Source organism: Bos indicus x Bos taurus, chromosome 8 (assembly GCF_003369695.1).
Source record: "Bos indicus x Bos taurus breed Angus x Brahman F1 hybrid chromosome 8, Bos_hybrid_MaternalHap_v2.0, whole genome shotgun sequence".
NCBI lineage: Eukaryota > Metazoa > Chordata > Mammalia > Artiodactyla > Bovidae > Bos > Bos indicus x Bos taurus.
In genome coordinates this window covers 89,579,801-89,651,448 of record NC_040083.1, presented here as the reverse complement: position 1 = coordinate 89,651,448, position 71,648 = coordinate 89,579,801, and the positions used below count along the sequence as shown (strand labels likewise).

General features: G+C 45.3%; 2 protein-coding genes and 1 non-coding gene across 3 annotated transcripts; all 3 read left to right on the top strand.

The window, feature by feature from the left end:
• The first annotated feature begins 17,735 nt into the window (after nucleotides 1–17,735).
• On the top strand, nucleotides 17,736–20,567 carry LOC113897485. Its single transcript, XM_027550227.1, has 2 exons — nucleotides 17,736–19,329; nucleotides 19,915–20,567. Exons 1-2 carry the CDS (start codon nucleotides 19,074–19,076, stop codon nucleotides 20,565–20,567), a joined length of 909 nt encoding a protein of 302 aa, XP_027406028.1. The 5' UTR covers nucleotides 17,736–19,073.
• Nucleotides 20,347–27,936, top strand: NXNL2 (nucleoredoxin like 2). Its single transcript, XM_027550382.1, has 3 exons — nucleotides 20,347–20,534; nucleotides 20,639–20,991; nucleotides 27,067–27,936. Exons 2-3 carry the CDS (start codon nucleotides 20,690–20,692, stop codon nucleotides 27,233–27,235), a joined length of 471 nt encoding a protein of 156 aa, XP_027406183.1. The 5' UTR covers nucleotides 20,347–20,534; nucleotides 20,639–20,689; the 3' UTR covers nucleotides 27,236–27,936.
• Nucleotides 27,937–42,105: 14,169 nt separating this feature from the next.
• LOC113897983 lies at nucleotides 42,106–42,319 on the top strand. The gene has a single exon (XR_003512486.1). It is a non-coding gene; the product is annotated as a small nucleolar RNA U3 (small nucleolar RNA).
• Nucleotides 42,320–71,648: the final 29,329 nt, after the last annotated feature.

The window sequence follows — 71,648 nt, the reverse complement described above, 5'->3', positions numbered from 1 at the left end:
ACAGCTCCTTATTAACTCATTATTAACTGGGGGATTTTTGCAGAAAGTAATGCCTGTGGCCAGCGATTTTTATTTTGCCTGGCCGAAAATTAATTCTGTTACTTCACTAACACTCTGCGGGGCCTTGCATTCAGTTGTTACACCTGATACACAAGTAAAGTCTTCTCCAGCACCAGGAGTTTCATTTTCACTTTCCATATAAGAATCAATCACTGAAGCTTTTTGTCTTTTTGTTGGTCTAATATTCCCATCATCTGAATCAGAACTAAGTTCTGAAGAACTATTATCTTCTGAGACACTGGTATATATGTCTCTCAGACAATCAGAGAAAGTATCTGGATAAAATTCACTGAAACATTCTTCTTCACTCAAAATTTTGCAATGCATCATGTTTGAAAATTTTATGGTAATTAACTTATGTTTATAATATGCACAAAGTTGGAACAAAACCCAACAGAGCAAAACGTGAATGATAATGACAATCATAAGTTGTATAATAATCAATGTTAAGCTCCAACAGCTTCATACAGTGATGTTAATTGTATCATTCTGTCAAAACATATTGTCGTGTCTCAGGTCAGTAATGTGTTAAGTCACCAGCAGTCTCACAGCCCAGTCATCTTCCTCCCTCCTTGCTCCAGAAGGAAATTAAATCAACCAATAGAAATAGACAAGTTAAAAAAAGACAACATGAAACTGGAAAGAGAAAATGAGGGTGGGGAAGCCTGGCTGGGCACATGGGCTGATCTGAGCCTGAGTCCCCAGGGAAAGGGCCCTGACTTTTGGGGTTCCCCAAGGCGGATCCCCATCTGTGCTGTCAGTCAGTGTAGGGCCCCTGAGTTCTGCTTGGCCATTGAGGCGCCCATGCTCCTGGGGAGTTGCAGCTTTTCTTTCTGTTTTTCCCTGTGCATTGAACTATCTCCAAATCCTATTTAGATTAGTTATCTTGAAATCAAAAGACCAACAATCACCAAACACACTGGAAGTGAGGAAAGTGCCCTCAATGGGCAGCATGGCCTGGACTGGATGTGAAGGCCCGCCCAGGAGCAGAGGAGAGCAAGAGGTGCTGCTGGCAGGTGGATGCTGAGGTCAGGCTCATGGGGCCTGGGAATGGGGTGGGAAGCCCAGCAAGTCCAGCTCCATTGTAAATTTAATGTGATGTGATAAGAAGTGGTTTTAAAGCAATCAACGTCATCTACCGTAGGCGTATTTTGTAACTTCACATAATTCTGTAAAATCCGGTTCACTTTTCCTAGACAATCACACAGACATTAAAGGTTTATGAACAGGGGGGAGCAGCAGAGACAGATGGATCTCTTTGCAGTGAAAGGAGAGGCATCACAGCAGCAAAATGTGTCTGTGGAAAAGAGAGTGCAGTTAAACTCACTCTGTTTCTTCGGTTTGATTAGTGGATTGGCTTGCTTCATCATGATTAGCCCTGGATCATCAATAGTCTCTATTCTTTAGCTCCTCTGATCAGCACAAGAGAAGGGATTTCCAGCATTACTTACAAAAATGAATTCTTCTGTAGCATGAAACAGACACTAGCACTGACCTTGAAGACCCCAGACTTCTCAGACTTCTGTTCTCAGGATCCTTTGTAGTCTCATGAATGACTGAGGAGCCAAAGACCTTTTATTCATGTATGGTGAATGTATTACTATTTACTGTATTAGAACTTAAAAATAATAAAATTTTTATGTGCATGCTGCATGCTAAGTTGCTTCAGTCATGTCCGACTCCTTGCGACCCTGTGGACTGTAGCCCTCCAGGCTCTTCTGTCTTTTGAAATCTCCAGACAAGAATATTGGAGTGGGTTGCCATGCCCTCCTCCTGGGGAGATTCCTGACCCAGGGATCGAACCTGAGTCTCCTGCATTGGCAGGTGGGTTCTTTAGCACTAGCACCATCTAAAATAACACTAATAAACCCATTACATGTTAATTCACATATTTTTAAAAAATGATGTTTTACCAGTAATTATTTTGTTTGAAGAAGAGTGTCACTGTGTGCCTTTTTGCAAATCTCTTTAATGGCTGGCTTAATAAAAGATAGCTGGATTATAATATCTACTTCTGCATCCAATCTTCTGTGATGGGTTTTATTTTTCATTTTATTTATTTTTGGCTGCATTGAGTCTTCATTGCTGCACGCAGGCTTTCTCTAGTTGCTCTGTGCAGGCTTCTCATTGCTGCAGTTTCTCTTGTTGTGGAGCATGGGCTCTAGGCGTGCAGGCATGTGGTTCAGCAGTTGGTGCTTGAGGGTTCTAGGGCACAGGCTCAGTAGTTGTGGCCCATGGACTTAATTGCTTTGCTGCATACTATGGCATATGGGATCTTCCCAGATTAGGGATCGAACCCAGGTCTCCTGCATTGGCAGGCAGATTCTTTACCACTGAGCCACAAGGGAAGCCTGATAGGTTGTTTTGATTGAAGTATATGAAGAAAATCCAACCTCACTTAGATCTGTAGTTTTAAAAGAGAAGAGAATTTGAAAAGCCTTTCAGATAGTTGTGAATCCTTCTTTGATATGACATCAACACTTGACTAGTGGTAGCTTCTTAAAGGTTAGCTGCAATATGCAATCTGAAATCATATCAATGGACTTTTTGTCCTCCATTAAAATAAAATCAGTTAGAGTATGTTGCACTTTGAACAGATTTTTCAATCTGTGCATGGTTTTGTACAAAAATGCATTGGCCATTTGGAAAATATTGGTTCACTAAGGTACATGGAACTTCCAAATGTTGATCTAATTATTACAGAACATGAAACAAATCACAATTGTTAATATCACTACCCACCTCTCAAGTATTTTAATGATTGAAAGGCTCTTGAGCTCATGGTTCTTGGTATAAGCTTTTCAAAATTTCAATTTTTGCTTGAAAGATTGAATGGTATCACAGGCAACAAAAAATGTCAATCGTTTTTCTTGAATCGACAGGCTCCATTTATTCATTTCTGAGAAAACATCTGCCAAATACCCAAGTCTAAATATTCAGTTTGTCTGCTAATTGTTCTTTCAGGAAGAAATGATGTTCCATGAAAAAGTGGCTAGTTTGGCTTGCTATTCAAACAACTGCACAAGTGTTTTTCCTCAAGAAAACCATAGTGTTTTGGGATGCAACAAAAGTCCTTTTTGTGAACTTTCCATTTTGTCATACAGAATACAAAACACTTGTACTCAGAGATTGAGAGTTAATAAATTAATAACTCATAGCATCATCATGAGCGAAACTGGCCTTTGTTTTTTAAGTGTGTGAATGCGTGTGAGGGAGGAATATGATCTACAGTACAGTCTGGTGCTGCTGGCTTGATTCAGGTTGTGCCAGCACTTTTACCCATTGTTTCTTTTGTACCATTTGGGCAAATGTCAGTGCAATGAACGTGAATACCATTTTAGTGTTATTATGAAAACAGTTTCTACCCTGTAAGCCATCTGAAAGGCTCTTGGGTCACACAGTGTTCTGCAGAACATACTTTGAAAACCCCTGAGATAGGTTTTTTCTTTTTTCTTCTTTCATTTTACTTTTTCTCTTTTTGATTTTTATTTCTTCTTCCAGTTTTATTGAGATATGTTACAGCACTGTATAAATTTAAGGTGTACAGTGTAATGATTGGAATGATCATCACAATAAGTTTAGTGAGCATGCTTCATCTCATATAGATACAAAATTAAAGAAAGAAAAATTTTTCATTGTTATGAGAACTCTTAGAATTTACTCTCCTAATGACTTTCATATATAACATGTTAATTGCTCAGTTGTGTCTGACTCTTTGTGACCCCATGGACTGTAGCCTGCCAGACTCCTCTGTCTGTGGAATTCTCCAGGCAAGAATACTGGAGTGGGTAGCCATTCCCTTTTCCAGGGGATCTCCCCAATCCAGGGACTTAACCCATGTTTCTTGCCTTGCAGGCAGATTCTTTTTGGTCTGAGCCACCAGGGAAGTCCCATCATATATAACATACAACAATATTAATTAGTGGTTTACTTTTCTTATAAGCCATCTTGCCAGCCTTCTGGAGACAGGTAAGCTCCACACAGGGGGTTCTGCTTATTCCTTTTGTACCACTGAAAGAAGATTCCAGGAAAAGCCTTACTTCCCACTGGTCAGGCCTGCAGGAGGCTCAGAAAGGAAGCATTTGGGTTTTCATACTTCTTGGGTGGGTGGGGGGAATGGCAGCAGAGAGAATGGAGGATGGGGTTAGTGAGGGGAAGCCTCAGTGCCTGAACAAGGAAAGTATTTCTGGGCTTCACCATTTCTCATTTTAATAAAACAAAAGTCCACATTTCTGATTTTACAGTTTCTTTTTTAAAGAGAGGAACTACATATATTGCTTTGTTTCTGCGATACCTTATGAGACTTTTTGGAGGACTGAATAAGATAACACGAAATAGGGGATGCACATAACACAGTGCCTGGCACATATCATGGATTAAATGCCATCATCATCACATATACCAGGCATCCAGGGCCCTGCCTGAGCTGGCACAATCAGCCTTCCACCATCCTCTCCATCCACCCTCCTGACAAATGTCCACCCAAGCCAAATCGAGATGCTTGCCATTTCCTCTCCCCAGTCTGCTTGAGTTCAACTCCCACCACCTCTTTCTTGGGCTCCTGTCTCTACAAAGTCTCCCAATCCTCCTCCTTGAAATAACTGTCCTTCCTCTAGACTCATGTTATGTCCTGAATCATATCCCGCAAGGAATATATATCGATGTCCTGATCCCCAGAACTTCAGAATGTGACCTTATTTGGAAATAGGGGCATTGCAGATGTGATTAAAGTTAAAATGATGGTCTACTGCAGGAGACTGGGCCCATGATCCAGTGTGACCAGTGTCACCAAAAGGCCCTGTGAAGGTGGAGGGCTGGAGAGATGAATCTACAAGCCAAGGGACACCAGCAATTGCTGCAAACTCCTGGAAGCCAGAAAGAGGCGAGCATGGATTCCACTACTGGCTTCAGAGGGCAAGGGTTCCTCTTGGATCCCAGCTCTACTCTCTTTGCATTTTGATCTCTCTGACTTTATTTTACATACCTGTATTTTGTTTGTCGAAGCTTCTTGATAAGTCCCCCTTCTATCTGAAGGGGAGAAATCTGTGCTTCTCTGTGTTTTAGGCAGCAATGGCACCCCACTCCAGTACTCTTGCCTGGAAAATCCCATGGACGGAGGAGCCTGGTGGGCTCCAGTCCATGGGGTCGCTAAGAGTCGGACATGACTGAGCGACTTCACTTTCACTTTTCACTTTCATGCATTGGAGAAGGAAATGGCAACCCACTCCAGTGTTCTTGCCTGGAGAATCCCAGGGACGGTGGAGCCTGATGGGCTGCCGTCATGGGGTCACACAGAGTTGGACACGACTGAAGCGACTTAGCAGTAGCAGCAGCAGGATTACTGGGACTTCCCTGGTGGCTCAGTGGTAAAGAATCCACCTGCCAATGCAGTAGGATTCAATCCCTGGGTCGGGAAGATCCCCTCCCTGGAGGAGGGCATGGCAACCTACTCCATTATTCTTGCCTGGAGAATCCCATGGACAGAGGGGCCTGGCGTGCTACAGTCCAGGGGGTTGCAAAAGAGTCAGACATGACTTAGTGACTTAACAGCAACAGGATTACTCTCCTCAGAGATTGTTTTAGGGAATTCAAAGGCAAAGATGGGTTCTACCTGGTCTAAAACTCTTTCTTCACTGTCCTCCAGAATACCTGTTTCTGGAGACTTCCCTGTCAGTCCAGTGGTTAAGACTCTGTGCTTTCAAAGCAGGGCATTTGGATTTGATCCCTGGTTGGAGAATCAAGATCCTACAGGCTGTGTGGTATGGCCAAAAGAAAAAGCAATCCTGTTTCCCATGTGTATACCCATTATGGACCAGGAACTTGGCCTTTCTGGGAAATGGGTGAACTTTTGGATAATTTGGAACTGTTAATGGCCACTTTGGGGAAACTTCAATTTAGACAAGTCAACCTGAAGGGGCATCCTTGAAAAAAGGACCTCACATCTTTCAGAGACAGTGGAAAGCAGTCTTTGATTGGTATGCAGAAACAAAGACAAAATGATTCCAAAAATATCTTTTCTAAAAGAATCCTTACAGCATGCAAAAAAAAAAAAAAAAAAAACTTCAGCAAAAAACTGGTCACCTGAGCAGGTAAACTTAGTCCAGCAGCCAGAAACACAGTTAGTATCCAGCTATTCTTTTGGGTTTTGTATTATTGTACCTGAGACATGGCTAAAATTTTTAAATGAAAGCTATAAGGTCTCTGTTTGTGTCGGTCTATATTATTATGTGTATCTCTTCAAGTATTTATATTATGTATGCATTATTTTTTAAAGTGTTCTATTTAATTGGCTAAAAGAAGAATAAGTGATTATAAAAAGTATTTGCAAAATACAGAAATATAGAATCTAACACAAATATTTTTTAAGTTCACATGATCTGGGGTAATCTTGGGTAAATAAAATGTAGTTTAAGTGTGTTGGTTTAATAAAACAGGAATGTCTTCAGAATTGCCAGCATTAAATGTAACACAAACATACAATTTTTCCTACCTGGGTTTACTATTCAAATTAGGTCATCCTATCTCTACATTGGCAAAGTAATGTCTCTGCTTTTGAATATGCTATCTAGGTTGGTCATAACTTTCCTTCCAAGGAGTAAGCGTCTTTTAATTTCATGGCTGTGGTCACCATCTGCAGTGATTTTGGAGCCCAAAAATATAAAGTCTGACACTGTTTCCACTGTTACCCCATCTATTTCCCATGAAGTGATGGGACCAGATGCCATGATCTTTGTTTTCTGAATGTTGAGCTTTAAGCCAATTTCTTCACTCTCCACTTTCACTTTCATCAAGAAGCTTTTTAGTTCCTCTTCACTTTCTGCCATAAGGGCGGTGTCATCTTCGAGAGTTGGACTGTGAAGAAGGCTGAGGGCCGAAGAATTGAATCCTTTGAACTGTGGTGTTGGAGAAGACTCTTGAGAGTCCCTTGGACTGCAAGGAGATCCAACCAGTCCATTCTGAAGGAGATCAGCCCTGGGATTTCTTTGGAAGGAATGATGCTAAAGCTGAAACTCCAGTGTTTTGGCCACCTCATGTGAAGAGTTAACTCATTGGAAAAGACTCTGCTGGGACGGATTGGGGGCAGGAGGAGAAGGGGACGACAGAGGATGAGATGGCTGGATGGCATCACTGACTCGATGGACGTGAGTCTGGGTGAACTCCGGGAGTTGGTGATGGACAGGGAGGCCTGGCGTGCTGCGATTCATGGGGTCGCAAAGAGTCGGACAGGACTGAGCAACTCAACTGACTGATCTCTACATTACAAAATTGTCAATAAGAAAAATAACTTAAGATAATGGTTAGCTGTTTGATGTCTAACCTAGGCATAATTGTTAAGAGTAATTTAAATAAGATAAAATTTACACTAAGTTTAACTATATAATGGATATATTTTGAATATTTAGGTCATATCCAATAAGGTAGTATACTGAGATTTTGATCACTAAACAGCAGTTTGTCTACTTTGAGCTTTTAATTTTTATGGAGAGACAGTGGATATCTGGGTCTGTAATCAATATATCATTTGACACATTAAAAAAAGGATGCTATGAAAAAATGTCTCTACCAAGTATAGATTTTTATAATTATGTACAGTTGGCCCTGTGCATCCTTGGGTTCTGCAAGCATGGATTCAACTAACTGTGGATCGAAAATATTCAGAAAAAAATTTCAGAAAGTATGCCACATGTTGGCAACTATATACATAGCATTTATACTGCATTAAGTATCATAGGTAGTTTAGAGACGATTTAAAGTGTATAGGAGAATGTGTGTAGCTTTTGCAAATATACATCATTTTGGAGAGGGAAATGGCAACCCACTCCAGTATTCTTGCCTGGAAAAATCACATGGATGGAGCAGCCTGGGGGGCTATAGTCCATGGGGTCTTTGAGTTGGACACGACTTAGCGACTATACAGCAACAACAATGATATACATCATTTTATGTAAAGGACTTGAGCATCTGCAATTTTAGTATCCATTGGGGTCTGGAGTCAATCCCTAGAAGGTACAGAGGAGCCATTGTATTTATACATTTGCTAATCTACTGCTGCTGCTGCTGCTAAGTCACTTCTGTCGTGTCCGACTCTGCGACACCATAGACGGCAGCCCACCAGGCTCCCCCATCCCTGGGATTCTCCAGGCAAGAACACTGGAGTGGGTTGCCATTTCCTTCTCCAATGCATGAAAGTGAAGTCGCTCAGTCGTGTCCGACTCTAGCAACCCCATGGACTCCTCCATCCATGGGATTTTCCAGGCAAGAGTACTGGAGTGGGGTGCCATTGCCTTCTCCTGCTAATCTACTACATGATGTTAATAGGTGATCGTTCACTAGGGCCTGCTTCCTAGTTTTCACTGGGAAGTAAAGATTGTAATAGTTAAAATTTATAATCAATATGTAAAAATAGAACTAATGGTAACAATAAGAACAAAGGGAAACAACTTTGTATATAACATATGTGAAGAAAATGGGATATATTTTTATATGAAGAGTATGCAAGTAATATAGAATGTGTTTTTGTTAAAAGAGAGGGATGTTGTCTAAAATAAAATGACTGGTTGTTCCAGAATAAGAAGAGAAAAAATAAGACAAAACCTAAATGGATATAGAAAACTGCAGGAGGTTTATGGAAAATATATTTTATGTTGTGAGGTCACAGCTGGCCAAAAATGAATAGATACAAGGGTTTTTAAAAAATGAGCTTTAATAAATAGGGTACTTATGTAAAACTAAAACAATGCTCTTTCATCTGCTAAAAGGACAAAGTTTGGTTAGACTCTTAGTCTGCTCTTGCTGATTTTGAAAGGTTTTTCTTTACTTTTTAAGTAGTCTGCCTAGAAAACAAAGATTCTGTTGTTTATGAAAATAATTTCCTGTGCTTCATGTTGTCTTTATTGAGTTTGATTACTTAAGAAAACTGAGTCTTCTCTATTAAAAGAGCTAGGGTTTTTTGCAACTACAGCTGACCTTTGAACAACATGGGTTTGAACTGCACAGGTTCACTTATACTCATATTTTTTTAATAAATAGGTATTATGATACTACAATATCCAAGGTTGGTTGGATCCAAGGATACCGAATCTCAGATTTGGAGGGCCAACTATAGAGCTACATGTGGATTTTTGACTGCACAGAGGGTTGTGCTCCTGCCTTCATGTTGTTCAAGGGTCAGCTGTATATAACTTTCTGTATTTGCCTTTGAAATCTTTTCATTGTCACTTTGGTTGAATGAATAATGAAGTGTTGTTTTACAGTGAACTGTGATCTTATTTGATCAAGTGTCTTAAACATTTTGACATTTTTGACACAGTTCCCAAAATCAATTATGAAAGTCTTTTTGATCTCAGAGTAACTTTGGGATTTTTCCAGAGGGTCCCTGGAAGATCTCAAGAGAATTGCTCTCCCTCCCTATAATTTATTAGGCTTAATTTATTAGGTTATTAGGCTTATTTTAAATGTTAAGTTACAGGGGAAACATAATCAAAATAAAAACTGTTTAACTTTCTTAGATTTTATTTACATGGTTATATATTAACATAAGTAATTCAGAAATTATGTGAAATTCCTAAAAATCCAATATGTCCTGCTGTAATGTTATCAGTCATAACTTCAGTTATTATGTTATAGTATTGAAAGTGAAAGTTGCTCAGTTATGGACTACACGGTCCATGGAGTTCTCCAGGTCAGAATACCGGAGTGGGTAGCCTATCCCTTCTCCAGGAATCAAACCGGGGTCTCCTGCATTGCAGGCAGATTCTTTACCAGCTGAGCTACCAGGGAAGCCCAACATCACAAAATAAACGTTTGCTTCTCAATTGCATTATGATTATTATTATTTTGGTCTATTTTAACCATGGCTATTTTTAAGCCTTTTGTCACTCTCAGACAGGTATTTTTCATTCTCTATTCTTCTCTGAATGCACTTACAATCAACTACAGATGAAAATGCTTCATCTTCAAAGAGATTCATGAAAGGACCCTGACAACATGACAAGTACTCTAACTGGTTTGTTGGTTCAAGTCGCAATCTGAGTTACAGGGTTTCAGTCCCATTTCTAAAAGCAACCATTTAATAGTGTCTTTAGAGTGGAAAGGCAATTGAGAGAGGGGATTATTAGAATAAGTATTCAAATAAAGGAGTATTAAAAGGAGTAGGAGTTAAAGTTTTTGTCCTTTTTATATCATTAACCTTTAGTTAACCATCTGCAAATCTTTCCATTAGGCTATTTTGGAATTCTGAAGCCTTTTGGGGCTTCTGTATACCAATTAAAATAGATACAGTAGTTTGAAATAAGAGCTCTCTAAAACGTTAACAATTTGAAGACTTTTGAATTCTGAGGATCCAAGGAGCTAGCTCTTGCCTACAAATATTTCCCTCTGCTAATCTAATTTTAGAAAAGAGAAAAACTTACTGCTGTTATTTCCAGTAGACCCTGCAGACAGAGATCCAGAAGTCTGCAACCCACTCCAGTATTTTTGCCTGGAGATATTCCATGGACAGAGGAGCCTGGAGAGCTACAGTCCAGGGGTGGCAAAGAGTCAGACACAACTTGGCAACTAAACAAGAACTAAACAAGAATTTTATGTGAAAAATTTCTGGAGAGCCAGAAGAACCCAATTTTTGCCATTTCAGGGTCTGATTTCCTTTAATTTCTAATCAAGTACTTGTAAGCATATCTAAACCCAGCTGGTATTCCCATAGGTGACTGTCTGCATGGGACCTGTTTGGCTTTTGAGTACAATTTCCCATTACTAATTTGGTAGGCTAATTCAGATATGAAATATGATCTGAACAACTTTCTGAGGCCAGTGTGGTAGATCAAATGTGTGCTGCTTCTGAGTCTAGATCCCCAAGGGGTTACCCTTGGGTCAATTCAACTCTGATATTTCTCAGTTTCTCCCTGTTGCAGTCTAAAACTGCCATCGGCGCTAGGTTATCAGCCTCTGTCTCAGCCCTTGAACCTCCTCACCTCACCATGAGCAGTATTTACTTGATGGTGGTAGAGGTCAGTCTCTCTTGTTCTTTGGAGCTGAATAATTCAGTCTCATTTCATCAGCAGCAGTTTTACTCAGGCCATATATCAACTAGTTTAAAACAAACTTAACAAAACCCCAGCCATCCATGTTTCCCTGGATGTCTTGCCCAGATGCCTTTAGGCCCCTGCCTAGGAAATGCACTGGTGCCCATTACAACTTCAAGAAAACAGCTGGAATAAAATTTTCAGGACCATCACTCAAATAACGGGATGCAATATCAGGAGAACTCATCAGAATATCTGAGCAGTGCTAAAAAGGTAGTGGGGTTCAATGGGTCCTATGCTGGTTTCAGGTAGGTTCCAGGTGTCCCCTGTTGGATATCTCTGATATTCTGCTGACCACACCATACATATCATGAAAAATTGATCAGTTGATCTAAGAAAAATTTTGAGTCAAATTGAGAGTTATAACATGGGAACAACCATCCAGAAAGCTCCAAGAACTGTTCTGCCTGTTAGAGGTCAGAGTGAAGTTATTTAAGCTTTTGAGACAGAGGTTGTTGTTGTTTAGTTGCTAAGTTGTGTCCAACTCTTTGCAACCCCATGGACTGTAGCCCTCCAGACTCCTCTGTCCATGGAATATTTCCATGCAAAAATACTGGAGTGGGTTTCTATTTCCTTCTCCAGTGGATCTTTCGAACCTCGAGTCTCCTTCTGCATTAGCTTTTACTGCTGAGTCACTAGGAAAGCTTGAGATTAAGGGCTATACGTTAAATGAAGTATTATTGATAGTTCATGTAACCACATCCATGTGTAATGGGTCATTATGGTCCCTTACAAGGTTAAGAAGGGAGGTTATCTCCTAACGAGGTCAGGTTAATGTGAATGCACACTACACACTAAAAGGGAGGGAGGAGCCCAAAAGAGGAAAGAAGAATTTTATGTTTATTTTTTTTCTCATCTTGTCACGGAATATGAATTTTATTTCATCACCACTTACAGACCTCAGAGCACTCACTACAACAGATCATATGCGGACAACTGCCGGGGTCCTGCCCCGGCTGATCCAGGGTATTCGAAGCGGGGACGGCGTCGGCGACCTATTTATTTAAATATTTTATCAAAGATATAAAGAGTAATAGGATGAGGATAGCTCAGTAGGAAAATTCAGTGGAGAAAAGAGGCTGAGTAGCTTGGTTTACGCGGGGGACCAATAAAACTTTAAGACAAGAAGCTTGCACCACTTACATAGGCCGCAGGCGTCCTTCCGTTCTCCCGAAGGAGAGGAGACACTGAGGCCTCCCCGGTCGGATCTTAGAAGCCCAGGCATAATTAGTAAGCATGGTGGGTTCCGCGCTCCAGATGGAGACTCAGCCAGAGGGAGAGAGAGAGCGACATGGGGAGACCAGTATTTCGAGAAACTGATCCCAATTCTTTATTTTCCAGAGTCTGTTTTTATACACTAAGATGTTATACAAAAGTCACGTGGGGACAGCAGTCCTGACTTTTATTAAAGTCAGGTGCTTCACACAAATGTATACAGAGGTCTTAGGGGTGTTACATCATCTTCTGGCCAGGGGGGCCTGCTGACAATTTACGACCCTCTCCTTGTGACAGCGGTCTCAAAACAGACACCACCCAAGTAAAGTTACATTCCTACAGGGTGAGGGTGTAGTGGGTTTTAGTTAAGGAAAGAATTTACTTAGCCTAAGGTCTAACGTGATTAATATCAAAGGTTAATTCTATATATTCATTAATGTGTGTAAGGGCAGGGGATGTGGAGACTTAGCAACAAACATTGGCTCAACAAATGAAAAACCCTTCACCAACACAATTTCTAATTAGCCCATTATACTTATACTAATAGTTTTCTAACTTTTCTAAGGAACCTGTTTTTAGAAGGTTTAAAGCATCTTGTGCCTCTCACGGTTGGGAGGCTGTGAGCGATCACATGTGGCCGGACAAGCCTGTCAGGCAGGCCAGAGAACCTTCAGAGGAGTTTGTAGGTTAAAACACTCTTATCACGCCCAGGAATTATTATAAACTGGAGCTCTAAGTTAACTCCTTCTCCAAAAGAGGTGGTGGGGGACAGCCCCCCGTAAAGTCAGAGGTGTAGGTGAGCACAAAGTAGTAAAGTAGGCAGGCTCTGGTTATGGGGGTAGATGCTCGAGGATTTCCAGGGGAACTCCTGAGGCTCGATCCCGCCTTTGCGTATGTCGAGCCTCCTTCCTCATGACCTTTGCCATGGGCGGAGTACCTCACTCTGGCCCCCAACAGACAACCTCCATTTCTGTTGCTGTATGGTACACGTGAGGACATGATTAAAGACCGTCAAACTGCAAACAAGGAAAATCCATCAGATTGAAACTGCCAGCCTCATTCCATCATCTAAAGATGCCTCAAACTCAAATCTAGAAATTTTCTCAACTAGCTGTTCTCCAAGCTTGGAAACTGAATTTATAATTTGCTTGAACTCTTAACCTTTGTTTTTCTTCTGTTTTCATACCTATTTGCCCACATAATATAGAGGTCAAATTTAGGTGGATGCTCACCTAACATCACCTCTTGAAAGAAAACATTTCCATGTTCATCCATTCCTAAATAATAATGATGTGTGTTTGCTAATACATCATGCTATATCTATGTAAATAAAGATAATATAGATTGACTTAGACAAGTAAAACCTGTATTTGATTAGAACCTAAGTTATTTTATTGGTGAAATTTTGGCTTAAAAACAAATCTTGGCTTCTGGGAATCTCTGCTCAGGGGAGTTTTACAATCCTTGGCTATTTTCCTCCTCATCCTCATCATATTAACCTGTCTAGTTTGTTGTATTCTCTCAAGGTTTTCAATACCTTTTGGTAGCCATTCACACTTCAAATGACATCTGTCAGGATTGGACAACCTAACGAACTTAATGATTGACATCCAATGTGTATGATGCTGATGCAACTGTTGGTAACAGTGACTACAATGACCCTCTGTCCTGATGATTCAATTAGCTGAAACATCCAATATCTGATTCTTCACCCTGGTGGCAACAACAGTGGGAACTGAGAGTAATACCATATAGTTGGTCACACTCCCAACTTGCTGAGAGAATGATTAAACTTTTGGCTGTTGGTGATTGATCCAACCTCCATTCCCTTTTTCTTCCCCAAGGGACAGGATGGTTGGGATTGAAAGCTCAAACCTTCTAAGCACCTGGTTAACTCCTTTGGTAACCAGGCCCGGTCCTCTGGAGCATTTCAAAAACCTCATTAACATAAAAAAGATACCTTTATTCCTCTCATCACTTAGGAAATCCCAAGGGTTTTAGGAGCTCTGCACCAGGATTGGGGAACAAAGACCACATAAAGATTTTTTTTTGTTGTTAATAACAATATCACAAGAAGTCACTGGATTAAGGAGCCTTAATCCAATAGACTATGGCTTTATAAGGGGAGGAAGATATCTCTTCCTCCTCTCTCCTCACTCACCTCTCTCTCTCTGCCATATGTGGACATAGTGAAAAGATGGCTGAAAAGCCAAGAAGGAAGCTCTCACCAGAACCTTGAACTTGGACATCCAACTCCAAAACTGTAAGAAAGTAACCTTCTGTTGTTTGATCTGCCCAGGGCGTGTCCTTTGTTATGGTAGCCCAAGCTAAGTGAGACACACTGCCATCTTCTGCACCTGTTCTGCATTTTCTGTTCTAAGCCATCTGGTGGAGCAATCCAACTGCTTCTAGAATTATCTAAAAGCATCACTGGGAAGAACTAATGGGACCAAGGAGCACTTCCTTGTCCATCACGAGGCCTGTGTGAAGTGCTAAACATTATCATCTCTGAGAAGCTGGTATCCATTGAGGATGACTTGCCCCCGGCCCCACAGCTCATCATTGATAAACCCAGGCTTCTGTTTGTCACTTCACCGTCCTTTCCCTGCAATGGGCCAACCACTGTTTTGAAAAATGTGTCACAAAAACCTCATGATACCAATCCTTAGGAACAAATATTTAAATACAGGAAAATAAGTAAGCATGAATATTTAAAACTGGGAAATTCAGAATGTAATATTTGCACACTAGGATATCTAATTTGTTTGCTATGCTGATCAGAGCAGAACAAAGTTCTCATGGTTCTATTTATATATTCGTAAGGAGTAGTACACAGAAATGAACCATCATTTGTACGTTTTGGCAATGAAAAGAAAAAGTCAACTTTATGTCAAGCAGCTGAGGGTACCATATTCTTCACATGTTCCTCTTGTGTCACGCAGAAGAAATTCAGTGTGTCAACAAAAGAGGACAGAGCAGAAGTGCACTGATGGGAACTTCAAACATTCCTGCTTAGAAAAGGAATTTCACTAGTGAGAAATAGCCTCATTCAGAAGTGGAGAGAGTGTGCATGCTAAACACAGAAATGCAGAGCCATAATTTTACTGGAGCGTTTCTCCTTGGAGAGCCTTTGAAGACCCCACATACCCAGCCAGCCAGTAGTTAGCTCTGGAAACATTCTGCCTGTCAGTCTATGTCATGGTTATAAGCAAACTGAGGTGTCACAGTCTTTGATGACTGTTCAAAAGAAATAGAGCCAGACCCTAGTTAAAGGCAGATAAGATTTTATTCATACTACTGCAATAAGGGGAAAGAGTTGAGCTCAATTCCTAAGGCAGGAAAAAGTGGGAATTTATGGCTAAGAAAGGGGAGTCAGTCAGTCCAGTTGCTCTGTTGTGTCCAACTCTTTGCAACTCCATGAACCGCAGCACGCCAGGCCTTCCTGTCCATCATCAAGAGTTATCAAATGGAAGACTACTGAGAGGGACATCAAGGGTGAGCTACTCTTACTAAATCTACCTAGGATTCTTGCTGAAGGCAGGCCAGAGTGGTCAGTTCAGGGGTGAGGGATGACAGCAGGATTCTTGGCGAGGACTGGCTGAGGCAGGCCAATGATGGGCCCTGAATGAAACCACAGAACACATCTCGGAGCTCAGTGGCTCTCATGTTCTTTCTGTTTCAGTGTGGAAAGAATTCAGGGAGAGGCAAAGTGATAGATAAGAAGTGATTTATTTGAAGGGATATATGTATACCTATTGGAGAAGGCAATGGCACCCCACTGCAGTACTCTTGCCTGGAAAATCCCATGGATGGAGGAGCCTGGTGGGCTGCAGCCCATGGGGTCGCTAAGAGTCAGATATGACTGAGCGACTTCACTTTCACTTTTCACTTTCATGCATTGGAGAAGGAAATGGCAACCCACTCCAGTGTTCTTGCCTGAAGAATCCCAGGGATGGGGGAGCCTGGTGGGCTGCCATCTATGGGGTCGCACAGAGTCGGACATGACTGAAGTGACTTAGCAGCAGCAGCAGCAGCGTGTATACCTATGGCTGATTCATGTTGAGATTTGACAGAAAACAACAAAATTCTGTAAAGCAATTATCCTTCAATTAAAAATATTATAAATAGATTTTTTAAAAAGAAGTGATTTATTTGTATAAGATGCTTGTGAAGGATACACGTGGGCAGGTAAAAGGGCTCTGCTCTGAGAACTTAGTAGGCTACATTTTTACAATCAAAGGAAAAGTGGGATGGGGGAGAAGACCATCTCTTCTTCATTCTTTTTAAAAATCAATCAGTTAATTAATTTTTGACTATGGTGGGTCTTCGCTGCTGTGGGGGCTTTTCTCTAGTTGTGGCAAGCAGGGGCTACTCCCTAGTTGCGGTGCGTGGTCTTCTCATTACAGTGGCTTCTCTTGTTGCAGAACATGGGCTCTAGGGTGTGTGGGCTTCAGTATTTGTGACACATGGGCTAAACAGGATGGCTCCCAGGCTCTAGAACACTGGCTTAGAAGTTGTGATGCAGGGTTAAATTGCTCCAGGGCAGGTGGGATCATCCTAGACCAGGGATTGAACCCATGTCTCCTGCACCGGCAGGTGGATTCTTTACCACTGAGCCACGAGGAAAGCCCTCTCATTCTTTTTAAAAAGTATTCATCTATTTATTTGGCTGCCACAGGTCTTGATTGCAGTGTTTGCATCATGTTGCATCATGCAGGATCTTTTGTTGAGGCACGTGGGCTCTCTCCAGTTGTGGTGCATGGGCTTAGTTGCCTGTGGCATGTGGCATTTCAGTTCCCCAACCAAGGATTGAACCTATGCCCCCGGCATTGCAAGGCAGATTCTTAATCACTGGACCACCAGGGAAGTCTCCTCTTCCTCATTCTAGACTAGACATCAAGCTTCCATCATCAGCTACTCCTCCACCCTGGGTGGTACAGTTTTTTGATTGCTACGTAATCAGACTGGGATTGTCAAGGTGCTATTCAAATCAGCAGAAGGGTGGTAACATATGCTAAAATATGGTTAATCATCTCAAGCTTCTGTATAATGAGGGTCTTCTACTTTGGAATGTTACCTTTCCTATATATATATATATATTTATATACACACATAAATAATTTTATTTATTTAATTATTGGCTGTTCTGGGTCTTCATTGTTGCAAGAGGGCTTTCTCTAGTTGAGGAGAGCAGGGGTTACTCTCTCTTGTTGTGGAGCACAGGCTCTAGGGCACTTGAATTTCTATAGTTGAGGTGCATGGGCTTAATAGTTGTGGCTCTTGGGTGTTAGAGCATGGGCTCAGTAGTTGTTGTACACAGGCATAGCTGCCCTGAGGCATGTGGGATCTTCCCAACCCTGGGATCGAACCTGTGTCCTCTGCATTGGCAGGCAGATTCTTAACCACTGGACCACAAGGGAAGCCCTATTTTTGTTTTTAGTTCATATACAGAGGAACATGTGCTAGGGATCATTAACTTACTGACCTCAACCAGCAGGATGCAGGTGTCACTGACTTGACACACAGTTTTGTTATTAAGCAAGCCTGCTTTGTTTCACAATTTTCTGATTGCTTTCTTGATGATCATTCACTTACAATGGTCTCTCAAAGCCCCCTAAAGTTCCCCGTCTATTTATAATTTCCTAGTGGGATTTTTAAACTAGCTATTTGACTGTCTTACTCTAGACTTATCATGAAGACAAGGCCTAGTGGAGAAGAGGGTTCAGAGGAGCCTGTCTAAAGTTTGATCGAGGAAACCCTTTAACAGAACTGAAGTTATCAGACAGAGACAATGCAGAAAATGTTGCCCTTAAATTCAGGTGGGAAATGGGTAATAAGGTAGAGTATGTGAACAGTAAATTATTTTTAGAGTAATGGCAGGGGTCTGGGAGAGGGGGCAGGGGTGAGGAGACCCTCATGGAGCTGCTCTCAAGCATCAGGAGTAAGAATGTTGTTCAGTTCCGCTGAGATTATCCAGGACACATAAAACTGGTTAGCAGAGGCCAGCAATCCAGCCACCCTTTGATGCCCTGGAAGGAAGTCAGGTATGAACGGATGCTGCATGTCTCAGCTGGGGTTAGTCACCCTATCCTGTTTCCAGGACTCCATTTATGGCTGTTCTTGTGCTCAGTGGAGGAAAAGGGGTAGGAGACTTGGTTCCAGAAGAGGCAAGGAAAGGGTTCTGGGCTTCCTCTCATAGCATCTGCAGCCCTTTCCCACCTTAAGGATCAGCCAGTGCGATGGGTCAGAAGCAAATGACACAGGATCATGGCTCAGGAAGGGCCTTGGGAAAGTTCCTTCACAGACTGGTTGAGAATATCCAGTAGATACAGAGCTGGAGGAGAGCTGAGCCGCGCCTATGTTTCTCTTGAGGGGGTTCTTGAGGGCGGGGTCCCCGACTTACACACACACACACACACACACACACACACACACTCACTCAAAGCAGTCACAAGAGGAGGGTCCCTAGGTGCGGAGAAGTGCTGGCTTGCTCTTCTCCCCAGGATTTCTCTTCCCTGGAGGGCTGTGCCCCTTTCACCACGGTAACTAAGTGGGCTGTGCTCCCAGGAAGGGACATCTACTCCTCCCCCAAGCACTCGGAGGGCACATAATACTTATACCCCAAATCGGGAATTTGTCGGTGGGCAGGTGGCATCATCACTAAAAGGAATGTTCCTTACTTTCCCCACTATGGTGATAAACGAATAAAAGCCAAACATGAAAAATACAGTCCTCACGATATTTAGTTTCGCTACATTTATCTTAGTTCTGAGTTTTAAGAAATGTCAGGGACCTGTACATGCAAGATTTATAGTGCTTGTAGTTCCTCTCAATCTTTTCCTCCCTTCCATTTCGCCTACAAATCCCCCCTTCTTCCAAGAGGACAGTGAATCAGAGCTTTGGCAGCACGCTTCATGGAACAGCATCAACCCTCGGAGAGAATTTCCCTTAGCCCTGGCTCTGCCAAGCGCAGGTACACAACCAACCGAGGAGGTGGGGCTAGTAGTGAAAACTGTCCGCGCATTTTCGTCCCATTTCCCTGGGAAGCCGAGGGGACAGCGGGTGGCTGGAGGAAGTTCATCTGCGGGCGACCCCGCCTTCACCATCCGCGCTTCCTTTCCCTTCTCGCACCATCGCAAGGGCTCTGTATTTTCCTTATTCACCTTTTTTTTTTTTTCCTCTTGTCCCCGCGGGAACATAAGCACCGCGAGGCTGGGCGCGAGACGGGACTCAGGGCGAGAGGAGCTCGGTCGGCGTCCAACCGCAGGGTGGTGGGATCCTGTCCTTACATGTTTGATGTTTTGCTCATCATAAACTTTTTTTGCATTAACATCAGAATAGTATTTTTTTTTTTCAGAATACTATTTAAATTGACCACTGAACTTTTTTTTTTTTTTGGCTCTAAATCTTTTAAAATGAGTCCCGCGCGAATGCCTCACCCATCCCGGGCAGGAAGTTGAAGCTGTTTTGCTCGCTACTGAATCCCAGTGCCGGGCACAGTAATACTCTGGTTCTCCGAATAAAACATTCTTTAAGAACCGCCCCTAATTTCTTGCAGGGACCCTCTCTGCCAGGGCGCAGTACTTCGGGACAAACCTCGAGAAAGAACAGGGCCCAGGTCTCCCCAGCGCTGGATCCCTGCCCCCTACAGATCGAACCGCTCTTACCTTTCCTCGCTGGTGGGACCCCTGGGACAGGTGGGAAGGGATTGAGCGCCGAGTGGGGCGAGCGCCCCGGGGACTTAGGGCGAGGGCGCGGCGGGAGGGGCCCAGGGGAGGGCGCGGAGGGGGAGGGCATGCGAGGGTGGCGGAGAAGAGTGCGTCGCCCAGGAGCGCGGAGGCGGCGAGCAGCGAGCAGCGCAGGACACAGAGCTGCGCAGGCAGGTGGGACGTGCAGAGGGTCGCGGAGGAAGGAGTGGGGCGGGGCGCCGAGGCAGGAGGGGGCGGGGCAGAGGCAGAAGGGGGCGGGGCAGGGGCGGGGCGGCTCGGTTCCCTGGAGGCTGGTGCTGCGGTTGTTGGTGCTACGGCCGCTACACCTGGGGTCGCGGGTGTTTGTGAGTGTTTCCCCTTACCCCAGCGCGGACGTCCCTGCTCCCGCCGGAGGCCGAGGCTCAGGCTGGTGCAGAGGTTCGGGCACCCGGTGGTGCGAAGGGAGCCAGACATCGCTGCCCGCCCGCAGGTGACCGTTCCCCCGCAGGGGTCAGCCACCTGAGTTCATTCACCCAGGTCCGCTCCTCCGCTAGGATCCGGGCCCCGCGCTCACCGCCCCGCCTCTCCCCTCAGGTGTCCTTCTGCCGCAGGTGTCCTCCCCCGCAGGTGTCCCCGCGCCCGGACATGGTGGACGTGCTGGGCGGGCGGCGCCTGGTGACCTGCGACGGCGCGTGGGTGGAGGCCGAGGCGGCGCTGCAGAACAAGGTGGTGGCGCTATACTTCGCCGCGGGCCGGTGCGCGCCCAGCCGCGACTTCACGCCGCTGCTCTGCGACTTCTACGAGGAGCTCGTGGACGAGGCGCGGCCGCCGGCGCCCTTCGAGGTGGTCTTCGTGTCCGCCGACGGCAGCGCGCAGGAAATGCTGGAATTCATGCAGGAACTGCACGGTGCCTGGCTGGCGCTGCCCTTCCACGACCCCTACCGGCAGTGAGTGGAGGCAGTGTGTGTGGGAGGTGCTGGGAGCTCCCACACCAACCCCCACCCCAATTCCTCTTCTCCGGGCTTCTCCCAACTCTCAGGGCCTCTTTGATAGCCTCCATCCCCACCCCTTAGTGTTTGAGCCTCTTTGCTTTGGCTTCCCAGGGAGGCTCTAGCGTTGGCTGACGGGGAACTCGGTGGGCGCGGACCTCGGTCCACCTTCGTCTTTGGCTCAGTAGATCTGAGGCTCTGGGAATCTGAATGTATAAGTTCTGGTGATGATCATTCTGCGGCAGGGAGCCCACTCGAGTAATCATAGCCCTGAGGTGCTGCACCCGACTATGCAGGGAGGGCTTCCCAGGTGCCTCAGCTGTAAAGAATCTGCCTGCCAATGCAGGAGACAAAATTGCCGCAGATTCCATCTGTGGGTTGGGAAGATCCCCCGGAGGAGGAAATGGCAACCCACTCCAGTATTCTTGCCTGGAGAATCCCATGGACAGAGGAGCCCGGCGGGCTACAGGCCGTAGGGTCCTCAAAGATTCGGACACAGCATTGAGCACACAGGCACTGCACAGGGAAGACACTGACGCTTATCTGGAGAGTAGGAGAGGGAGATCCAGAATGGATGCTCAGGTCAGAACTGGAGACGAGGGGTGGACTACCCTGTCCCAGTAGCCTGGGCCTGGGTACCAGGTGCTGGGAGAAGGGTCAGGACTCAAGTCCTGGAGGAAACTACTGTAAGCCAGGTTGCAATTTCAGTTTTATTGACAGTGACCGAAATTTCATAAAGGTGTCTCCTGCTCCTATACCTGTAAGAAGAAGCAGCTTCCTGGACTCTTGAGACAGATGTCAGAGGTGACAAAAATCCATGCTCCCTGAAGGGATCTTGCCCCACCCTTGCTTTTAGAAAAATATGTGACATGGATTTCGGAATTTGTGAACAAACTAGAAATTGACCCTAGCGCTCAACTTTTTTTTTCATTTTCATTTTTTTTTTGCCATTCTGTGTACCATGTGGACTCTTAGTTTCCCAACCATGGATTGAGCCCACAGCCCCTGCACTAGAAGCTCAGAATCTTAACCACTGTACCTCTAGGCGAGTCCCAGCCTTGGTGTTCTGTTGGCTGTGGTCATGGGATCTATGGAGGGGAGGAGGGAGAAGGTGGGGGGTGGTGTGTTAGGGAAGAGAGAGGACATGGGAGGACTTTGTGGAGGATTGGAAGAGGGAAGTGGGGCACAGGCACCGATTGTCTGGAATGTTGGGGTCACCTGTGGTGTAAGAGTCCAGACTGAGGTTAATTGTTCTTCACCAAGTACATTACCCCACCATCCCCTTAACAGATATGGAGGCGAATTTCTGGATTTTTTTTTTTTTTTTGAATAGCACCACGTGGTACATTTTTCTGGGAATTAGTATTCAATTGTGACGTTCTCCCAAATTAATTATTCTGAAATGGTTTTCCTTCTGGACACTTAAAAATGAAAGCTAACTTTGGAAAGTTCCCTGGAGGAGTAATTTTTCCCAAGCACATGCTTTTGCTGATGCCAAGCAAAAGGTGAGGCCCAGGCCCTTCAAGGGAGGTTACCTGCTTCCCAAGGCTTCACTCAAGGCAGGACTAGGAAAAGTCATCCATGATACATCCAAATGACCATGATTTACTTGGTTGAAAGTTCCTATAGCTTCACATCTAGAGGTAGTTGTAAAAGGAGTTTTGATTTGCTTAGCGTTCAAGTTACACACCGCTTTTGAAAGAATACACTTATTTTTGAAAGTGACAGTGTTAGTAATCAAGCAAAGAGCTCAGGCCCCCGGCAGAATTCAGTTGTGGGATCTATTTGTGGGGTGACTGTAGGCAAGGTATTCAGTTGCTGAGTATAATGACATGGCACGTGATGGATGAGAACTGCACTGATGCACGCATTCAGAGCTATGCCAGCTGGTTGTGTAGCAGCACTTTCCGTGTTGCCCATTTCACTGATGTGCTATTGAAGTGCAGAGATGGGTGCCCCTGGCTCTGGAGCCAGTCCTTTCTGCTCCAGCTTCCTCTCCCAGGGGACACTGAGCCTCAGGACAGTCTTGCTGGGGGTGGGGATAAGGGTGGGGTTGGGGGGGCTTACAGCGTGCTCTCTGCTTCCTGGATTAACTGGTCAAGGCCCATTTGGTCCACTGCAGGTGCTGAGTTGTTTAGGGCCCGGCATGGGGCTGCACTAGGCCCTGGCCATCTCCGGCTGCCAGCCTCACCTAGGCGGAATCTGATAAGGGTTGGGGGGGCAGGGTGGGAGGCAGCAGTTTGGGGAGAAGTTAGTTCCTGGGGCCTCCCCTTCCCAGATTGAACTTTGTTAATCCTGTCATTGCAATTTATAAATTAGGAAATGTGGTATTCTGTGGGAAATTCTTGGAGCTAAGCCCTAAATTTTGCTTATCCCAGCCTGCATTTTGAAATCAGATCATGAGCAAAAATGGAAGTAACAGCCACCAAGGAGAACTAAAGTATGTAGGAAGCCTCCAGGAGGCCTTTTGAGAAGTTCTCAATATGTGCAGAGCATGGCATTCTTCTTGGTGCTGTGAGAAGGTGAGGGACCCGGGCTGTCTTTTTTCAGTGGTCCACACGTGTCATCTGCTGTCCTCTGGTTTTCTGATGACCTGCCTGAGGCTCATGCGTCCATGCATACTAAGTCGCTTCAGTTCGTGTGTGACTCTTTGCAACCCTATAGCCTGCCAGACTCCTCTGTCCAGGGGATTCTCCCAGGCAAGAATACTGGAGTGGGTAGCCATTCCCTTCTCCAGGGGATCTTCCCAATCCAGGGATTGAAACCACATCTTTTACGTCTCCTACATTTGCAGATCAGTTCTTTACCACTAGCACCGCTTGGGAAGGTTTGCCTTAGGCTCAGGAAGTGGTAGATCACCACAGAGGCACTCCACCCCACTAAGCTTACCCTGGGCATGGCTGGAGGCGGTGACGATGGAGATGCAACTGCAAGAAGAAACTTTCTAGAACCGCTCACCTCAAGCTCGGTCAGATCTTGGCTGTCCAGAGAAGAATGCACACAAGACCCAACCCCAAGTGCCACCCTTCTGCCTAGAGAGGCAAATATCTAGTGACGTGCCTATAGCGAGGGGCAGTGGGGGCCCAGGGTGGGCTCTCAGGTCCTGCCTTGATGCCTGTGTGTGCAGCTGGGCGAGAGGTCTGAGCAAGGGGGCAGCGTTGAAGACAGATTCTGTCCTGCCTTCCCTCCCTCTTTTTATGAGCCAAGTAAGGAATAAAGAAAAATCCCTGACTTTGCCAACAGGAATTTCTGTTACATGCTGCCAGGTATGCAAGACCCACTCAGTCCATGTCTCACACATCCCCCTCCAGTATTTGACCCTCACTCATTTTATTTCTTGTTGTCTCGTTTACATCTGTGTTCTGGTCAGACATGACAACTAATATGCCAGAATACTCCACACACTTTCCCACCTCCAAAGGTCTTACACATGCGGCATCCTCCAACCCTGGAGCCTCCCACTTCTCTTCCTAGGAGCTCTCCCTTTGTGCCCCCGGGGACACAGGGCGCATGTCTGGCTCCTGAGGCCTATGCCCTCCATAGCTTGAGCCAGTGCCACTCCTGTTGTCGGAGTGTGTGTCTGGTGGGGGCAGTGGTCTCTGTAGTCCCAGAGGTTGAACTAGACATTGTTCAGGGCTTGGCACCTGCAGGGCACTTGTTTGATGGATACTTGAAGCAAGTAGAGAGATTTGCTCGGTAACAGCCTGGCTACCAGTGGCTGAGATGGAAAGAGACTGGAGCCAGAAGTTGCCATGACAACCCAGAAGCAGTTGTGCCAGGGATAAGGATGCACTGCTTTAGATGAAGGGAGGGAGCCAGTGCTTCAACTGAATGCAGGGTGAGGAGGGAATGGACGCTCACATTTCCCTGAAATGGTTAAAATGCTGAGTTATCACTTCATTCTGCCCAGCAACAAGGCTTTCCTTTCTGAGGCTTGGTCTACTCTCTCTGGACACAGCTCCCAGAGGAGACAGAGATGACTTCATGGTTCCAGGGTAACACCTGTCACCAGTCAGAGGCTGCCAGGGTGGGGATGTAGGGTCCGCATTGGGTGATTCTCTGAAGAGAAGCTGGAGCAATGAAATGTCTTCAGACCTCTTCCTCACTCCTCGAAGGCCTGCCTGACTCCTGATGTCCCTGTGTTGTCCCTTTTTCCTTCTCAATCTCGATAGAGCTTTTCTCTGTTTCTTAGTCTAAGAGCCGGGTTTTGTTTTGTTGCTCACCCCATGTGGATTCATTTCCTACTCCAGTGATTTCTGTCCTCTGTCTTCTTTTGCCTTCTTTCTACTTTCTCTATAATTGCTTCATCACTGTTTTTCTGGTTTCTTGAATTAAACGCAGAACTCATCTATATAGAGGCCTTTTAGTTTTAGACAAGAATATGTAAGATAACTCTCTGTGTCTAATTGTACCTATAGCTTGGGACCCATAGTATATTCCATATTGCCCTGTTCTAATTATTTTGTAAGTCTGCTTTACAATTTCATAGATAACATATGGTTATTTAGTTTTTAACTCATTCCAAAAATTATTGCTTGTTGCTTTCCAGTTCTATTATGTTATGGTCTGATTAAGCAATCTGCACTGATTACTTGAAACTTATTAAGATCCCTTTATGACCAATAACATGGCTGGTGTTGTCACCATTTCATAGATGCGTGAAAGCAAGGCATATTTTCTCTGTTGGGTGTACATACTGTTTTGTTTTTTTTTTTTTTTCCAGTTTGAATTAAGATTTGTCTTGGAGCAGGATACCAGAAAGCAGCAGGAAGGACCTGATGGAGGTGTCACAGGGGAGGTTTGGTAACAGGAGGGTCTCAAATGCATTTCTTCTTCCTCTCAGGTTCACAACCCTGAGGGCGCCAGATAAGGGAAATCAGATTACTGCTAACCTGAGGCCCTGGCAAACTGGTAACAGGACGGGATTTGCACCCAGCTGTCCTGGCCTGAGGACGATAATCCCTGTGAAGGTTATGGGGAGATTTGCAAAACTGAGAAGGCAGACACTCCTTTCCCTAAATGAATACAAATAATTTTGTAAAATGGTCACACAAGGGGTTATTACATGTGAAGGTAAAATGTTTCACCCATAATGTTAATCAGCATGTCCTTGAATTTACAGGATAGAAAGTCTAGTAAGCCTTTGCATTTGTCTAAAACTTATGGAATTTTAACTTTTACCATTATAGGTACCTGATGTATTTAAACCTCTTGAGATGTAGGAAGGATCCAAATTTATTGGGTTACTTGTGGGTTTAAAATTGCACTGTGTCATTCGGCAGCCACTAGCTACATGTGACTACTTAAATTTAAAATAGACTGAAATAGGGAATTCCGTGGTGGTCTAGTGGTCAACTTCCCTAGTGGTCAACTTCCCTCCTGTCTTAGTGGGTAAAGCATCTGCCTGCAGTGCAGGAGACCCGGGTTTGATCCCTGAGTTGGGAAGATCCCCTGAAGAAGGAAATGGCAACCCACTCCAGTATTCTTGCCTGGAAAATCCCATGGACAGAGGAGCCTGGTAGGCTACAGTCCATAGGGTCTCAAAGAGTCAGACACTACTGAGCGACTTCACTTTCTTTTCACTTTCTAGTGGTTATGACTTGGTGCTCTTACTTTCATGGCTGGGTTCAATTCCTGGTTAGGGGAACTAAGATCCTGCAAGCCGCTTGGCACAGCCAGAAAATACATAAACAAACAAATAACATGAACTAAAACCCAAAATTCAATTCCTCAGGCTCACCAGCCAGATTTCAAGTGCTCAGTCATTGCGGGTAACCATGGCTATGACGTTGAGTAGCACAGATGCAGAACGGTTTCATCACCACATGCTCCTCTGGGACAGCATTGGCTGAGAACCAGCCAGCAGCAAGAAGAGCCCACAGGAATCCTCACCCCAGTGGGAGGGCTCACCGGGCGGGCTGGGTGCTAAGGCTTTGCGGGCTCAGCTGGCTCTGGGAGGCGCCGGTCCCTGCAAACGTGCAGCGGCCTGGCCTGTCCCACGCTGACCCTCCGCCGCCCTCTTCTCTCCCACAGCGAGCTGAGGACCAGGTACCACATCACGGCCATCCCCAGGCTTGTGATCCTGAAGCCCAGCGGGGAGGTCATCACCGACAAAGGGCGGAAGCAGATCCGGGAGCGGGGGCTGGCGTGCTTCCAGAACTGGGTGGAGGCAGCGGACATCTTCCAGAATTTCTCCGGTTGAGCAGAGGGCGGGTCTCCAGGGGGCCCGGACAGGTGTGCAGTCACTCCTGTTGCTGCAGCCTCAACCCGGCAGAGAAGAAGAGCATCCTGTTTCTCTGTGTTGGTGGTTTCTTTCAGAGCAGAAGCACTCATCTGTGATGGAAAGAAAATGTTGCTCAGGGAATGCCCTCACTCTAACTTTGTTGGTAGTTATTTTTATTATTCTTAGCATAGCTTTCTCCACATGAGCTTAAGTGTGTTCACAATGAGCTATTGGAAATCTATGCAAAACATGTATTTATTATACAAGCTCTTCAGGTAAAATGGCATATTTATTGATACATTTTTTTCTGGAGATGTCTTTATTTTCCTTTTATTTTTTTTAACTGAAGGATAATTGCTTTACAGAATTTTCTTGTTTTCTGTCAAACCTCAACATGAATCAGCCATAGGTATACATATATCCCTTCCCTTTTGAACCTCCTTCCCCTGGAAACTTGCATTACCATATGTAAAATAGATAGACGATGGGAATTTGCTGTATGGCTCAGGAAACTCAAACAGGGGCTCTATATCAACCTAGAGGGGTAGAATGGGGAAGGGAATGGGAGGGGAGGTTCAAAAGAGATGTCTTTATTTTAGTGATATGCTCTCATGACTATATTTGTTACTAAAGTTTGTACAGTCTTTTCGCTTTAATAAACACACCTATCTGCACCTGGAGCCCTCTGATATCCTTCTTTCAAACCAAATGCCTTTATGAGGAAAGTGAAGCACTCGAGAAATACCATTCTCAAACACTTTGTTTTGTTTTTCAAAAGGGATAGTTTTTAATTATAGGTCTTCTTGGGAATTATTCTTCTGTTTGTTTTCTTACACTTTTAGTAGCATCATATCTTAGAAAAGAAAATTTCAAGGCTGCATACTCATATCTTCAAGATCAAATCTCCCCATCTTCTAAAAGATGCTGATTAATCCAGGTAGACAAAAGTTCACACACAATCTTTCATTTTTTAGGATTTCTATTGAAATGTAGTTGATTTACAATGTTGTGTTAGTTTCAGGTGTACAACAAAGTGATTCATTTATACACTGGAGAAGGCAATGGCACCCCACTCTAGTACTCTTGCCTGGAAAATTCCATGGACGGAGGAGCCTGGTAGGCTGCAGTCCATGGGGTCGCTAAGAGTAAGACAAGACTGAGTGACTTCACTTTCACTTTTCACTTTCATGCATTGGAGAAGGAAATGGCAACCCACTCCAGTGTTCTTGCCTGGAGAATCCCAGGGACGGGGGAGCCTGGTGGGCTGCTGTCTATGGGGTCGCACAGAGTTGGACATGTATACAAATATACATATATTCTTTTTTAACATTTTCCCTTATTATAAGATTATTATATTTTTATTTATTATATTTTATAAGATTATTGTATTATTATTATAAGGTTATTACAAGATATTGAGTAGAATTCCCTGTGCTATTCGGTAGGTCCTTGTTGGTTATCTATTTTATATACAGTTGTGTGTATCTTTGCTGATAACAGGAGGGATGTGTGCAGTGCCTGCCTGCTGGAGGTGGCCAGCCGTGATCTGATCCACGTGATTGGAGTCGTGAAATACCAGGCACCCACCTCTAGCCCAGTTCCCATCTGCCAACCCACTTGGCTCACTGGGTCCCTCGCCAGGGATCTGGAGCAAAGCTGTCCCTTGTAGGACCCAGGAACCCCCACATTCCCTAAGGAGGCCCTCTGTAGAGCAATGCTGGGTGAAGTGAAGAAGGCTGCTGGGCTGCTCAGGTAACCCAGAATGTGAGAGTTGAATCCAAGAGGGTGAGGCCGTGTCATTGGTTAATTATATCAGGGCCAGGGAACTCCACAGCACAGTCACCTTGATGTGCTCTCCCCACTGTCAGTCAGGTTCCCCATGGATTGACTAAAGATATATTTGATGAAGCTAACCTGGTCATTATTTGCCTCAGAAATAAAGCTTAAAAGTACAGTTTTCCTCTCAAAACAAAAGATGGCATATTTCACTTAATTTTGGTATTTTCCCCAGTACCATGGTGTTAGCTACTCTCTTTATCATATCACATGGTTATCACTTGATCTTATCCAAAAGGCTGAGAAGCAGAGACATCACTTTGCTGACAAAGGTCCGTCTAGTCAAAGCTATGATTTTTCCAGTAGTCATGTATGGATGTGAGAGTTGGACCATAAAGAAGGCTGAGCACTGAAGAATTAATGCTTTTGAACTGTGATGCTGGAGAAGACTCTTGCGAATCCCTTGGACAGCAAAGAGATCAAACCAGTCAATCTTAAAGGAAGTCATCCCTGAATATTCATTGGAAGGACTGATGCTGAAGCTGAAGCTCCAGTACTTTGGTCATCTGATGTGAAGAGAAGACTCATTGGAAAAGACTGTGATGCTGGAAAAGATTGAAGGCAAGAGGAAATGGGGGCAACAGAGGATGAGATGGTTGGATGGCATCACTTACTCAGTGAACATGAGTTTGAGCAAACTCTGGGAGATGGTGAAGGACAGGGAAACCTGGCATGCTGTAGTCAGTCTGGTCGCAAAGATTCGGACATGACTGAGTGACTGAACAGCAACAACAGTGGTTGCCACTGCTTTTTTGTGATGAAATAATGTAAGATCGGATTACAGTAATTCAAATCACACATTTTGGGAGGGGGTGTGGGCATTTCTTGTAGGTGTAACATCCTGGTGGGTGGATGCACACATATGCATGCATGTTTTGTGTGTGTGTGTGTGTGTGTGTGTGTGTGTGTGTGTGTTAACCACAACCAGACTTCTTAAAAAGTGTAGGTAAGTTCCTCCTGGTAAACATGCTCATTAGTTGCCATGATGGAGCCCAAGCACCGTGGTTACCCCTGAGGCTGGAGCATCACATTGCTTTCAGCTTGGGAGCTGCATGGGGTTGTGTGTGTGGAAAGCATTCAGCACCTGGAGGGAGGGAGAGGTCCCGGCAGAGGCCACCCCACATCTGCACCGAAGTAGCACATTGGAGGTTAGGGTTTCCACATGTGAATTTTAGGGGCACACGAATATTCAGACCACAGTAGTGGCCCCACCCTAGCCCTGCATTCCATCGAAATTCCTGGGTCTCTCTGTGTGTGCTGATTTTACAGAAGTACTGCTCTACGAGGTGTCTGTCTACTAAATTTTGTGAAATCATTTACAATGAGCCTATAATTGTAGCATCTTTTCTCACACCTGGGCTGCCCAATAAGCAGGAAGTATTAGCTGCAGGCTAGGGAGGTCCAGCCACTCAGTTTTGTACAGAATCATGTGCAAATCCCAGGAGGTCTCCGCAGCAATTTCACTTGAGAAAGATGTTGCTTATTGTGTGCTTGTGTGGGGCAGCCACTGGGAGAACATGTGGACACACACACAACACACAAACACCACACCACATATATACCACATACACATCACACACTATATACCATACATGGATACATACCACACATCACACACGGACACATACCATACACATGTATGTGTATACATGTATGCATACACATACATGGATACATACCACACACAAACATCACACACTGCACACACAGATACACACCACACATCACATGCACACCAGTTATGCACAATATCACACATACTATACCACACCACATGCACATACTACACATCACACAGACACACCACACACTCACCATAAACAGCACACAAACACCACACACACAAAAAGCATACCACATATACACCACAGACACACACACTACACACCACACACAAACAAATCACATGCAAACACCACATACTACACACAGACACATGCCACACACAGACAACACCACACACACTACACACACTACATTCACACCACACATACCACAAACACACATACCATCCTCACATCACATTTGTCTTCTGAGTCTTTCTGTCCTCCCTTCCTTTCTTTTCTTCTCTCATAGTGTTTTGTTCTAATTCCATGAAAGCAGGATCTTCCTATCTCTTCACAGGACACTGATGGGGTTTGTGGGGACCAGATGGAACCCCAGTGGGCTTGCTAACTTTGAGTTCCCTTTAGAGTGATCTTCCTGGGCCATTTTGCCAGTGAGACTTTCTTCCTGGGCTGGTCACATTCACCAGGTAACACCCTCCCATCCCCACTGGCAGGAGAGGACTGGGGGCTGGCAGAGAGAACACATTTTCCCCTGATTTCCTGAAGTTCAGCAAATTTCAGCACCCCGCCTTCAACTGTGTCTCTCCCACCGTGAAAGACCACCAGCCACCTCTGGGTGAGGTGGGACACCCAGGGTAACAGGGTGCAGAGGTAATCTGTTGTTGTGTTAGTCCCTCAGTCATGTCTGACTCTGTGACCCCATGAACTGTAGCCTGCCAGGCTCCTCTGTCCATGGAATTCTCCAGGCAAAAATACCGGAGTGGGTGGCTATTCCCTTCTCCATAGGATCTTCACAACCCAGGGATCAAGCCAGTGTCTCCTGCAGGCAGAGTGCAGGCAGATTCTTTACCATATGAGCCACCGGGGAAGGGAATCTAGGTCTGATTTCATGTACAGACCCCAATCCTCATGGGTGCTGTGTGTCCCCCTCAAGGGGTTTCTGGAGCTGCCAGGTCTCAGGTCTTCAGGATTCCCGGCTAAAACCAGTAAGTTTCTGCTTCCCTAGTGCTGGCCAGGATCCTCCGTGTGCGTGTGTTATGTGTGCGTGTTATGTGTGTGTTAAGTGTGTGTGTGTTATGTGTGCGTGTGTATGTGTGCGTGTGTATGTGTGCGTGTGTATGTGTGCGTGTTAAGTGTGCATGTGTATGTGTGCGTGTGTTATGTGTGTGTTAAATGTGCGTGTGTTAAGTGTGCGTGTGTTAAGTGTGCATGTGTATGTGTGCGTGTGTATGTGTGTGTGTGTATGTGTGCGTGTGTTAAGTGTGCGTGTGTTAAGTATGCGTGTGTATGTGTGCGTGTGTTAAGTGTGCGTGTGTATGTGTGCGTGTGTTAAGTGCGCGTGTGTTATGTGTGCATGTGCTATGTGTGTGTTATGTGTGCGTGTGTTATGTGCGCGTGTGTTATGTGTGTGTGCTATGTGTGTGTGTTATGTGTGCGTGTGTTATGTGCGCGTGTGTTATGTGTGCGTGTGCTATGTGTGTGTTATGTGTGCATGTGTTAAGTGTGCGTGTGTTATGTGTGCGTGTGCCTGTAGAGGCAGCCACCACCCCTGTCACTTTTAGAGCTTCCAAACATTTCTTCTTCCCTCTTTGTTTTCCCATCATTTAAAAAATCCCTTCATTGTCATTTTAATGACTCTGTCAAGGAGTTAAATTATATGCAGGTGTTCAAACTGCTTGTTTGCCTGAGAGTTGAGAAGTGTCCATTTTAAGTTTGTAATGCCACCAGGACGATCTCTTTGAAATTTTTATTGGATTTAGTGAACTGACAAAATGCTGTGTAAATCTAGCTTTCTGCTTTCAACATAATTTCTAACTTTGACAATGTCTCCACAGTTGTAATTGCATGTCCGGTATTACTTCTACAACACCTCTCTGCCTTTGCCACTGAAGCACAAGAATGAAAATGCTTGTGCCTGGTTGGACCCAGACGCTTCACACCATGGATGGGGAGCAGTGATGATGTGGCCTGGATTAGGATCTAAAAGGATGATTTTAATCCAGGTGCAGCTAGATGTGAATTTTAGGTCTAAAAATCCTGGATGAAAGCTCTCTACTCCATATGAAAGCCGTCTGTAATCCAGTATTCTGTGGGCACAGACTCTCCTTCAAAGAACATCTGCTTGTAGGCAATAGTAATTGAAAAGGAGGGGACTTCACTGGTGGCCCAGTGGCTAAGGTTCTATGCTCCCAATGCAGGGGACCAGGGGTCAATCACTGGTCAGGGAACTAGATTCCACATGCTGCAACTAAGAGTTCGCCTCAACTAAAAAGAGCCCACATGCTGCGATGAAGATTGAAGGTCTAGCATGCTGCCAAGAAGACCCTGCACGTGTGGTGGTGGTTTTAGTCGTGTTTGGGACCCCACGGACTGTAGCCTGCCAGGTTCCTCTGTCCATGGGGATTTCCCAGGCAAAAATACTGGAGTGGGTTGCCATTCCCTTCTCCTGGGGATTCTCCAAACCCAGGGATCAAACCCAGGTCTTCTGCATCACAAGAGGATTCTTTATTGACTGAGCTATCAGGGAAACCTGACCTGGAGCAGGCAAATAAATAAATATTAAAAAAAAAGAAAAGAAAAGGAATTCCATTTCTTTCTGACATCATTGAAAAGTAACTAAGGAGATCCTTTCCAAAGTCCCAAACTACACATGGAAAACTCACCTTGCCCCTGCTCCCCAAAGCTCCCTCCAAAATCTCCTGTCCACTCCCACACCTCTGGTTCCCCATAGCTCTGCTCTCTCCCTCTCAGTTTCGCACGGTCTGTCTTGGCGTCTCTGGTTCCATTTGCATCGCTTTCCTTGTTCTCCAGATTCTGCCTTTCCTCACTTGGAATCTCTGCTGACCTGGAAGACTCCTGGTGGCTGTAGGAAGTGGTGAGTTTACAGGGTACAGAGAACTTTGGCTGTGGAATAACAGAGAGAAGGCTGCTAGGGACGTGGCAAAACACGCCTCATACATTGTATATAATACATCTCTTGTTATTCCAGGTAAATGCAAATCCCTGGGTTAAAGTCTTAAGATTTGAGGGTTAGCATTCTCAGTGATTGGTCAGAAGATAAATCATTTTTATTTCTTATGTTCTTTTACTTTCTTGCTTTCCTCTTAATGATGAAGAATCATTATCTTTAGTCTCTTTCCCTTACATAGGTATCATGATAATTTTATTTGTTACATATAAGCAGCTTCGGTTTGGGGGTAAGATGCATATACTGATACAAGGCTTTGGATATTAACCAATACATTCATTCATCCATTCATTCAAGAAGCATCTGGAGCTCGCCAGGCATCTAGGCTGGCAGACATTAATTGTATCATTAAATGGTCTGTGACAGAGCGTGGGGATCTCAGGCAGGGTTTAGGCTCAGAGGTGAGAGAGGCGGGTGGAGTTAGTGAAACTGGCAAGAACAGCTGCTCACCTGACATGATAGCCCTTCAATCAGGACCTCAGAGAGTGGGTCTGAGGCCATTCCCGGGGTGTGATTACTTCTCAACGTGAATGACAGCCATCTGCTGCGAGTTGGACAGGAGAATCTCTCTGCAGTGAAGGAAGTCATCCAGGAGCATTTCTGTACGGAGGGCCCTGGAGGTGATGACATACCACAGAATCCACGGAAGGACAGCGGATACAGCCAGGACGGTGCCCTGCGTGTTCCTCTTTCCCTCTGTGGGCAGACTTTGCTCCGTGACATTTTCTCCAAGACAGATTCACCAGGCATCCTTCGTCAGGCCAGCATCATGCTGGTGCTCATTGAGTGGGTTTTCCTGGAAGAATTAACATAACCAATTGGTTGAAATAAAGTCCCAGGTTGACAGGACAAGGGGGACAGGCTGGGGATTTTCTGGGTTCATGAAACAGATTTTGTGGCAAAAAGTGTGTGAGGCTTTGAGATTGCAGGAGAAGGGAGGCCACGTTAAAAAAAAAAAATTATTTATTTATTTGACCGTGCCGGGTCTTAGTTGCAGCAGGCAGGATCTTTTGTGAATTCTTAGTTGCGGCATGTGGGATCTAGTTCCCTGGAGAGGGATAGAACCTGGACCCCCTGGATTGGGAGTGTGGATCCTTAGCCACTGGACCACCAGGGAACTTCTGAGAGGCAACAATTTTAATTGCAGCGAATATCTTTACAGGCTGCATTTTTGTACATCTCAGCTGACAAGGCTCCTCTTTCCTCCTCCCTCTCCCAGCTTCAAAAGAGACCCAAGAAACCACAGGCTTAGGTGGCTCCCCTTCCGGGTGGGTGTCAGACAGAGCTCCCTTCAAGAGCCTCTGTGGTGAGGTTCCTGGCTCTGCAGCCACTTGCATCAAGATTTCTGGAGCACTTACACTGTGAGAATGTTCTTAAACCTGATCATACAGACAAATATATACATAAACAAACCATGTTTGCTGTCATAGTTCATCCCAATTTGTAGAATTGGTGGGTTAGAAATGCTTTTCCTCCTTCCCTGTGTGCAGGCGGGGAGACTCTCTGACCAATAACCTGAGATGAGGGGTGAAACCCAGCCCCAGAGTGTCCTGGTGCTGCTGCTGCTACTGCTAAGTCATTTCAGTCATGTCCGACTCTGTGCAACCCCATAGACGGCAGCCCACCAGGCTCCCCCATCCCTGGGATTCTCCAGGCAAGAACACTGGAGTGGGTTGCCATTTCCTTCTCCAATGCATGAAAGTGAAAAGTGAAAGGGAAGTCGCTCAGTCATGTCCGACTCTATCGACCCCATGGACTGCAGCCCACCAGGCTCCTCTGTCCATGGGATTTTCTAGGCAAAAGTACTGGAGTGGGGTGCCATTGCCTTCTCCGCTAGAGTGTCCACCTTATTCCAAAACAGACCCCAATTTGTTGTGTGGATATAGATGCATTTTGAAGCCTCACCCACCCAAAGCAAGTAAGGCGAAAACCAGTGAACAAGGAACTGAACCGTGTCCCCCTCCACTCAAGAACCTTTGAGCCAGGGGAAGAAAATTTATAGGAGAGGTCAGTTCACCCTCTCGTTTTATAATAAACTCCGGTGGCAAAGTTCTCTCTTCCGCATTTCAGGAACTGCCCTTCGGTTATTTGCCCCCTCCTCGCTTCCGTGACAGCAAAGGACATTTGAGGACTTGTTCAATGGAAAAATGATAGTGCCTCTTTGTCCCTGCCAGGGCTTCCCAGGACCTAGGTTAGAAGGGGAGGAGACAGGCCTATTCCCAGGGGGTAGGTCACTCCATACTCACAGGGCTTCCTGTCTCCACATTCAACCTCTTGGTACCTGTACCAGTCAGCTCAGGCTGCGTAACAAAGCAGCACACACCGAGTGGCTTAAACAACGGACATTTATCCCTCACAGTTTTGGAGGCTGGAAGTCCAAGATCAAGGTGTGGGCAGGGCTGTTTCTCCCGAGGCCTCTCTCCTTGGTTTGTAGACGGCCGCCTTCTCCCTGTGTCCTCTGTGGTCTTCCCTCTGGGTGTGTGTGTCTCAATCTCTTCTTATAGGGATACCAGTCTGCCGGGAGCCACCACAGGAGATCCCACCCATGACAAGGTCGTGTGGAAGAGCCATGACGAGCAAGGTGGATCATGGCTCAAGGGACCCCCTGGATCTGCTTGAGCATCTACCCCAAAACCAGAATCTGTCTGTCTTACTATTTTGTGCCTTTCACCAACTCTTCTGACATTAACAGGGGACTATCCCCGACCACCTTTCTCTGGAAAAAATCAACTTAGGGCTTTAGTTAATAAGTCTCCTGGGCATGAAAGGAATATTTCTATTTTAACCCCTCTGTTGGCATTCTAGCTTGCCTGACAGGTTTATCCATACTCTTGCAACTAACACACATGATTGTTCACAACTCCCCAACTTTGAAAGGCACGGGAAGCCAAAACATTCTAAAAGTCCTAATGAGCATAGAGTCCTTTAAGGGATGAAAAATTATTGGAATAGATAGTACTGGTAAAGGGCTTCATTATTGGGCCAATGCTTGCTGCCGAGTTCCCATATGCCTTATCCATTGCGCACCTGGGAGTGCATTGGTTAACACAGTTGGAATGTAAGAAAAACAAGCAGCAGCCTTGGAATTAACCACATCAGACCTTTGAGCTAATTGGTTCTTTCTTTGTTGTGACCCACTGCACCTTTGCTCTGTGAGAATGTAACTTTATTTAGTATTTTCTGAGGCTGGGAAAAATAGAGAAAAAACACTTTAAGAGAAAACAAGTTTTCTGGTTGAGCAGCCTTTATCAAAAAAGGGTCATAAAATGTCCACAGGCCTCCAAGGCCAAAAGATAATGTACACAACAATGTTTATGGGAAAGGTATGCAGAAAAAATCCTCGTTTCTATAAAGACAAAACAGATGTAATGTTTGGGCTGATTCTGTATGACTTTGCATCTTTCATTTCCCTCTATGAACAAGTCAAGGTATAAAAGTTCCTTTTGAAAATAAAGTTATGGGCCTCGCTCACCGAAGCTTGGTGTCCCCATGTCGTTCTTTTTTTCCTTTTCTCTCCTTTTCTCTCTCTGTTCTTCTTTCAGGATGACTCCTTGGAACACAGGAGCTTTATTGGCTTTCTGTGTAAACCAAGGAAGATCAAGCCTCTTTCTCTTCTCTTTTATCTATCCCTAATTGCCTAAGCTGTCATCCTGAGGATACCCCTGGATCTTGCTGGGGCTGGACCCCGGCACCAGTCATTTTGGATTAGGACCACTCTAACTTCATCATTTTAATGTAATCACCTCTGTGAAGATGCTATCTCCAAATACAGTCATGTTCTGCAGTACTGAGGGTAATTCAATATATAGATTTGGGGGAGATGCAAGTCAGCTCATAACAGCACTCAACCTCCTGAAAGCACTCTGCATTGAGCAGAGACATCTGCTTCAGCTACTATGCTCTGAGTTTACCAAAAAGCACAGACGACCCAGAAACAGTGGGGGAGGAGAGGAGAAGGTCCAGTGAACCTCACAGCGACCTCTTTCCTTTCAGAACCATCAGCTCTCCTGTACTGTCCACCTTAGGTGGGCTCTTGGGTGTAGGACACGGAACTGGAGGGCCTCTTCTTGGGGCCAGGCAGGTGGATGTTGTGGCTGGCAGGTAAGGTATCCTGCGTGGATACCACCAGGAACAATAGTGGCTCTCTGGAGACTGGAAGCTAACTGTGGCTAATCCAAGACACCACGCTCTACTGAGACCCCAGAGAGATGGCTGCCATGGGGGAGCCTCCAGAGACTTAGTGACTCACCACCTACCAGGCTGGTGCTCCATGACTGGCCGCCCTCCACTGCTTGCTCCCTCACCCAGCAACAGTGACAGCAGTTGCTGTAACTGCAAAGGGCTTGCTCTTTCCCATGAGCATCCACTCATGTGCTCTCCTCCCACTCAGTGCCCGCAGGAGCTCCCGGCCCCAACTTTATGATAGAATCCACACTCCACACCCTGCACTTCCCGCCAGGTGTAACCTCACGCAACTTGCTCAGTCCATTTAAACTCGAGCTTCAGAGCAGCAGTGATGGTGTGAGTCCTTCCACCTGAAATGGCAAAATAAATGGAGTAAGTGGAAAGATTGTTTATCCTCCTCTGAGGGAGCGGGGCTCGCTCCCTCACGGGGCTGCTCTCCTGGCTAGGTCCACTCCCCACGTCCAGCAAAGCCACGTCCTGATACTGCAGGTGGGAGAGACTAGGGAGTCTGAGACCTTGGGGGTGACCTAGGAAAGCCAGTGAGACCTCCCAGAATGGCGCATTCCCTTCTCCTTTCTGCAGGCCCTTAAAAAGATGTAGGGGCACCTGTATATGGACCATTGATCTTAAAGAGGAAAGAGCTGGCAGAAAACATGAGCAGAAAGGGGACTGTGGCCTTCTCAGGAATCATTGCACGCTCTGCCTTTCTTTCAGCATCTGGAAATCTGAACATAGATCTTCACTCAGTGGTGTGAATTCTGCTGATGTTACAAAAAAACCTGTCGCCTTCTGCATAATGGCCTCTCCTGGACCAGCTTGATGCCTCTCTTTGCCAGCTCTGGCCTCGCTGTCCCTCTGGCCCCATCATCCTTGTGGAGATGAACTTCCCACTCTCATCCGTCTTCCACTTGCCACAGGCTCCTTCCTTCACCAGGGGCTGTTGATCAGGGTGTTGACTGCAAAGGTTCTCAGGTGTGACAACCTTGATTACTGCAGAGCCCTTGGGTTTCCTGCACTGCAGGCAGATTCTTTCCTGTCTGAGCTACCAGGGAAGCCCCAAACCCCCAAAACACAGATGATAAATAGATTTCATATGACGAGTTTGGACTTCCCTGATGGTGTAGTGGTAAAGAATCCATCTGCCAATTGAAGGAGACACAAGAGGCACAGGTTCAGTAACTGGTATGGGAAGATCCCCTGGAGAAGGAAATGGTAACCCACTCCAGTATTACTGCCTGGAAAATGCCATGGACAGAGGAGCCTGGCGGGCTACTGTCCATGGGGTCGCAGAGTCAGGCATGTCTGGGCATACACACATATGACTGGTTTACATAAAAAGTGAGTATTTCTGTGACAGAACTAGTGAGCAAGTGATTACTAGAGAAGGCATTTGCAGTGGTTGAAGCCAACACGAGATTCCTCCCCACGTTGTCTGTGAAGCTCCTGCAAGTGACAAGAAAGGACATGGGGAACGTGATAAAAGCATGAACGCGTGTCTTACAGAAGAGGAGACCAAGAGGCTCACAGGCCCCTCTGGAGACATTAACCCCCACAGTCATTGGATACAAACTACAAGAGCCCAGCTGGGCTTGGAAGACTGCCCGGACGGTGTGGAGGGGCAACATGGTGGATGGCACCAGGTGGGACAACAGCAACTAGAGGCCTCAGATTAGAGGTTCAAATAGGTAAATAACACTCCACATGGCAGGATACCTTGATTCTGAAGATCTTGGAAGACTGAAGAGCAGAAAGAGGATGTAGTAGCGGTGCCTGGGGATGTTGCTGCAGGTCACCTTGCTTTGGAATCAGCATCACATACAGGACTCCGGCCTTGACCTGAGAACCAGGTGGTCAGTTTCCAACACGTTTTTAGCAGTGACCTGAGTACAAGCAGCATGGATGGCTATTAAAAACATCACATTGAGTGAAGACAATAAAATACAGAGTGAATTATGAAATGGGTAAGCAGTATTATCATTTATATCATTGAACATACACACATGAGAAAACCCCACACATGTCCCCAAACACATGCAAACAAATATATGCCCAATAAGACCCACAGAGTGAACTCCTCGTGATCGAGGAGGGTTGTGGAGTTAAAAGGGGGCGTAAACACGGGAGAAATAAAAAATAAGAGGTGAGTCGCATGTTGGCCAGTGATGACACTGCACATGGACCTCTGCCCAAAGGACAGAAAATGAAATGCACAAGTTCAAGGTTCGACACCTGCCATACCCATCAGGATGACTAAGTTACTAAGACGGAAAACATCAAGAGCAGGGCGCACTGCTCGGGGAGTGTGGACTGATGCAGTCGTTTCACTGCTCTGGTTTGACTGATTCTGCTAAAGCTGAAACTTTGCACAGCCTGTGACTTCGGGATGCCAAGGTCTATCCCAAGAGATCATACATCACCAGAAAACACAAACTAGGATGTACATAGCAACGCTGTTGTTAATAGTCCCAAGCTGGGAGAGGCTCATGGCCCATCAGTAGCAGAATGGATAATCCTTTGAGGTATAGTTACAAAGCAAGGATGTGCAATCACCCATAAGATAGTGATGCGTTTCAACAGTCAGTAAGAGGTGAAAAGAATCAGACACAGAGAGACTAAAACGTATGTTTTCTTTGACACAGTGCTATGCACAGGTGAAGTGGATCTGAGTGGTTAGAAATCAGGATGGCCATTGCCCAGGCAGAGGGGCTGGAAATGAAACGGGCCTCAAGGGTGCCCCTGGGGTGCTGGTGACAGTGTGTGCACTTTGTCAGACTCCATCCAGCCATGCATCTCTGTTAGCTTTCAGTAAAAAGGAAGAAAAAGAGTAAGACAAAGAAATCATAAGAGGGCAGATAATAAGAGATCACATAGGAAATTTTGCTTATTGACAAAACATTAAAATACACACAGACTGAGGGCTCACCGCATGGGGGGCTGGGGTCAGAATACAGGGTGGGTGGTCTACTGCCTGTGAGTGGCGCTGAACCCTGATGCACCCTGATAAAAGAAACGGTCACATACTGAGGTATGGTGAAGTCATTCTGGCTTGTACATGAGTTAACTTGAACATTATGCTAACTAAAACACCCTGTTTGTGGCCTATCAAACAAGCATTGTACGTCTGCTTTAATTATTAAAGGAAAGAGTGTCTCTGACTCTTGACCAGAAGTAACAAAAGTCCACGTTAAAAATAAAGATTAAATGCCTCCCTTTCTGGGATACCAGCATATCCACATTTAATTTATATTTTGATGAGAACTGACACAGCTCCACTATTGAGCTTCAATCCAGTGATGACATCTGCTTGGCCTTTTATTTGTTTGTTTTCTGTTTCTTGCTGGTGTCTTAGTTCTTCCTGCATAGCCCAGCCTCTGTTTTGCTTCTTTTCACACATAATTGTTGCTGTTGCTTTTGTAAAGAGAATTCTTTCTTCCTTTTTTTCTCCCTCAACTTGGTTTTTATCTATACATAGAAAAGAAGCCCTCATAGCATGTGAAATTGTCACCAGCTGACTTATGGCTTTTATGACGGTTGCTAAGTTGAGATACCAAGGGAACATTTCATGCAAAGATGGGCTTGATAAAGGACAGAAATGGTATGGACCTAACAGAAGCACAAGATATTAAGAAGAGGTGGCAAGAATACACAGAAAAACTGTACAAAAAAGATCCTCACGACCCAGATAATCATGATGGTGTGATCACTCTCATAGAGCCAGACGTCCTGGAATGTGAAGTCAAGTGGGCCTTAGAAAGCATCACTACGAACAAAGCTAGTGGAGGTGATGGAATTCCAGTTGAGCTATTTCACATCCTGAAAGATGATGCTGTGAAAGTGCTGCACTCAATATGCCAGCAAATTTGGAAAACTCAGCAGTGGCCACAGGACTGGAAAAGGGCAGTTTTCATTCCAATCCCAAAGAAAGGCAATGCCAAAGAATGCTCAAACTACTGCACAATTGCACTCATCTCACATGCTAGTAAAATAATGCTCAAAATTCTCCAAGCCAGGCTTCAACAATATGTGAACTGTGAACTTCCAGATGTTCAAGCTGGTTTTAGAAAAGGCAGAGGAAGACTATACTTTCAGGGATCATTTCTATAGTTTGTTACTAGAGAAGTTTCTCTGAACATGTAGAGCACCCGAAACCATGAGGAGGAGATGCAGTGTCCTCTCCTGAGCGTGAAGCTGGTCCTTGGTGTTCCTTCTGCAGCTGCCACTGACCATTGATGATTGTTCTTCTCTTCCTTTGGGAGAGTAAGAGGGAGAAGACACCGTCTGAGTGGTTTTGTAAAAAAGAAAAAAAAAAAAAGAAAAGGCAGAGGAACCAAGATCAAATTGCCAACATCCACTGGATCATGGAAAAAGCAAGAGAGTTCCAGAAAAGCATCCATTTCTGCTTTATTGACTATGCCAAAGCCTTTGACTGTGTGGATCACAATAAATTGTGGAAAATTCTGAAAGAGATGGGAATACCAGACCACCTGACTTGCCTCTTGAGAAACCTATTTGCAGGTCAGGAAGCAACAGTTAGAACTGGACATGGAACAACAGATTGGTTCCAAATAGGAAAAAGAATTTTTCAAGACTGTATATTGTCACCCTGTTTATTTAACTTATATGCAGAGTACATCATGAGAAACGCTGGACTGGAAGAAGCACAAGCTGGAATCAAGATTGCTGGGAGAAATATCAATAACCTCAGATATGCAGATGACACCACCCTTATGGCAGAAAGTGAAGAGGAACTAAAAAGCCTCTTGATGAAAGTGAAAGAGGAGAGTGAAAAAGTTGGCTTAAAGCTCAACATTCAGGAAACAAAGATCATGGCATCTGGTCCCATCACTTCATGGGAAATAGATGGGGAAACAGTGGAAACAGTGTGAGACTTTATTTTTTTGGGCTCCAAAATCACTGCAGATGGTGACAGCAGCCATGAAATTAAAAGACGCTTACTCCTTGGAAGGAAAGTCATGACCAACCTAGATAGCATATTCAAAAGCAGAGACATTACTTTGCCAACAAAGGTTCACCTAGTCAAGGCTATGGTTTTTCCAGTGGTCATGTATGGATGTGAGAGTTGGACTGTGAAGAAAGCTGAGTGCTGAAGAATTGATGCTTTTGAACTGTGGTGTTGGAGAAGACTCTTGAGAGTCCCTTGGACTGCAAGGAGATCCAACCAGTCCATCCTAAAGGAGATCATTCCTGGGTGTTCATTGGAAGGGTTGATGCTGAAGCTGAAACTCCAATACTTTGGCCATCTGACGCAAAGAGTTGACTCATTGGAAAAGACCCTGATGCTGGGAAAGATTGAAGGCGGGAGGAGAAGGGGACAACAGAGGATGAGATGATTGGATGGCATCACCGACTCGAAGGACATGGGTTTGGGTGGATTCCGGGAGTTGGTGATGGACAGGGAGGCCTGGTGTGCTGCAGTCCATGGGATCGCAAAGAGTCGGACATGACTGAGCGACTGAACTGAACTGAACTGAGGTTGTGTCTGGATTTCCCCAGCACGTGGTGGTGTCAGTTTTCATGGTGGTGGTTTCAGCTTTTCCTTCTTCACTGTTTTCAGCTCTTGTGTTCCTCTCTCACCTTAAACCAATATTTACATAATGAGAATATTTCCGGTATTTCATTATAAAGATTGGTACTTATTTTTGGTTTAAAATATGCTTTTAAATCATAATAAGAAAATACTCACTTATTGTTAAGTGTTTTTAAAATTTAATCAGGAATGGATGCTGAGTTTTCTAAAATATCATTTTAGCTTCTCTGCAGATAATTATGTGGTTTTTCTTCTTTGACTTACTAATGTTGTCAGTTGTGTGAATTGATGTCCTAATTTGAATTATCCTTGCATTCCTGAGGGGTAAATCCTACTTGGCTGTGGTTTATTATTATTTTAATGAGCATTTTGAATTAAATTTGTTAATATTTTATTGAGGCTATTTGCAGAGATATTCACATATAAATCTGCTCATTTTGTGCTCCTGCGTCTTGCCCTGCCCAGCAGCATGCTGCCTGTGAATGTGCCACTCTCCAAGACAGTGTACATGGGCCAGCTTTTCATACCGGTGACTCAGTTGCGCTCCTTTTATACTTTTCAAAGTGTGCTTTTCTTTTGGCAAGTAGAGAGTGTCGTGTGCATGCTAAGTCACTTCAGCCATGTCAGACTCTTTGCCACCCTATAGACTGTAGCCTGAGAGGCTCCTCTGACTATGGGATTCTCCAGGCAAGAATACTGGAGTGGGTTGACATGACCTCCTCCTGGGGATCTTCCCAACTCAGGGATCAAATCCAGTATCTTTTGTCTCCTGCCTTGGCAGGAGGGTTCTTTACCACTAGCGCCATCTGGGAAGCCCCAGGGAGTATGATGCCTGGGGTTAAAATCTGTACTGAGACAGAACCTCTTAGGTGTCTTTGTTCACTTTGTCAGGCCTCACCTTCCTCACTTGTAAAATTGCAATATTATCACACCTCTTTTATAAGGCTGCTGCTGCTTTTAAGTTGCTTCAGTTGTGTCCAACTCTGTGCGACCCCATAGATGGCAGCCCACCAGGCTCCCCCGTCCCTGGGATTCTCCAGGCTATTGGGGATTAAATGGATGAACAACACACACAGACTTGGAAGAACAGCATGCAGTAAAGAATAAATACTATGTGTTTGCTATTATTTTGACCAATGCTATTATTCACTTGTTAATAAATGAATAATACTCATTCATTATGATTCTCTCATTCTTCAAAGAATGTTAAGTTTAACTGGAGGAACCCCGTGCTGGCTTGATGCCTTTAAATGCTCAGAGTTGGATGTGTGTGGGAAAGGGCCTCTTGTATAGTCTAGCACTGAGGCCTGCGGGTGGGAAAATCGTAGAAGCTGCTGAGCTAGCCGGCAGAACTTGGAACTAGCGTTTCCTTGCTGGTTGAAACCCTCTTCTGTCCTCACACCATTTGAGGCTGTCGGCTGCCTGGGTAACCTGGATGTGAGCGCGGTGAGTGGGACCTGTTGTGGTGGTTGCCATGGCAGAGTTGCTGTTTCCAGGCAAGGGTCAAGTTAACTCAGCGGCTAACTCCCAGGTCAGTGCATTTAGTCCTGTCCTGGAAAATTCATCAAGGGCTTTGAACCATCTGGTGGCACCTTGGAGTCTAGCCTTGAGCACGCAGGGCATATGTGCGTGTTAGGTTACTTCAGTTCTGTCTGACTCTTTGCGACCCTATGGACTGTAGCCCACCAGGCTCCTCTGTCCATGGGGATTCTCCAGGTAAGAAAACTGGAGTGGGTTGCCGTGCCCTTCTCCAGGGGATCTTCCCGACCCAGGGATCAACCCAGGTCTCATATCTCCTGCATTGTCAGGTGGATTCTTTACCACTAGTGCCACCTGGGAAGCCCTGAGAACGTGGGGGACATCACACCAGATAAACTGCTGCCTGGAGCTGCAGGCCAGATTCCCTCAGGATCACACCCCACCCACACACATCTTCTTGCAGACTTCAGTCAGATCGTCTAGTCACAGAGAAATGGTTTTGAGCGTGAGGCAGCAGCCTTCTTGGATAGCCTCTGTGGCTGCAGACCCTCTGATTGGGTTTAGGGGTAAATTGTTGTTTAGTCACTAAATCGTGTTTGACTCTTTTGTGACCCCAGTCTCTTCTGTCCACGGGATTTTCCAGGCAAGAATACTGGAGAGGTTGCCATTTCCTTCTCCAGGGGATCTTCCCAACCCACGGATCGAACCTGCATTGGCCGGCGGGTTCTTTACCACTGAGCCACCAAGGAAGTCCTTAGGGGTAAGTACCTGTTGTATAATAAAGGATACATCTAGTCTTTGTCCTGGGATCCTGGCATGGAGCTTTTAAACCCTTAGGAATTCCTGAATGATAGGAGTGTCTTATTGGTAATGAGCCCTTGGACCACATATAAGTTTATATCCTGAGGAGACTCACGATGGATGCATAGAATCCATCAGAATGGGGTGGTCAATCCAGAAGCACCAACCACATGATTAGAGGGTTGGGGCTTAGAGCCCCCATCAGCCAGACTTCCCACCCTCCAGGGCAGGGGGAGGGGAGTGGCTGGAGATTGGTTTCAACCACCTGGCTGACCAACGATTCATCATTCAATGATGATGTCATTAAACTCCAATGAAAACTCTGGACACCAAAGCTTCCTGCTGCCCCCTGGTTGGTGAACATGCGATGTGCTAGGACGTGGTGTAGCCTGACATGTAGGAAGAGTGTTACACAGAAGCTCTGTGTTGGGGACCCCCCCAGATTTCATGCTATGCATCTCTTCATTTGGCTTGTCCTGATTGTATTTGAGGAGAAGGCAATGGCACCCCACTCCAGTACTCTTGCCTGGAAAATCCCATGGACGGAGGAGCCTGGTAGGCTGCAGTCCATGGGGTCGCTAGAGTCGGACACGACTGAGCGACTTCACTTTCACTTTTTACTTTCATGCACTGGAGGAGGAAATGGCAACCCACTCCAGTGTTCTTGCCTGGAGAATCCCAGGGACGGGGGAGCCTGGTGGGCTGCCGTCTGTGGGGTCACACAGAGTTGAACACGACTGAAGTGACTTAGCAGCAGCAGCAGCAGCAGATTTGTATTTGAACTTATGGAATGAGGTTCTTGACATTGTACAGGAGACAGGGATCCAGACCATTCCCATGGAAAAAAAATGCAAAAAAGCAAAATGGCTGTCTGGGGAGGCCTTACAAATAGCTGTGAAAAGAAGAGAAGTGAAAAGCAAAGGAGAAAAGGAAAGATATAAACATCTGAATGCAGAGTTCCAAAGAATAGCAAGAAGAGATAAGAAAGCCTTCTTCAGCGATCAATGCAAAGAAATAGAGGAAAACAACAGAATGGAAAAGACTAGGGATCTCTTCAAGAAAATCAGAGATACCAAAGTAACATTTCATGCAAAGATGAGCTCGATAAAGGACAGAAATGGTATGGACCTAACAGAAGCACAAGATATTAAGAAGAGATGGCAAGAATACACAGAAAAACTGTACAAAAAAGATCTTCACGACCCAGATAATCACGGTGGTGTGATCGCTGATCTAGAGCCAGACATCCTGGAATGTGAAGTCAAGTGGGCCTTAGGAAGCATCACTATGAACAAAGCTAGTGGAGGTGATAGAATTCCAGTTGAGCTATTTCAAATCCTGAAAGATGATGCTGTGAAAGTGCTATACTCAATATGCCAGCAAATTGGGAAAACTCAGCAGTGGCCACAGGACTGGAAAAGGTCAGTTTTCATTCCAATCCCAAAGAAAGGCAATGCCAAAGAATTCTCAAACTACCACACAATTGCACCCATCTCACACGCTAGTAAAGTAATGCTCAAAATTCTCCAAGCCAGGCTTTGGCAATATGTGAACCGTGAACTTCCTGATGTTCAAGCTGGTTTTAGAAAAGGCAGAGGAACCAGAGATCCAATTGCCAACATCCACTGGATCATGGAAAAAGCAAGAGAGTTCCAGAAAAACATCTATTTCTGCTTTATTGACTATGCCAAAGCCTTTGACTGTGTGGATCACAATAAACTGTGGAAAATTCTGAAAGAGATGGGAATACCAGACCACCTGACCTGCCTCTTGAGAAATTTGTATGCAGGTCAGGAAGCAACAGTTAGAACTGGACATGGAACAACAGACTGGTTCCAAATAGGAAAAGGAGTTCGTCAAGGCTGTATATTGTCACCCTGTTTATTTAACTTATATGCAGAGTACATCATGAGAAACGCTGGGCTGGAAAAAGTACCCAGTAGGAGACTGAAGCAAGGGAGTCTGGCCTTTTTGTCACTCTTTCTCTTAATTCAATTGCAGAAGCATCACCACAGGTTAACCTGGTGGTTCCAACAGTAAGAACCCACCTGCAATGCAGGAGACCTGAGTTTGATCCCTGGGTTGGGAAGATTCTCTGGAGAAGGGCATGGCAACCTACTCCAGTATTCTTGCTTGGAGAATCCCATGGACAGAGGCACCTGGCAGGCTACAGTCCTTGGGGTCACAAAGAGTCAAACACAACTGAACAACTTTACGTTCACCACAGATGACAGCTGATATGATTTTTTCCTGTTGCCATTTTTGGCTTGGATCTTTCCAAATTCCTCCAAACTGGAGTATGTAAAGCAGCTTTGTTTAGGGAATCAGCAGGGGCTCTCATTGGTCCAGTCACCCTCCAAGAGGGCTGCAGAAGACCTTCATTTAGACCATCAATAGCTGTTTTATTCACCCCATTTCTTCGTAACTGTTTCAGGATTTCCATTCCATGGCACGAGTCCTGTGGCTCTCCCCTCATCTTTGCCCCTTCCTTTGGCCATCAGCCTTCCTTGTCATGTGCTATTTCGGCACACCTTTTTCCCTTGGATATTGCTCTGAGACTAGATGCAGTAATTTGAGTTGGGTCTGCGTCTGAATCCCCAGCATATCCTCCACTGAGGGCCCGGAGACAAGAGGCTGTGGTTCCCCAGCCATAAGCTAAGCTTAGCCTTTTCATTTTTAGCTCTCACATAGAACAATAACCAAGGGATTGTATCTTTTGGTCTTTTCATATTATTTTGCATTTCCTTACACATCCACTGAGCCAACTCCCCAGAATTTGGATTCATCATCTCTAAATTCCACTGGGAACTTCTACCTCCAGGAACTGACATCAGCATAGCAGCTGCTCCATACCACTGGTTATTCAAGGTGGAGTCCCTGAGAAGAAGAGTTTTTTGGCTAATCTGAATGGAGGGAAATTGCCAGCCTGGTGGCAGTGTTTGCTGGACTTGAAAGAGTTCCTGCAAAGGTTGAGTGAGATGCCCCAGGTGTTCTGCAAACTGGAGTGGAGGTCCTGACAGGGGCTGAGTAGTTTGAGCACAGACCCCAAGGACAGAGATTTTATTGGTGTTCTGGGTCACACCTGGCTCATGTCAGATGACTTACTTGAAACCATTTTTTTTCCTTGTAGAATTCCTTAATTGATTTTTTAAACCACATTTTGAAGCTTAAAAAAGATTACCGAAAGATTTGCTGTTAAGTTCCCCTTTCATTCTCGTGATTCAGGTGAGGGAGTGAGGAAGGAAGCAGAGGGGAAGCTCGAGCCCTCCCACTCCTGGACTAGGCAGCACCCGATCCCCCCGGCCAGGGATTTATCCAGGCCTGCTGGGCCCTCCTGAGAGGGTCCCAGGGGTGGGCTGGGGCGCACCTGGTGTCTCAGCTTTCATACCTGCTTCGGCCGCTGGCTCCTCCTTTCTCATTTTGGAGGCTGCGGGCTGGAGTGTGTGGAGAAGTCCCAGGTGCCCTGCTGCTGCTGCTGTTGCTAAGTCGCTTCAGTAGTGTCCGACTCTGTGCGACCCCATAGATGGCAGCCCACCAGGCTCCCCTGTCCCTGGGATTCTCCAGGCAAGAACACTGGAGTGGGTTGCCATTTCCTTCTCCAATGCATGAAAGTGAAAAGTGAAAGTGAAGTCGCTCAGTCGTGTCTGACCCTCAGCGACTCCATGGACTGCAGCCTTCCAGGCTCCTCCATCCACGGGATTTTCCAGGCAAGAGTACTGGAGTGGGGTGCCATTGCCTTCTCCGCCCAGGTGCCCTAGGAGGATTCTATTCAGCTCATGGCTCCTTACGTGGTGCGAGGGCATCCCCCAGAAATTAGAAACAAGCAGAGTTCTGTTCTTTGTGGGACCGTAGGCGACTTGGAGAGCCTGGGCCGTGGGAGGCAAGGTGGCCTCTGCTCTATTTCTGAGGCTGCCTAGGTGCAGGCGTCTGGGGTTTGCGGGCCTCCTCAGGACCCCATCCTGTCATGACCCTGCCAGAGTGTCTCCATGAAATGCTTCCTCTTGACCTGGGCACATGGAAAGAGTTTCAGCAAAGAAGGGTCAACCGTCCCCTCACACGGCGGTGGGCAGGGTTCCAGGTTCCCACCTGAAATGAGTCTGCATTTAGGCTTGTGGCCAAGACCTCATGGGCAGATGCTGAGGTAGGGCCTGTGTGACCCACATTGGATCGTCCAGAGGCAGCTGAGATGCTACTGGGCGGGGGGTGGTGGGCAGGAGGGCGGGAAGGTGGGCTGGAGCGTGGGGACCAGGAGCCTGGGGCAGGAGAGACAGAGGGAGGTATGAGAGAAGGATGGTCACAGAGGGGGGTGTGAAGGAGGGCAAATGGGGGAGAGAAAGAGGGAAGGATGGGGAAGTGGGGAGGGGAGGAGAGGAGGAGACAGTTGTGCGGAAACATGTTGAAATACATAGACAGCTGCGCCGGTAACGGGGAGTGCCTGTCGGGGTCCTAGACAGCGGCCTCCTGTGCAGCGGTCAGCCCAGTACTCAGGGTCACCGGGATCCCCTCTCTAGAAGTGAGACACTGCGTGGATTTCTGAGCGATTCTTGGCATTAGGATGAAGAACTGACTCTAAGGTTCTTTTCCTTTGTGCTTATTTCCCCCTGTTAATGGCTTTTCCTCACACTTCATGGCTTACTGCAGCTTTAAGGTCTAAGTTAGAGTTTAAGAGTCAGCCTGAACACCGTCTCTGTATCAGTACCATGTTATTTCAGAGGAGAAATGAGACGGTTTCGCCTTTGAAAGTGCAGGGGACCCAGCTGCTGCCTGTGTGTGAGGAGAGGGCTGGTTGTACACTCAGTGACGTGGGTCTGAGGTCACACCTGGTGTCCGGGGTGAAGCTGTCATCTCCTGCGTGAGGATGGGGTATGCAGGTGATCTTGGGGGGCACTATGGGGTACAGGGGCTCCAGGCCAGAAGGGGTGGACCAACCTCCTGCTCCTTCCCAGCCCTGAGAGCCCACGAGGCCAGCTGGTGTGGGGGTATTTTTGGTGCCTTCCTGGACAGGGGCACAGATGCCCCACAAGGACGTTGGGGAAGCCTCTGGGTGTGAGGCCTCTGAGGAGAACACAGGGCCTGAGGGGACCCGGTGACCCCGAGTACAGGGCTGGCTGCCGCACAGGAGGCCGCTGAGAGCCTCAGGCCATCCCAGCATGGTCACCAGTCCCCATGAGGCTCAGCCTTCAGCCTTGCCACAGCTGAGGTGGAAGGTGGGAAATCGGGAAGACTCAGTAACTGAGAATTTGGGCACTGATTGCTCTGAAGGAAAGTTGGGTAGAATAGTCCCCAGAAAAATCCTCAAGAATGCAAAGGGCAGGTGTTGTAACTTATAAGAAGAAATGGGATTCATCTACAACAAGGTAACTGGGCATGTGGGGACAGAGCAACCTTGGCCAAGGGAGGGGCTCCTGGATCCAGGTGGCCCAGGACAGCCTGGCACAGCGCTTCAGGTGTGTGGCTCCCCTTGAGGGGGGAACGTCTGTAGTGCCCACGGCTCCACTCAGGGTCTTTGTAGGGGAAATGTGTGAATTTGCAACATGTGGGTATGGATGATGCATAAAAAAAGAAACCTCTATTGACCTAGCCTGAAATTGATTTGGTTGTGAAAGTTATTTATTAACGATAGAAAATGTGGAAAATACAAAAGAAGACAGAAGAGAATAGAAATAACCTTCAGTCCGGAAAGACTGAAGGCCAGAGGAGAAGGGGACGACAGAGGATGAGATGGCTGGATGGCATCCCCGACTCAATGGACATGAGTTTGAGTAAGCTCCGGGACTTGGTGATGGACAGGGAGGCCTGGCGTGCTGCAGTCCGTGGGGTTGCAGAGTTGGACACGACTGAACTGAACTGAACTGCAGGCCCACCACTGGCCAGCAGGTCGGTGCTTTTTCTTCTCCTGGGTGTGCTGGCTTCCTGTGTGAAACACGGAGGCGTGACCTGAGGATGTGGCAGGGCTGGCCTGTGATGTGTTCACACTGCCCCCTGGTGGCCCCTGCATGGGCAGCCACCTGCATCTCAGAGAGGCACATACAGAGCCAGGAGCAGATCAGAGGGTCAGCTTTATAATCTGGAATCCGGGGAGGGAACCTAACGAGTCCAGGGCTTTGAGGGGACAGCTTCAGAGAGGTGAGCTTCATCCAGACTGTCGGGACTATGGTGGGCAGGGCAGAGGGCCTGTGTACTTAGAGCCGGGCCCAGCAGACAGTGGGTGGGAAGTCCGTCTGCTTTGGCTGGACAGTCACTACATCCCCACCCAGGAACCGAGGAAGGGATGAGGGGGCCTGGGGACCAAAGACTGGCTTTCTTGCTACGTATGTGGAGAAGGGGGTTCGGATCATCGAGATTTGGGCAAGTAGGCAAATGTGATACATTTGTCCCTGTCAGAAGGCAAAGCTGGGGGACACACGGGTGGTCTCTGTCCCCTCCTATCACCACCTTCACTGATGCTGCCTTTTCATAGCTCAGCACTCGGACACTCAGCACTGACTTGGGGAGTCAGTGAGTCTTCCTTCCCTTGGCATCAGCGGATAAAAGGCAGCTGAATATGGCTCTCTCTCCTCCTTTTCCTCCTCCCCTCCTCCTTCTGCTACTCCTCCCCTCCCCTTCTCCTCTCTCCTTTCTTCTTATTAAAATTTGAAGAGATTTTATTAAAAAATTTTAAAAACATTATTTTGAATTGACTTTGGACTCAAAGTTGCCTAATGAGAGCAGAGAATTTCCATCTGTTCCCCTAGTGTTAGCATCTTTGCGTGAGTTAATGTGGGGCTTCCCAGGTGGCTCAGTGGTAAAGAGTCTGCTTGCCAATGCAGGAGATGCAAGAGATATGGGTTCAATCCCTGGGTCAGGAAGATCCCCTAGCATAGGAAACGGAAACCCACTCCAGTGTTCTTGCCTGGAAAATTCCACTGACAGAGGAGCTATAGTCCATGGAGCTGCAAGGAGTCAGATGCAACTGAGAACAGATTAGTCCCTGACAATGGTCAAACCAGGGACTCTGCCGTTATGCAGGACTGTGAACAAGTCCATGAACCTCATTCAGATATCACCCATGGCTCTGCGAATGTCTTTTTCTGGGCCAGCACCCAGCCCGGTCTCACGTTATATTTAGTCAACATGTGTCCTTGGCTGTTTTACTCTGGAATGTTCCTCTGCCTTTCTTTGTCTTTCACAACCTTGAGACTTTTGAAGATCAATGGCTGGGATTGGTCACATGTTCCTCAATTTGGGTTTGTCCGATGTTTTCTCACAATTCAGTTTAGGTCATGCATTTTGGGTGAGAATATCATACATGACAGTCTCCTCCGCGGTGCATCATGTTGTGAGTCCCGTGATGTCGGTGTCACACCACGGGTGCCAACTTGGATCACCTGTTAAGGTGGGCCTGCCAGGCTTTCCTCGTTGAGGTTATCTGCACCTTTGTAATTCGTACAAGTCCAACACTGGCCTTTAAATGCACTGACTTCCACCACCTGACAGTTTAGTTTTCCAGGCCTGCCACTGCCCATCCCTTCTGGAAAACCTTCTGTCTTCAAGCGCTGTGGGGAGGGGAGGATGGCAACTGGAGCAGCGAGGAAGTGGGGGAGGCCTGGGCAGGATGCGGCTTCTGCTCGGCTCCTGATCGATGAGCTCCAAAGTTGGGGGGAGTCAAAGACAATACAAGCAAACATTGGTTTGGCCAAAACGTTTGTTGGAGTTTTCTGTACATTTTATGGAAAGAACAGGAAATTTTTGGTCAAATCGATAGCGTCACTCATTCTTTTTAACTTAATAGTGAATGTTGGTGATTTTAAATGAGGTAACTCTTCTATTAGCTCATTTATTTGTGAATGCCTTGTTTCCAAATTGATAAAAGTGTATTTTGAATGGACTTCGCTGCACAGAGCACTTGCTGACACGTAAGCCTTTCTCTTCAGTTGTTGTTCCCTCACTCAGTGGTGTCTGACTCTCTGTGGCCCCATGGACTGCAGCACACCAGGCTTTCCTGTCCTTCACTATCTCCTGGAGTGTGCTTAAACTCATGTTCATTGAGTAGGTGATGCCATCCAACCATCTCATTCTCTGTCGTCCCCTTCTCCTCCTACTTTCAATCTTTCCCAGCATCAGGGTCTTTTCCAATGCATCAACTCTTCATATCAGTTGGCCAAAGTATTGGAGCTTCAGCCTCAGCATCAATGAACCTCTAATGAGTATTCAGGATTGATTTGATTTCCTTTAGGATGGACTGGTTTGTTCTCCTTGCAATCCAAGGGACTCTCAAGAGTCTTCTTTACAGTTGAGAAGGTGTTATTTAAAGGTGATTCCTAACCCTGATCAAGATGACAATGGTTGTGGTTGGTGTCGGCAAATGTGAACCTGTGGAGGACAGTGGTATTTGGGATATGTCCGTATGGGAGGCCCTGACATCTTTTCCTGTTAATCGAGAGCTCCCTTTGAGCTCTCACTTGCTAGTTCTGTCATCCTCTCACCTGGATTCTGGAAGAATATTTTAGTTGTGAGAATTTTGCTCTTTGTGACTCTGTAGCTATATCTTTCTAAAAGGAAACGGACTTTTTTTGGGGGGGGGGTGGCGGTGAAGATTGAACTGCTCATTAGAGGAGCAGCTTAAGCGAGGAATTGCATGGTTAGCTTTCACTGCACAAGAAGCATCCCAAAATGTACAGGTAGAAAACAGCAGTTATTTTCTACTGTTTACAAGTCTAAGAGACTCTGGTGCCAACTCAGTGGTCTCTGCTGGACTATCCCACATATCTGTGGTCAGATGGCAGACGGGCATCTGGGCACTGTGGTTCTGTTCCTTGTGGCGGCTAATCCCCCAGCAGGCTCACTTGAGTTCATTCCCACAGGAATTCGGGGGTGCCAAGCAGATGCAACTCAGTCAAGTCCGTTTGCATCACATTCAGTATCTTTCCATTGGTGGCTCTACCCAAAGTCAGTGTGGGAGGAGGCTGCCTGAGGGTGTGAACACGGAGACAAATTATCAGCCATGTTTGCAAGCTGTTTCCCATAAGTGAGACACAAACATCACTGCTTATAGGGCATTAAGCACCAAATTAACAAAATAATGAGAAAGCAATTCCCTCTTCATTTTATGGGGCTTCCTTGGTAGCTCAGCTGGTAAAGAATCCGCCTGCAATGCAGGAGACCCCAGTTGGATCCCTGAGTTGGGAAGATCCCCTGGAGAAGGGGAAGATCCCCTGGAGAAGGGAAAGGCTACCCACTCCAGTATTCTGGAGAATTCGATGGATTGTATAGTCCTTGGGGTCGCAAAGAGTCGGACACAACTGAGCACCTTCCATAGCTCTGTCCTTTCTCAAATGTATGCACGCCGGAAATAGAGAAACAACCAACACATCAACAAAGACTTTCGCTGACAAACTAGTTCCTTAAGTTTTTGGAGCAGACACATCACTTAAAACCTAGATGAAGAAGAAAATTCTGTTATTGTCTTGGAAAATTAGTCAATTCTGCGCAATTATCCTAGGTAGGTTTTTTTTTTTTTCCCCCCTGAGAAGTTGTATTAACATCCCTTTGAATCCAAGAAAATACTTAATGGTTGCATGCACAGTTTTCTCCAGTAGTCATGTTATTCTCATGGCTAGGAATTTCATTTCTTGGATTTTTGTTGCTTGAAGTTTCCTTGAACATATCACAGTCCTGTGCATAAATGCAGCAGCAGCAGCGCATTACAAATTCTCCTCTCTATCAGATGTCAAGGAATACTAGGAAAAAATATTCCCCAGCATTGATTAGAAAAGTATAAAGGAGTAAAGTCAAGACATTTCATTTTGAATCATTACCAAGTTTGATACAGACCTTTCTGGGTATCTTTATCAGCCCCCATCTCCTCCTTCCCACCTGGGTTTTGTGCCTGTCTCCAAGAGTTTGTCTTCACTTGTCCTCAGAGTCCTTGCCCTCTGGCCTCTGTAAAGGTACTTTATTGCCTTGATCCCTAATTGTGGCCCTTCCTCTTTCTGCCTTTTCACAGACAAATTTCAGCTTGGTCATCATTGCTGCTACTGCTAAGTCACTTCAGTCGTGTCCAACTCTGTGCCACCCCATAGATGGCAGCCCACCAGGCTCCCCCATCCCTGGGATTCTCCAGGGAAGAACACTGGAGTGGGCTGCCATTTCCTTCTCCAATGCATGAAAGTGAAAAGTGGAAGTGAAGTTGCTCAGTCGTGTCCGACTCTTAGTGATCCCATGGACTGCAGCCTACCAGGCTCCTCCATCCATGGGATTTTCCAGGCAAGAGTACTGGAGTGGGGTGCCATTGCGTTCTCCGAAGAATATTTATTTATTGAAATGAATAAATATTTATTTATTAATGTAAAACATACTTGTGATTGAAAGTATTAAACAGAACCGATAGTCTCAAGATAAAAATAGTAGACCCCTTGGTCACCTTCTCTGTACCCCAGCCCCATTCTTCAGAGGTCAGTCACTTTTAGACTTCTATTTAGCTGTTTCTTCTGTCCCTCACCTCCATGCTTCTAGACAAGGTACTTATACCATTATTTCTTCTAGTTTTTTGTCTTTTACATTTCATTTATTTGGCTGCTTTGGGTCTCAGTTGCAGCACACAAGTGCCTTGTGGCATCTGAGATCATTCGCTGTAGTGCACGGGCTCTACATCACAGGCTCAGGTTACAGTGTGCAGGCTCGGTTGCCCAGTGGCCTGTGGGCTCTTAGTTCCCCGACCAGGGGTTGAACCACATCCCCTGTATTGGAAGGCAGATTCTTAACCACTGGACCAGCAGGGACGTCCCTCGTTATTTCTTGATTTGATAAATTTTAGGCATTGTCAATGGGCTTTCTCCAATGAGAGATTTTTCTTCCATGTCTTCTGTGACATCGTCTAGGAGAGGTGGATTAGTAATCAATATTTACGTTACTAGTATAGCTATGTATTGCTCTTTGAGGCTCCAGGTGAATATTTCCTTTCTTGTGAGAATTTTTGTTTCTCCTGAAGGTTGTAATTGTTTCATTTTTTTCTACTTGTTTAATTTCCTACTCACATATTTTTATATTGTCCCCAAAGGTACAATTTTTTATCATTTGTTCTCCTTTTCCCCCATGAGTCTTACCTTCCAAATACTTCTATAACCCATTAAATCTGAACTGCTTGCTGTCTAGCCCATGGCATATTTTTCAACCTGGAGCTTCCCCTAACTCTTGGGGTTGGACCTGTTGTTTCTTTACTTCCCTCTCTTCCTAATTTTGCCAGAGATTATCTCTAGTAGTTCCTTAAGGAAGGTGAAAGAAAAATCAATTTTGAGATTCATTATATGAATGAAAATGTCTTTAGTCTATTTTTACTTATGACTGGTGTTTTGCTGAGTTTATAATTCCAAGTTGAAAATAATTTTTCTTCAGAATTTTTTAGACATTAGTATCTTTACCAACATAAGATGACATAAGAACCTCACCATACAGTGTAATATGGAGGCTGTTCTATATGAGCCTTAATTCTAAGCTTACAGATTCATAGACGTTCCTGGTTCCACCCTCTTTATGCAACTAGTCGCCTGACTGCTTCAATATGGAGCCAGTGTGTGATCTTCAGAATGGTCAGTCTTCACAGTGCCGAAGGGCTCTGCCTAGATGATTCCGGCCTATCATGACATCCAGCACATCTTTGTCTTTTATAAGAAACAGTATTTTGTTATTTTCTCAGCAGCGTTTTTCCTGCTATTTTTGTTAAGAGAATGTTGCTACCCGCTCTTTGTGATTTTCCTTTTTCAATTGGAATGACGTGTCCATTTCTGAACAGACCTGAAGAATTGCAGCAGCTCGTGTTTCTGTTCTGTTTTGCTAGCAAGCTGACCAGGGTGGGGCGCAGCCCTGCTGGGTCACAGCACATCGTGACTTAGTGCATGGAGGGACCAGGGCATGCGGGTGCATCTGGGTGAGGAGTGTGCACACCCTCTGTGGATCTGTGGTGAAGAGGGGAGCCCGGAGCCAAGCAAGGAGATCAGAGCGGCGCAGAAGGGTGGGGTGTGAGGAGGCGCTCCTGAGCGGGTCCTTCCTGCCCAGTGATTGAGCCTGGCTGCCAGGCAGGTGTCAGGTCCCAGTCCAGTGCTGGAGGGTGAGACAGAGGGAGAGTAACACTTGGTTTGTATAATGGCATTAAATTAGTTTTAATTTTGAATTTAAAAAATCCATGCTGTGACCCATGAAACACAAGCCACCTTCAGAAATATACTTCACAAATACATTTAAAACCCAGGCAGAGAACAGTCTCTTCTGTCACTAAAAGAAGTTGTAAGATGATTTTCCCCAAACATTATTTCTTGTGTCTCCTGTGTGTATCCAAGACAGACAGACCTCTCCCTGAGGCTTCTTGGGAGGAAACAGGGACTCCAAGCTCACAGATGCAGGCAACCAGCCCTGGTCTCCACGTCCTGGGTGAACGTAGGGGCACAGGTCTCCAGTGTTCCCGGGTCATGCTTTGCTTTGGTCCCTGCCAAGCAGGCGTTGCAGGTGACCCAAGGAGGTGGGCACATTGAGTATCTGTAGCCACAAGGAGACTAGATGTCTCACTAAGTGCCTCCTTGCGGGTCGCCAACAGTGGGAGCTGCTCCTGAGAGGTCAGTTCTCCATGTCAACAGGAATAACGTGTCTGCGATAATTTTCCTGTGTGGATCCCAGATTTCTGGGCTGTTCCTTCCTTAATGGCACCTCCAGGGGATAGAAGGGGGCGTGTGGGAATGGGGGACAGTGGAGAAAGGAGAAAGGTGGTAACGGGGGACAGGTGGAGACACCATCTGCATTGTGAAGACCTGCAGCCTGGGGCAAGCCGGTGAGGGTGACCTCTGCTTTCAAAGATGAGAAACAGTTCTGGTTTTAGTGGAAAATGCAGGATGCTTTTATTTATTTATTTAAAAATTTTTTAAAATTTAGTTTTATTTGGAGGATAATTGCTTTACAATGCTATGTTGGTTTCTGCCATGCTGCTGCTACTACTGCTGCTAAGTCGCTTCAGTCATGTCCGACGACCCCATAGATGGCAGCTCACCAGGCTCCCCTGTCCCTGGGATTCTCCAGGCAAGAACACTGGAGGGGGTTGCCATTTCCTTCTCCAATGCATGAAAGTGAAAAGTGAAAGTAAAGTCATTCAGTCGTGTCCAACTCTTAGCGACCCCATGGACTGCAGCCTACCAGGCTCCTCCGTCCATGAGGTTTTCCAGGCAAGAGTACTGGAGTGGGGTGTCATTGCCTTCTGCCATACAACAACACAAATCAGCCATAATTATACTTATATCCCTTATCTCTTGAGCCTACTTCCCCTCCCCACCCCAGGTCATCAGAGAGCACTAGGCTTGGCTTCCTGTTATATAGCAACTTCCCAGCAGCTATCTATTTGTAGGATGCTTTTAAAGTAGAAATTCTCAGGTGTCTTTACATACTCACCTGAGGGTGAAATAAAAGTGTGTGACCTGGTTGGGCAAGACCTCATGCCTTATCCAGCCATGCTGACTTCTTTAGAGGAGCTTGGATAGCTTTGGGGCACTTGAATCACATGCCCGTTCAAAAAGGGACCTTGCCATTCTGAGGAGGGACAGATTCTGGGAGTGAAGAGGAGCCTCCTGGGCCCAGCGTGGTGCCGAAGCCAGTAGTGGGGGAGATCTCAGTGGCTTCACACAAAGAGATGCAGGAAGAAAGACCTGTTCCGTACCTCACTTGCCACTTAGGTTACAGGGGAGGAGGATTATAATGACAGGCTTCTTGTGGTTACTAATACAAATCTACTTCCATTGCAACTAACCAACCAACACATCACCCAACATTATTAAGCACCACTGTATACCAGGTACTTAATTGGCATTTCCAAGCGTCACTCATGTAACTTTCATAACAGCCATGTGACACATACTCGTCATTTCATAGACAGGACACTAAAGCTCAGAAAGGTTAAGTGACTTCTGTGGGTCACACAGCAAAAGCATCTGACTTCAGAGCCTTCTGCTGCAGCCTCCGTTGCTTGGATAGCTTTGGGGCACCAAGCTCTTTCAGTGTGGTAGCTGACCTGATTCATGTTTATTGGGGTTCCCTGAGCTCATGACCAAATATGATGAGTTGTGGAGAGTGAGAGCCCTTCACTGTTTAGGTCATGTCTGCTCTGTCTCAGATATGTTTTCTTTAGGACCTCATTCCTTTACTTCTGCAACAGCTTAGGGATGAAGGCAAGTTCTTTGCTGAAAAGCTGCCAACCAGATGTGGTTGCTTCCCAAAATGTTAGGTATACCTGAAAAGTAAACATTCATTTTCTCCTTTCTTTGCTCCAAAAGCTACCTTCTGTGTCTCTAACCCCACTGCCCAGAGATGGCCCCTTGCTTCAGCATTGGTGGAAACTTGCTTGGCCCCTTTACCACTTAGAGCATGTTTTACTGGCTTCCTGTCTCTTCTGGAACCCAGTGTCTGGACCTTAGAACAGTCATGCTATGCTATGCTAAGTCGCTTCAGTCGTGTCCGACTCTGTGCGACCCCACAAACGGCAGCCAACCAGGCTCTGCCATCTCTGGGATCCTCCAGGCAAGAACACTGGAGTGGGTTGCCATTTCCTTCTCCAGTGCATGAAAGTGAAAAGTGAAAGGGAAGTCGTGTCCAACTCCTAGCGACCCCATGGACTGCAGCCTACCAGGCTCCTCTGTCCATGGAATTTTCCAAGCAAGAGTGCTGGAGTGGACAGTCATAGTTTCTATTTTTGGAGGCTAGCCCAGATTGATCACTAGTGATTGCTTACAGCTCTGTGCTAAAATGACCCTGAGACATGGTTGGATGCAGTTCTGGGTTCCATTATTAGTGTTTGTTATGGTTAAAGGATGGGAAATGGTGCTAAGTGTGATGATAGTCTACGGCCCTTTCTATAAAGTGATAGGTCTTGGTGAAGTGTAGGAAAGAAGGCCCTGCCTCAAATTACTGCTATAGTGTCCTTGGGAATGATGGTCAAATGAGCCCCCTCTGTCTCCTTTGGGACTTCCTTGATGGTCCAGTGACTAAGACTCTGTGCTCCCAATGCAGATGGCCTGGGTTCGATCCCTGGTTGGGAAACTAGATCCCACATGCAACTAAAGATTCTTCATGCCACAAGTAAGACCTGGTGCAGGACTTGTGAGAGTTGGACCATAAAGAAGGTTGAGTGCTGAAGAACTGATGCTTTTGACTGTGGTGTTGGAGAAGACTCTTGAGAGTCCTTTGAACTGCAAGAAGATCAAATCAGTCAATCCTAAAGGAAATCAATCCTGAATATTCATTGGAAGGACTGATGCTGAAGCTGAAGCTCCAATATGTTGGCCAGCTGATGCGAAGAGCCAACTCACTAGAAAAGACCCTGATGGGAAAGAGAAGGAGTTGACAGAGGACGAGATGGTTGGATGGCATCAGTGACTCAATGGGCAAGCGTTTGAGCAAACTCTAGGAGATATTGAAGGACACACACCTACCACTGGATTCTACAAAAACACTGAACTTCTTTTGTTTTTGTTTTGCATATCTAGCCATCCATCTCTATATTGAGCTACCTCGTACTTTTAATTAAATAAGCTCTATACTTTATTTGGATGTTTAAAATTTTAGGTTGTGACAAAATACACATAATAATAGGGGCTTCCCTGGTGGCTCAGTGGTAAAGAATCTGCCTGCCAATGCAAGAAATGCAGGTTTGATCCCTGCATCAGGAAGACCCCCTGGAGAAGGAAATGACAACCTACTCCAGTGTTCTTGCCTGGGAAATCCCATGGACAGAGGTGCCTGGCAGGTTACAGTCCATGGGGTCGCAAAAGAGTCAGACATGACTTAACAACAAGACAACAACAGCAACAACAATACATAATATAAAACTTACCACATTAACCATTTTCAAGTGTAAAATTTAGTGGCATTAAGTACATTCATATTGCCATGCAACCATTACCATTCTCCATCTCCAGAACTTTTTCATTTTCCCAGTCAGAAACTCTGTTCCCATTAAACACGAACTCTCCATCCCCTCTCCCCCTACTAAGCACTGTGTTACTTTCTGTGTCTATGATTTGACTACTCAAGGTCCTTCATATGAGTCTCTCATAGTCTTTTTGTGACTGGCTGAGTTCACTCAGAATGATGTCCTCAGAGTTCATCCATGTTGCTAGCGTGTGATATGGTTTCCTTCCTTTTTAAGGTGATGTAATATTCCATTGCAAGTATATGCCACATTTTGTTATCCATTCCTCTGCTAACGATCATTTTGGTTGCTTCCACCTTCTGACTATTATAAATAATGCTGATATGAAGATGGGTGGGCAAATGTCTGTTCAAGTCCCTGCTTTCCTTTGTTTTAGGTCTATACCTATGAGTGGGATTGTGGTGATCTACCACATATTTTGAAGTATTTCAAAGAAAGTTGCAGACATCCATTCTACACTAGCACTTCATCAAATATACATCTACTTGACAGTTGTCTCTTTTTCTCCTTCACAAGTCTACACCATCCTATGAGTTTTGACAAAGGCCTATGCCTATACCTGTATAACTCAAACACCAATGAGTTATGGAACATCTCCACCACTCCAGAAATTTCCCTCATGTTAGAAGGTATTTGTGAAGGGACACTGAAGGGACTTTTCTATTGCTCTGGTGGCTGGTGGGAAGGTGACCAGCCTATAGGCAAGGGGATGTCACCCTGAAACCAAGCAGACCTAGGAAAATGTCTTATCTAAACCGTCCAATGAGGTTCCCAGTGACAGAACCCTCCCAGAGCCCTTTGCTTACTGATGATTAGGAAAAAGACCATGGGAATATACTGTGACCTCTTAGGCCATCTATGAGTGGAGAAAGAAAGCAAGCCCTAGCAGTTGATGATTAGAGAAGCAAAGGAATGCAGGAACAAAGACAGAGCAGTCATAAGTCTGCTTAAGTCACAACCATAACTTAAGCAATACATTGGCTCCAAGGGCTCCCAGTTCTGTCTCTGTTGGGTACTTTGTTGGCATTTGCTACCTGTTCTCCTTGCTTGGTGCCTTGAAATAAACACTGTACTTTCCTTAACCACAACCTTTGTGTCAGTGGCAGATGCAAGTTTGGTTTGGTAACAACCCTAGGAACATGGGTCTCTTGCTGTGGACTTAGGTCATGTTGCCCCAGAACACACACACACACACACACACCATGGATTCAGTGCATGTCCACTTCACTTCTGGCAAGTTTGTGCCCCCACTGTCTCACCCAGGCTGTCCCAGTCAGGACACACATAGAACAAATCTACCATGAACAATAGGTCCGGGCACGCTGATTACCAGCTATGTGAAAGGTTTCAATAAAGAAAGTAATTCTCTACTAAACCTTTGGGCTCCATGGGCAGTTCTGACTGCCAACTCTCAGAGATCTCCAAGGGCTGGTACACACAGTGGGCCAAGGGAGGGCTCCATATCAACTTCATGGGTTCCTGCAAGAGGATTTTGTTGATTCTTTCATGATTCTGAACTTAGGATACGTCTTAACATTAATAGCAAAATAGCTTCCTTGATTGCAGGCAGAGGATGAGGCCATGATGTTCCTGTTGTGTGTGAACCAGCATCCGTGGACCAAGTCTCTTCTGTGCCCATGGGATTTTAGCTTCTGGATTCTTCCTTTTTACTTAATATGTCTTCATAAGAATCACCTATAAAATGATGCAGCTATATTCTTAGTGATTTCAAAATTACACGTTGCATATAAAATTTATATACTTTTATGTAAAATAAAGTTTAGGCTTTCCGGAGGAAACTGCTTCCTCACACTGGCTGCCCTCTGTGCCTTGTTCATGCACCTTGGGGCCAGCGTCCCCTGCCAGCGGGAGCAACTCTCCACCATAATGTGGCTGATGCTTGAAGAGAAGGTTACTGCCCAGAGTCTCGTAATACAATTTAAAAATTGACTGTGACTTAACTAAGCGGGAAATGGCGATGATGGTACTGGCATTTGGGGGTATGTTTCAAAGTGATTTTGTTGATTTAGGAAGGAGTTCTAACCCCAAGGGGGTCAGGACCATGATCTGGAGTTGGTAAAAATACAAGTGAGGCCCTGAAACCGTGGGAAAGGTCAGCAGCTCAGTGTTTCCCAAGATAGTCCCTCCCAGGACTCAGCTGCTAGCCTGAGCAGTTCTGTAGAGCAGGGAATGCCAGTGTCAGTTAGTAAACAGGTCAAACAAATAGAGGTGTGTGCTCTTATAATGTGAAGCTGTCCCATCAACCCTCCAAAAACCTGGCTTCCGGAGAGCAAGGACCAGGGCCGTCAGAGGCCTGGAGTCCCCCCATGCCCAGCTGACGTGTTTAATGGTGGGCATGATGCAGCACTTGGGTGTTTGGAGAGGAACTGAGATGCTGCGTTTGGAGCCTGTGACCCCTCTGGGCGGCAGTGTGTGGAGTGACTGTGGCCCCGGACAATACGGTACATGTGGGGCCTCTCTCCACATGCCTGTATAATTTCTCTCCAGGAAGGGGGTGTGCACCCAGGGAAACTCAGGTGTGTAGGCATTCTGGGGTCAAAAAGTTGAAAGCCATGATAGTAATGACCCACGGAGGACTTCCCTGGTGGCACAGTGGCTGAGAATCTGCCTTTCAATGTAGGGGACATGGGTTCGATCCCTGGTCGGGGAAGATCCCACCTGCTGCAGGGCAACTGCCTGTGCTCCACAGCTAGTGACCCTGTGCTCTAGGGTCCGCAAGCCACAGCTACTGAAACCTGCGTGCCTAGAGCTGTGCACCGCAACAAAGAGTAGCCCCCCTCTCCTCAAGCAGAGAAATCAACAAAGACCTAGAACAGAAAAAAAAAAAAAGAAAGACCCATCAGGCACCCTGCTGAGTCTGTTGACTGATGCTGGAGGCTGTGTGCCCCCTGGGCGACTCCCATGGCTTTGATCTGGCTGGCCATTCAGCTCCCCACGTCAAGAGCCCTCAGCTGTGCAGAAGTGGTGGGGGGCCCATCTGTGATTATTTCTAGAACATGAGTGAGACACAAAATACCCTCTGTCTGGGGCATTCTGAGAGTAAGTGATGAAAAGTCTAAGAAGATGAGATTGCTGACAACTTTTATTCTGTGATTCTGCAAAGCAGGAAGAAGTGCAGAGAATTCTGCAGGCCCAGGCCTGGAAGAATCTGCATGAGGGGTGAATGTACATGTTCCTGCATCTTTGGACATGTCTGTCCAGGCAGATGGGGCAGTGAGCCAGAAAACTTCCTGCCTTTTGAAAAAAAAAAAACAAAAAAAGGACAACAAACAAACAAACAAACAAACAAAAACACCCAACTGACTGAAAAAGATAAGGCCTTTGAGTGAAGAGTGTAAATATAAAAGAGAAAGTGGGTCTTCCTTCCCACCCTCTAGCCCCACCACCAGCTTCTTCAGCCACTGCTGTCAGAGCCCTCAAGCACTGGGATCCCCACAGGCTCTGGGAGGTGGGATTGGTAGGCAGCACATGGCTTTCCTTTGCCCCAGGAAGTGGACTCTGTGCAGTGGAGGAGAATAGTTAGAGCCTCATGCTCTTTGTTTTCTTATCAAAAAATGACTCAACTTTCTTGGTGGTCAGAACCAAATACTTTATCATTTCAGGAGTTTGCTTCGTAAGTGGAAAAACAGCACATACACACAATACTGGGATACAGGTTTGGGGATTCTTAGAGATCTTCTACCAGCAGGGGGCCCATAACTCCAGGTTAAGAACACCCCAGGAAAAAAATTTTGCAAAGTGTAGGAAATAAAACCAAACCGCTTTCCCACGTCCACTACCATAAACAGTCTGCTTTTCCTTCAGTTTCCTCTAGCGTTTGCGCTGTCAAAGCCCTTCCCCATCAATTTGCACTGTTAAAACCCTGCCTCTTCATTACAACTGCTTTTAACAGCTGTGTAATACTCTACTGCTGAGGCATAGTTTGAAGTGAAAGCCGCTCAGTCATTTCTGACTGTTTGCTACCCCACAGACTATACAGTCCATGGAATTCTCCAGGCCAGAATACCGTAGTGGGTAGCCTTTCCCTTCTCCAGGGGATCTTCCCAACCCAGGGATCGAACCCAGGTCCCCAGCATTGCAGGCGGATTCTTTACCAACTGAGCCACGAGGGAAGCCCGAGACATAGTTTGCTGTTGGATGTTTAGACTGTTCCCACTTCTGGATCATTAGACATAACACTATTGTAACATCTGTAGACATACAGTTTTGTCTCTGTTTCACTTAATTTCCATTGAGTATATTCCTAGAGGTGGGATGATTAGGCCAGAAGGTTTAAAGAATTTTTCATGTCCATGGTGTGTGTGTTGTATGTTCAGCTGCTAAGTCATGTCCAGCCCTTTGCGATTCCAAGGACCGCAGCACGTCAGGCTTCCCTGTCCTTCACTGTCTCTTGGAGTTTGCTCAAATTCATGTCCATTGAGTCAGTGATGCTATCTAACCATCTTATCCTCAGCTGCTCCCATCTCCTTTGGCCTTCAATCGTTTCTAGCATCTGCGTATTTTCCAATGAGTTGGCTCTTCGAATCAGCTGGCCAAAGTATTGGAGCTTCAGCTTCAGTATCACTCCTTCTAATGAATATTCAGGGTTGATTTCCTTTAGGATTGACTGGTTTGATCTCCTTGCTGTCCAAGGGACTCTCAAGGGTCTTCTCCAGCACCACCTTGATACACCTTGTTAAATTCTGATGCTCAGACCTGTTGTTTTATTTATTTTTAAATTTAAATGTTTTCATCATTTATTTTATTCTGGCTGTGCTGGGTCTTGGTTGCTGCTAGGACTTTCTCTAGTTGTGGTGAGCGGGAGCTGCTCTCTAGTTGCGATGCACAGGCTTCTCACTGTGATGCCTTCTCTTGTTGCGGAGCACAGCTGCAGGCACTTGGGCTCAGCAGTTGTGGCATGCAAGCTTCAGTTGCTGTGGCGCACAGCTTTAGTTGCCCATGGCATGTGGAATCTTCAAAGATCAGGGATGGAACCATAGTCCCCTGCATTGGCAGGTGGATTCTAAACAACTGGGCCACTGGGAAAGTCCATAAACATGTTTTAATTACAGTTTAATCACCAACAGAGCAAGGAGGTGGGGTCAGATGGCCTGTAGGAAGGCAAGGTGCTTGTGGGGCTGGGGGGTGCAGCCTTTAGCTGCTGAGAGTGACTGCTGGAAGGTGCAGAGCTGTGTCCTGTGCTCATGCGCCTGGTGGGAACTGGAAACTGTCCCTCCCTGCCCTGCTGCTCCTTGAGGAGGCTAACAGTTGCTCAGTAATAGCTCAGCTGGTAAAAAATCTCCCTGAAATGCAGGAGACCCCAGTTCCATTCCTGGGTTGGGAAGATCCCCTGGAGAAGGGATAGGCTACTCACTCCAGTATTCTTGGGCTTCCCTGGTGGCTCAGATAGTAAAGAATGCAATGCAGGAGACCCAGGTTCGATCCCTGAGTCAGGAAGATCCCCTGGAGGAGGGCATGGCAACCCACTCCAGTATTCTTGCCTGAAGAATCTTGTGGACAGAGGAGCCTGGTGGGCTATAGTCCATGAGGTCACTCCGACAACACACACACACACACACACACACACACACACGCACACACACACACGCACACACACACAACCCGAGTATGCTCTGGCTGACCTCCACCTGACCGGGCTTGCTTTTAAGATTTGAATAGAATGGAAAGTTAATGCAGAATCCAGTCTTTGTGTTCTGACTTCCCAGCAAACTCCAGAGCTTCGGAGAGTCAGACAGATTGAATAATGTTTGCTTTGCTTTGACTGTACTACTTGAATTTCTTGAATCTACAACCTGGAAAACTTCTGTTTAAACTTCTGAAGATACATCAGAATGCCCTATGTTTTATAGGAAAAAATGTAGTGTAGTAAAATGTCAGTCAATTTATTATTTTTTGTGGTTTCTTTTAGTAGTGGATTAGTTTCCTGTTTTTTGCTTTTCTTTCTTTAGGGATTTGGGGAACAGAAATCCTATAAATCTTCTTTACTGGATCCACAATCTACCGCCCCTTGGCAACTGTAAAAATGGTCTGATGCCTTTCAGTCCATGATGATGACCTTTTGAAAGGCCTTGGAAAATCTGTTTGTGAATTTCCACCAGGCTGTACAATCATTCCTCTCTCAAATTCCTGCATCCCAGATGCTGCTCTAGAAAACTTATTTTACATTTATGTCTATGAGCCACTGAGTTAATATTTGTATATGGTATGGAGTATGGATGAACGTTTAAATTTTTTTACATAAGATGTCTAATTATTTCTGCACTATTTGTTGAAAAAAGCTATTATTTCCCACAGAATTGCATTTACATCAGTTGTCCATAAATGTGTGGGTCTGTTTTGGGGTTCTTTACTGTGTTCACTGGTCTATTTTTCTATCTTGATATCAGGTCCATACAGTCTTGATTACTACAGCATAATAAAAAAGAAACCTGAGATCAGATAGTGTTGGGCCTCCAGCTTTTGTCCTTTTTTCATAGTTTGTTTTGACCACTTCAGGTACTTTGCATTTCCATATAAATTTTAGAATTAGTCTGTCAATTTCTACCCAACTAAAGCTGTTGGGCATTTTGTTGGGATTTCTGACATCTTAGTAATATTGAGCCTTCTGATCCATGAATAAGGTATATCTCTCAACTTATTTAGGTATTCTTTAATTTCTTTCATCAGTATTTCATAGTTGTAAGTGTGAGTTAAGTTTCATAGCTGTAAGTTGTAACTCTTATACATTTTTGTCAAATTTATCCCTAAGTATTTTATATTTCTTGATGCTGTTATAAATGGTATTATCTTAATGGGCTTCCCAGGTGGTATGGTGGTAAAGAATCCACCTGCCAATGCAGAAGCTGAAAGAGACTTAGGTTAGATCCCTGGATCAGAAAGATTTCCTGGAGTGGGGAATGGCAACCTGCTCCAGTATTCTTGCCTGGAAAATTCCAGGGATGGGATCCTGGTTGGCCATAGTCATGGGGTCACAAACAGTTAGACATGACTGAATGACAGAGCATGTGCACACCCACACACATTATCTTAATAATTCCAATTTCCTATTGCTCATTGCTAGTATATTGGAGTAGAATTAACAGCTGTATGTTGACCTAAAATCCTGAAGCTTACTAAACTCGCTTATTAGTTCTAGCAATTTTTTAAAAAATAGATTCTATCAAGATTTTTTATTCATTAATTTATCTTAATTGGAGGATAATTAATTCACAATATTGTGATTTTTTTTGCCATATATTGACATGAATCAGCCACAGGTATACATGTATCCCCCCATCCTGAACCTCCTCCCTTCCATTCTATCCCTCTGGGTTGTCCCAGAGCACCGGCTTTGGGTGCCTGCTTCATGCATCTATTTTACTTGTGGCAATGTACATATTTCAGTGCTGTTCTCTCAAATCATCCCACCCTTGCTTTCTCCCACTGAGTCCAAAAGTCTGTTCTTTACATCTGTGTCTCCTTTGCTGCCCTGCAGGTAGGATTGTTGGCACCGTCTTTCTAAATTCCATATATATGCGTTAATATACAGTATTTGTCTTTCTCTTTCTGACTTACTTCACTCTGTATAATATACAGGGATGATCATAAATCAATAAATTTTATTTCTTCCTTTTCAATCTAAATGTCTTTTATCTCTTTTGCTTGCCTGCTTACACTGCTGACTAGACATCGTGAGAGCAGACATCCTTGTCTTGTTCTTGAATCATAGGGGAAATGCAGTCAGTCTTTACCACCAAGTATTACATTAGCTATAGGTTTTCTGTAGGTGTTCTTTATCAGATTGAATAAGTACCTTTATGGCTGTAATTTTTTGTTTTTTGTTTTTTTTAATTAGAAATAGATGTGAGCTTAAAAAATAGTGAAAAGTGTTTCATCTTATTCCATTATGGCTGTCACCTTACTTGCTCAATAGAAATTGAATTATATCATCAATAAATAAGGCAAATACATCTGAGATGCATATAGTCATATGCAACATTCATCTGTAGCTAGCCATGTCTTTGTTGATCCAATTAATCATTTAAGTTGCATATTCTAAAATTAACCATTAAAAATCATATCATGTACATATTATTTAAAGCTAAGAAGAAAAAAATGAGAAGACTTTAGCCTCTGAAACTATAGCTGAATTGTCTTTTGGATTAATTATCCATAATTCATGTAAGATTTGGCATTCCAGGACCCTGTGAATATAAAATGTGATTATCTTATGACAAAAAGTGATAAGTCAATGAGTCAAAAATACAATTACTTTAATAAGGGTAGGTACTCTTAATGGACAAGTAAATGTCAAATTGATTAGAGAATTTTAGTGGAAAACAGTGACATAAATAAAAACGAGAGGAAGCCTTTTGATGGATCAACACCTGATGAAGCAGATATATAAAGAGCCCCAAAGTGAGAGGAGACATTTCATCCTAGATATTTCATCTTTCACTCCAAGATACCAAAAGCAAACCAGGTTTCCAGTGCCATAGCTTATTGTGCTCCCCTCTGCTGCATGTTCCCACCAGCCCCGCCACTACTGTCTGCTCCTCTGACAAATTCTGGGCATGAGTCTGCCTGCCCAGCCCCTGCTCACGTATGGTTTGGTTACTGGAGACAACCTGCCGTGACAGCTGCCCAAACCCTGCCACATTCCTCAACCCTATGTGCCCACCTGCTTCCTGCTCAACTCTACCCAGCCCACCCCAGACCTGGAAACCATCAACCTCACAGCCTTCACTCAGCCCACCTTGAGCCCTGTGTCCCAAGCTGCTGCTAACTGATGTTTGACTCACTCAGTGCCTGGTAATAACACAGAAACTGTCTATTTGGCATTCACTTGCTCAGTATTTTATCATGTATTGAGGTAGATCCGATGGCATAGATATGGAAAGCCTACTTTTTATCCTAATGGAAAGAAAATAAATAAGCTTTTATGGTTATTTGGCTGAATAACAATTTGGTTCATTTGGGCAGGTGAATGTCATCTATTGTCAAAATAGTATTAAAGTCTGTAAGATCTCAGACCCTATTTTATTGGTCATATTGCTTCCTGGATCCCATTTATTGTATTGGGCATTTTCACAGAGGAAAAATAATTTCTTGATGGATTTTCTCAATAAGCTATTTCTGTGGCAAAAAAAGAGAAATAGATGTGAAATTTTGTTGAGTGCTTTTTCTGTATCTATGGAAGTAATTGTTTAGTTTTTTATATTTAATCTTTTACATTTTAAAGTTTATAACTATGTTCATTTGCATTGATTTTTAAAATGTTAAACCAACCTTGCATTCCTTGCAAACCCAAATTGGTATAATGTATTTTCCCTTTCATACATGATTGACTTTAATTTGCTACATTAAAAAAATTATTTATTTGGCTACACTGGATCTTAGTTGCAGCACATGAGATCTTTGTTGTGTCATGCGGGATCTTTTGTTGAGACACATGGATTGTCCAACTGTGGTGCACAAGTTCTGGAGCATCCTGGACTCAGTAGTTGCAGTTCATGAGCTTAGTTGCTCTGTGACATGTGGGGTCATAGTTTTCAACCAGGAATCAAATCCTCATCCCCTGCATTGCAAGGCAAATTCTTAGCCATTGGACCACCAGGGGAGTCCCTGATTTGCTAAAATTTTATTTAGAATTTTTGCATTCATATTAATGCAGAATATTGGTTTTTAGTTTTATTTTCTTGTAATATTCTTTTCTGGTTTTGAAATTAGGAAGGCTGGCCTGATAGAATAGGTTAGGATATACTCCTTTGTGTTTAATTTTCTGGGGTTTCCTTTGTGGGAATGGTTTTAACCACCGATTGAATTTCTTCACGTGGGAGTGCTTT

Excerpts from the sequence above, each read along its gene's own strand:
- LOC113897485 (XM_027550227.1), top strand. The coding sequence starts at position 19,074 with ATGAAAAATACAGTCCTCACGATATTTAGTTTCGCTACATTTATCTTA. Across the intron at positions 19,330-19,914 it reads CCTGGCTCTGCCAAGCGCAG|GGACCCTCTCTGCCAGGGCG; the intron begins GTACACAACCAA and ends AATTTCTTGCAG.
- NXNL2 (XM_027550382.1), top strand. The coding sequence starts at position 20,690 with ATGGTGGACGTGCTGGGCGGGCGGCGCCTGGTGACCTGCGACGGCGCG. Across the intron at positions 20,992-27,066 it reads TTCCACGACCCCTACCGGCA|CGAGCTGAGGACCAGGTACC; the intron begins GTGAGTGGAGGC and ends TCTCTCCCACAG.